The sequence below is a fragment of the Sturnira hondurensis genome, unplaced genomic scaffold, assembly GCF_014824575.4.
Source record: "Sturnira hondurensis isolate 20B ecotype Veracruz unplaced genomic scaffold, ASM1482457v3 Scaffold0008640, whole genome shotgun sequence".
NCBI classification, from domain to species: Eukaryota; Metazoa; Chordata; class Mammalia; order Chiroptera; family Phyllostomidae; genus Sturnira; species Sturnira hondurensis.
This window is the reverse complement of record NW_028081271.1, coordinates 21,859,619-21,920,566: the sequence shown is the minus strand read 5'-3', so window position 1 is coordinate 21,920,566 and position 60,948 is coordinate 21,859,619. Positions and strand designations below refer to the sequence as shown.

At 41.4% G+C, this 60,948-nt stretch overlaps 2 protein-coding genes across 6 annotated transcripts; both read right to left on the bottom strand.

Moving 5' to 3' along the window:
• Positions 1–15,017: 15,017 nt before the first annotated feature.
• On the bottom strand, positions 15,018–28,726 carry GINS4 (GINS complex subunit 4). Of its 2 annotated transcripts, none has more exons than XM_037055435.1 (8): positions 28,533–28,726; positions 27,804–27,918; positions 22,486–22,572; positions 21,264–21,377; positions 18,515–18,612; positions 18,258–18,346; positions 15,243–15,333; positions 15,018–15,151 (listed from the first exon to the last, which is right to left on the bottom strand). In XM_037055435.1, the coding sequence occupies exons 2-8, from the start codon at positions 27,897–27,899 to the stop codon at positions 15,055–15,057; spliced, it is 672 nt and encodes a 223-aa protein (XP_036911330.1). In that variant the 5' UTR covers positions 27,900–27,918; positions 28,533–28,726; the 3' UTR covers positions 15,018–15,054. The 2 variants fall into 2 exon arrangements, with proteins under 2 accessions (XP_036911330.1, XP_036911329.1); XM_037055434.1 differs by having other exon boundaries at positions 28,557–28,726.
• Positions 28,727–39,487: 10,761 nt separating this feature from the next.
• GOLGA7 (golgin A7) lies at positions 39,488–54,592 on the bottom strand. Of its 4 annotated transcripts, none has more exons than XM_037055432.1 (6): positions 54,572–54,592; positions 54,126–54,258; positions 50,029–50,181; positions 43,997–44,098; positions 42,889–42,951; positions 39,488–40,637 (listed from the first exon to the last, which is right to left on the bottom strand). In XM_037055432.1, exons 2-5 carry the CDS (start codon positions 54,234–54,236, stop codon positions 42,904–42,906), a joined length of 414 nt encoding a protein of 137 aa, XP_036911327.1. In that variant the 5' UTR covers positions 54,237–54,258; positions 54,572–54,592; the 3' UTR covers positions 39,488–40,637; positions 42,889–42,903. The 4 variants fall into 4 exon arrangements, with proteins under 4 accessions (XP_036911327.1, XP_036911328.1, XP_036911325.1 ...); XM_037055433.1 differs by lacking the exon at positions 54,572–54,592 and adding an exon at positions 54,473–54,562 and having other exon boundaries at positions 42,889–42,956; XM_037055430.1 differs by lacking the exon at positions 54,572–54,592 and adding an exon at positions 54,473–54,562.
• Between the last annotated feature and the right edge of the window lie 6,356 nt (positions 54,593–60,948).

The following is a 60,948-nucleotide window of genomic DNA, read 5'->3' as shown; positions in this document are numbered from 1 at the left end:
GTATTTATTTACAGAGAAGGGAAGGCAGGGAGAGAGGGAGAGAAACATCAATGTGTGGTTGTCTCTCACATGCCCCCAACTGGGGACCTGGCCCACAACCCAGGCATGTACCCCGACTGGGAATTGAACTGGCCACCCTTTGGTTGGCAGGCTGGGGCTCAATCCACTAAGTCACACCAGCCAGGTGTGAGATTTTCTTATTTAATTTGTTAGGTGCAGTAATTTTCCAGTTGTTTAATTTATTATTTCCTGTTTTCATTTTAGAATTTCCCCTTTGAATTTTCTACTGTTTCTACCTTCTTTGGTGGAATATGTTACCTCATTTATTTTCAACCTCTTATGTTTTCAAGAAATGCATTTAAGATCATAAATTTTCTGCAACAAAAACTTATACATTTTTACACACAGCGCTCTCTTGCCATTTACTTCTAAATAGGTTCTAATTTTCCCTTGACACAGGAATTATTTTTAAGAGTGTAATTCAAATTTCTAAGGGATTATACTGGGGAGGAGGATATATTTTTCATGATGCTTTTGAATTGTACTGCAGATCACCCTTCCTTTCCTCCTTCCTCTCTCTATAACAAATACTTATGGATCCCTACAAAATGCTAAACATGTTAGGTGCACAGGGGCAAAGGTCAACAAAACTGGTAGGGTTGGTGACCACATGGGGTTGAACTTCTAGCATTTAGAAAATGTAGTCCTTATGACTTCTATAGTAGGGAATTTATGGAGATTTTCTATGTTGGCTCATATGCAAACAAATTTTCTTTACAAAGGAAGTGTTTTCTTCACTTAAGTTCTTCTTCACTTAAGTGTTCAGGTCTCCTATGATGACTGTTTTCTCAAATTCGTATATTCTCTAATGGTTTATGATTTACATTATTGTGACACTCTCTTATTTGGTGTGAGAAGGCTGAGTGCTATTATATTTTCTTGGTGATTTTATCCGATATCAATGGATGGTAAACCTCTTTATCTTATTTACACTTTTTGCCTCGAACCCCATGTTGATAATTTTATCGATACCCCTACTTTGCTTTGTTGATATCAGTCTGTTATAGTTGTGTTTTTTCCTCTATTATCTGCTTATCTGTTATTTTCAGTGTTAAGTTACTTTGGGCGAAGAGAAAGTAGCTGGATTGCATTTTTCTAGATTTATCTTCTTTTTCTCTTGTTATTCATACTTTCAATTAGCTCCAGAGTTTCAGTTGAGCTACATTGCGTAAGTGTGTGTTTTTCTCTATTTGTATTGGCTGAGGCCAAGCATCTAGAGCAGCGTGATCCTGGCACCACGATCAAAGCTAAAGTAAGACCGAAACAGCGATTTCTCAGGCAATTATTCAGACCTTTTATGAGGATTGTGTGTGTTCATCCTGCACATCCAAACCTCCCAGATCTGTTCAGCACAGAAACACACAGGTACATGCACACATATGCAAAAGTCTCAAAGATTCTAGAAACTTTTCACCCACAGAGAGACCTTGAGTCAGAAGAACACCCTCAACCAAAGTTAGAAGTGGAAAAGATCTCGCACCTACTAAGCAACCTGACCACTTAACACAGCTGGGAACTGGGCGGTCGGGCCGGAATTGCGTGTGTAAGCGCCATGCGAAGGGTGCAAGGCCAGAACATATTTCTGCTTGACAAGCAGTGGGAGGTCAGAGAAAGAAAACCGATTTTCTGAGACAGAAGTGATAGGCTCCAGTCTTGGCCAAATCACTTGCTGGTGATTATGAAAAAGCTGTGACACACTTCCAGTGGGACAGTGGCCTTTGTCTACAATGATGTATTGTAGAAGAATGAATTAACCATTTACATTAACCATTAACCATGACAAAATGAATTAACCATTTACATATGCAAAATATTTGAGAATTCCCCGAATCCTTGCATGCCTCATCTCACTTTTTTCTTGCAACAAGCCTGTGATGTTGGTATTATTATCTCTGCTTTACAGAAAACCATCAATCCAAGGTTCCTGAGTTAATAAAAATGCAGATTCAGGACTCAAACCTAGTTTTCTGACTCCAAACCCCAGGATCATTTTATTGAATGCTGCTCCTTGTCAACGCTTTTGAAAAACGAACAGCACATCACAAATGGGAGGAACTGGTGTTCATTTTCTGAAAGAGGCATGTGCGGGACTGTGCATCAACCTGCAAAAGACTGCTGGGTTCAGGCAGATTGAAAACTGGAAGAAAAGCCCTGGCTGGTGTAGCTCAGTGGATTGAGCGCAGGCCTGCGACTCAGACGATCGCGGTTCAATTCTCAGTCAGGGCACATGCCTGGGTTGCAGGCCAGTTCCCTGCAGGCCAACTCCCAGCAGGGGACGCACAAAAGGCAACCATACATTGATGTTTCTCTCCCTCTCTCCTTCCCTTCCCCTCTAAAGATAAATAAATAAAATCTTAAAAAAAAAAAAAAAGAAAAGAAAACTGGAAGAAAGTTCAAGGGATTTTCTGGTCCAGTCCTTCGCATGTGCGAGGCAAGCAAGTGTTTAAACCTTTCAGGACAGAAAAATGTCTATTACTTTTTTGGCATTTCTAAGACCATAGCTTCTACAACTTTCTTTGGAGGACCATTTCAGGGTTTTGTTGTCTAGATGACAAAAAAAGTCTTTTCTTCATGATATGATATAGATCTCTTTCCCTTTCATAAAAAATTCTAGGTTTGCCCTGGCTGGTGCGGTTCAGTGGACCTAGGGCCAGTCTGCAAATGGAAAGGTCGCTGGTTCGATTCCCAGTCAGGGCACATGCCTGGGTTGTTGGACAGGTCCCCACTGGGGGTGTGCAAGAGGCGACTGATCTATATATCTCTTGCACATTGATGTTTCTCTTCCTCTCTTTCTCCCTCTCTTCCCCTCTCTCTGAAAATAAATAAATACAATTTTTAAATGTTGTAGGTTTGGCCTTTTTTGGTAACTTGTCACCTTTCTGACTTTTGTTCTCTCTACATGTTCTGGAGAGCGCCGATTTCTGCTCTAGAAAAGCAGCTGGATTTTTATGAGATTCCCAGTTTCTTTTCCATTGCTTTCCTCCTACTAATCACAATATTAGAAAATTTTGGTCTTCTAATATTCATTCATTAAAAATACTTAATTCCTTCCTTCTTCCTTTCAATTAAATAATTTCCTATCCATTTCCTCCTGAATTCTTTATCTCACAAAACTAATTTATTCCTTAAAAAGCAGGACCAAATTGAGTTATCAGATCTAGTGTGTCTCCAATGACCAACTCTGAACCGATGGTCTCCTCACTGACCATTGTGTCCAGACTCCTGGCTGTCATGGCTAATTCACCAAAATTAGGCAGCTTCACCTTAAAGGTCACTGGAGTCTAAGGCATCTTGGTTGGCTGTTAATGACAAGCAGTAAGGGAGGCCCAGCTTCTCTCTGATAGAGGGCAGAGCCACGCCTTTGCCAGAGTCTCTTAGGGGTGGAAGTTCCAAGCATCCCTTGATTGCTGTCTTAGTTCAGACACTTTCACAAAATACCATCGACCAGGAGACTTAAACACAGACACTGATTCATTCCGCACAGTTCTGGAGGCTGGAGGTCCGAGGTCAGGATGCCAGCACAAGGGGCCCTGCTGGGAGCTCTCTCCCTGGCTGAACCTGCCTGCCTTCTTGCTGTGTCCTCACACAGAGGAGAGATGGCTTTGGTCACTCCCCTTCTTAAAAAAGAGGGCACTAATCATATTATTGAGGTCTTACCCTCATGACTTCATTTAAACCTAATTACCTCCCAAGACCTCGCCTCCAAATACTCTCAAGGTGGGGGGTTAGGGTTTCAACACATGAATTTGGGGAGGGGATAGGAACAGTCTGTCTGTAGCTCATTCACTCTTTGTTTCCTGGGTGGTCCAGAGGTTTGCCTCATGCACAGGGCACACGAAGCAACTGTATTCTTGACAGAATACAATTTTTGTATTTTTGACAGAAGCAATTGTATTCTCGCTAGGCCTTTTTTAAAAAATGAACTATTATTTAGCACTACTCTAAAAATTCTTTATTCTTAAGGACATTTTTTAATTTTTTCTGTGCTCCCCTATTTAAGCTAAAGAATTCCTTTTCTCAGTAGGCCTGTTTTTTACACATTTTTTTTTCATTTTGCAGAGTCATTTAAGTGTAGCATCAAAAAGGAAGCATACACACCAAAATTTTATGGGCGGTTATTTTAGAATGGTGAGATTTTAGGTGACTTTTATTTTTTTCTTCAGCTTTTCTTTCCAAACTACTCACGATGACAAATATTTTTGTAATTTAAACGAAGTTAAAAGTAAAAGATATTGCAATGAGAACAGTGTGATTTTAGAACCAGAACAAATGAATAGACTAATGAGGGGAAGAATGGATTATTCGATAAATGATACCGGGACAGCCGGCTATCCACAGAGGAAAAAGTTTCAATTCCTACATTACGCCATATCCCCAGATTAATTTTAGGTGGCTCACATACCTAAGCATGAAAAACAAAACTTTAAAGTTTGGGAAGAAAATATTGGCACACATTTATTGGGATGAGAAAAACTCCTAAAGTAACACACAAGAAGCACAAACCATGAAGAAAATTGACTATGCATTCAACCGGCTACTTCTCATGATAAAGGTCACAACAGGAAAAGCCATAAGGGACAGTGCAGACTGGGAGAACACACCTGCAGGTAAGTCTTGTGACTTTCCTAGAAGGTTTGTAAGAGACAGGAAGTGGCTCTCCTCTCACACCCCAACTCTGATCCTGTGCTGGTGCCGTGCCCAACTCCTTGGGGTGCCCAGAATGCTGTATGCGCCCTATAGCTTCTGTGCCTTTGCACATGGCACCTCTGCCCCAAACAGCCACCCCCTCGTCCCTCCTTTGGACTGGCTCACTCCCCTAGCGTTTTAAGTCTTGACTCAGGCACCACCCCTACTGAGAAACTTTCGCCATTTCTTCATCTCTGTACTTCTTCCTAGATTCTTTCATAATGAAACGCTATGGCTGACCCTACTATTAGAAAAGCATTATTCTGTGCCTTGTGTTCTTGTGGGTCTCCCTCATTAGACAATACACTGCTTCAAGTCAGGGCTTTCTTCCCCTGAACGCACAGCACAAACCACAACGTCTGACCTTCTGGTCATTTGCCAGACTGAAGGGAGTTATAACCAGAATAGCACCTTTCATGGTGATTTACTTGACCCATTTACTCCTTCTTAAATGCTGGAGTGATAAGACACTACAACCCTTGCCTTCTCTACCACTTTTGCTTACATACCTCCCTTAGAGATTTATTTGTATTCTGTGAAATGGCTCACTCCCCTACATGACTGAAAAACTAGGAACTCCAGATTACATGTGCCCAAATTATGCCTTTACCAAACTCTTTCCAAAATTTGGGGAAGCTTTTTAAATTAAGTCAAAATAAAATAGTAAAGTTGTAGGTATAAAAAGGAGATCAGAGACTAATTAAGGAAAGTCCCAGGGCAACATGACAGGAAGCTAGGGTGAGAAAGTGAGCATCGTAATTGTCTCTGCGCTCCCTCGTAGGAGCTAAACAGGGGAACCAATAGGATTCCTCTGATAAAATGAATCACAGAAGTTCGAAAAGACAAACTTTTCCATGCACTAAATTCTGAGAAAAGTTTATTACATGGATCCTCATAAAGAAAACAATAGCTCCTGGCTGGTGTAGCTCAGTGGATTGAGCGCAGGCCTGCAACTCAGACGATCGCGGTTCGATTCTCAGTCAGGGCACGTGCCTGGGTTGCAGGCCAGTTCCCTGCAGGCCAACTCCCAGCAGGGCACGCACGAAAGGCAACCATACATTGATGTTTCTCTCTCTCTCTCCTTCCCCTCTAAAGATAAATAAATAAAATCTTAAAAAAAAAAAAAGAAAACAATAGGTAATGCAATTGATAGTTTCCAACTGTAATTTTTGGAAGACATGGAGATGTCACTCACATGGCTGTCGTTTTTGCTAAAAGCAAAGAGCTAATATATTTGTCCAGGGACACTGCTCTCTGGGATCGAGTTTGATACAGAAACAAAACTTGGGGAGACAAAAGAAATGAACTGGTGATACACCTTAGTTTCTCTCATTTTCATTTATGAAATTGTTGACACGCTGTGGTTAGAAGCCTCTTCAGGACTGAGTTCACTAGAGTGTGGACATGTGGTGTTGTTGATTGGAGATTAGAAAACTTTAGATACAAAATGGCAAAGTTGATGACCTATTATAAAAATTGAGGGAGGCGGCACACCTGCGAACACAGCTGAGCGAGCAGCACACACCTGTGTTTGCTAACAAATGAAGTTAGATAAGGCCTGAGCCATTTTTTCATTGTTACTTTTATGATCTATTTTGGAAGCTAGATTGTAGGCATGCCCAAATCATCTAGTTTGTCCCAGTGATACAAATATGAAATTATGTACACCTTACTTCACTCCCCAAATAACTTTGGTGGGATTTTAATAAGGAAAAATAATAGAACTGTAACTATAAAAAGGAGATGAGAAGCCACTTAGGGAAAGAGAAAAAAGGTACGTTTGACTGGGAAGCTGGTGTAAATGGTGAGGCTGGTGCTTATCTCACGGGGTCATGAGGATTAAAAAGGTAATTTGTCGAGAGCAACCTGCCCACCGTCTAGGACGCCGGTGCTTAATGAATATCAATCTCCTTTACTCTTTGCCTTTTCTGTAGGTAATGGGTAGCCACTGAAAATTTTTAAGAGAGGCAATTGAAAGGTCATAATTATATTTGAAGAAAATGATAGGTTCAGAGATAATAGGAGCACCAATTTGAAGTTTTAAAAATTTACATTTGAGCTGGAACAACCTGGGTCCCACGGAGGACCCCATTTAACAGGCTTAAAACTCTCTCATCTACAGCATTTTGAACCCAAGAAAATCATTTCCTTTCAACCTTCTTAGTCCTGACTGTTAAAAGACAATTTTTTTCTGAGCCAAACAATCTCCTATTTTTAGATTTACACTTAAGGAATCGACTTAGGATTCTTGTAAATTTCTTGGGGGCAGAAGCAGTTTTCCTTTTGTTCTTCTTCTCACAGAACCTAATAGAACTGGACAAGAAGGGAGACATAAGTAATTGTGAGCTGGATCTATTTTGAATGGTTTTCCTTGTATGAACAGGTTACGTAACATCTGTAAGCACTGTGGTATGTAGAACACGACCTGCTTAAAGCAGAAAATACTGCTATGTTCAGAAAAATGCCACTTTCTCAGAAGTAATGTGAATGGTAGTGGTTACTTCCTCTAAGGAGTCTTTAAGAGACGGAGCCTTACTCTGAAGCTATCCTTGCACAAAACACGTTTGGAACGTCTTTCCTTTTGTGGTGTTTACTTGTAGAATACTTCAAGGTGATCAAGAGCAGGAACTCTGAAGCTCTGGTCTCACGGGAGTTTGAATCCCATCTCCCCTCCCTAGTAAGCTGTGTGGCCTTGAGTACCTTAGTCTGTTTTCTCTTCTATAAAATGATACCAATATTACCTACTTTATAAATGTATAAAGATTAACATTCATTTGTTAATACTTATATAGTTGAAAATGCTGACTCTCACGCAAGAATGAATGTGTGCCAAAAAATTTATTTAACTTACTATTTCATGAGAGAACCAGGAAAATGTTAAAAAGAAGTTCAGGTGAGGATGTGATTTTGTTATTCTCTACAGGACAAAATTCATTTGCATTCCCATGGATAGCAATAATCTACACAGCAACTACAGTGAGGAGATATTCTGTCACCGGTTTTCTATAAATTAACTTCTGCCTCTGCGGTTGTAAAATAGCCCGTTCAGAGGCATGAGCACATACCCTACAAGGATCAAGCGTCCCATTGAGAGGATGACCTGGTAATCTTTTTCACTCACTCCGTAGTTTTTCCTTACCCGGGGTTGTGAAGATTTACAAGTTTACTTGAGTGCAGAAGAGCCTGATTCATAGTAAATACCTGTAAACACCAGATAGGACTGTTACTGCCTTCAGAATTTACAGTACATCCTTTTGAATCCCTGCAGTAGTTGTTTTTCAGAGATGGAAGGGCTATTTGATTTTTTGGAAACAGCTAAGTTATTTGCAGTGAAGTCTGTTAGATAAGTAAAGAGTACTGATTTTGCTTTTTTAAAAAGTTTTTTTTACAAGTTGAGAACACTTTCAGAGTTAGTTGGTTAAATGCATTTTTAAAAATCAATTTTTATGAACAATAATAAAATAATAAAAATCAACTTTTAGATGATTATGGGAAGATGGTAGAGTAGCAAGCACCAGGAGTCTGTCTCTCCACCCACACAAGTGCACTGGCAGAATCTGTCTGAAACGACTATTTTGGAACTCTGTAAATAGTTCCAAATAAATAGTCTGTTGGGGGCTCGCAGCTTCCAGGGGAAGATCTGAATGGTAAACCGCAGCTAATTCTGGTCCTTTTTGGCTCTCAGCACAGCAGCTCACAGCAGCTACACATTCTCCACCGCCTACCATATGGCAGGTGTCCCTGGAACAGCTTGCACACAGCCTGTGGGAGCCAGGGTGGGCAAAAAGGAACCTGCCCTCCAAATATTGAGGGTCTGTGCTCTGACTGCTGCTTCTAGTCACAGAGATGAAGACACAGAGGTGGGCCACCACTGCTGTTGTGCTTCCCGTCATTGTGAGTCCCTTCCCCTCTGGTTGAAGTGACTTCAAGGAATTTGAGGAGCTGGTGCCTATTTCTCCCACCTTTATTTTTGGCCTTTTCCCCATTCAGGAGTCAGACTTGAAGACTAGGACATTAAAAGACAGCTGCATACAGATAAAATTAGGATGTGATGCATGTGCTCTGGGAAAGGCTCAGAAAAGGCCTAAGAAGACGTTACGTTTATATCTCAGGTTGACCTTGGCTCTGAGCCTACAAAAATCAAATAAACAAAAACAATATCAAAAACAGCAAACCCTGAAGAGTGGGGCAGAATTGGATGGCCAGAGTTACTATATTATTAGATTCAAATGACCAGTGTTCAACACAGAAGCACAAGGCATACAGACAGGAAAGTGCAACCTTTTCAAAAGAAAAAAATCAACAGAAACTGTTTTTGAGAAAGACCTGATGGTAGATACATGAGACAAAGACTTTAAAACAACTATCTAAAAATGCTCAAAGAAGTAAAGGAAGATGTGGAGAAAGTCAAGAAATGATGGTGGACAAAATGGAAATATCAATAAAGATACACACAACCTAAAGAAAAACCCAACAAGAAATCCTGGAGCTGAAAATTTTAATAACTGAAATGAAAAAAAATTCCACTAGAGGAATTCAGAGGCCTATTTCAGCAGGCAGAAGCTAGATTCAGTGACTCTGAAGACAGAGCAATGGAAGTTATCAAGGCTGAGTAATTCAAAGAAAAAACATTAACGAAAAGTGAACAGAGCCTTAGGGACTTGTGGGACACAGCCATCAAGAGGACCAAAATATGCATCATGGGAGTCCCAGAAGGAGAAGAGAGACAGAAAGGGGCAGCGAGAATATTTGAATAATGGCTAAAAACATCATTAATTTGATGAAAGACAAAGATCCAAGAAGCTCAACAAACTCCAATGAGATGAATTCAGACACCCATACTGAGACGTATTATAATCACATTTTCAAAAGACAAAGTATTGAAAGCAGGAATGCTGTCTAGGAATCACTATATGCCAGGGATCCTCAATAAAATTATTAGATTTCTCATCAGAAAGTTTGGAGGTCACAAGACAGCAGGTTGATATATGCAAACTGCTAAAAGAAAAAAAAACTGTCAATCAAGAATTCTATATCCAGTAAAACTGTCCATCAAAAGTGAGGAAGAAATTAAGACTTTTCCAGACAAATAAAAGTTGAGGAGTTCATGACCACTAGACCCGCTCTGCAAGAAATGTTCGAGGGGGTACTGCAAGGTGAAAAGAAAGGTCACTACACAGTATCTCTATACATGAACAATCTGAAAAAGGAAATTACAAGGTTTCATTTATAATAACATTGAAAAGAATACTTAGGAATTAATTTAGCTAAGGAGGTGAAAGACTTGTACAGTGAGAACTATGAAACACTGCTGAAAGACATTAAAAAACCCTAAATAAATAAAACACACCCTGTGTTTATGGAGCAAAAGATCTCAAGTTGTTAAAATGTCAATACTACCTACAATCTATAGATTCAATGCAATCAAAATCCCAATGACTTTTTTTCAGAAATAGAAAAAAAACCTCATCATACGGAATTTCAAGGGACCCTGAATAACCAAAACCATCTTGAAAAAGAACAAAACTGAGGACTCGCACTGCCTGACTTCAAAACCTAATACAAAATGACAGTAATGAGAATAGTGATAAAGTGATGCAGATAGACATATAGACCAATGAGAATAGAGAACTCAGAAATAAACTCTCACACATATGGTCAAAGCATTTTTGACAACAATGGCCAAGACCATTTTTTTTTTGCTAAACAGTTTTATTTATTTAAGATTTTATTTAGTTATCTTTAGAGGGGAAGGGAAGGAGAGGGTGAGAAATATCAATGTATGGTTGCCTCCGGTGTGTCCCCTGCCGAGAACTGGCCTGCAACCCAGGCTGTGTCCTGACTGGGAATCAAACCATGATCATCTGGTTCACAGGCTCGTACTCAATCCACTGAGCTACAACAACCAGGGCTGGCCAAGACCATTTAATGGGTAAAAGAACAGTCTTTTCAACAAATGGTGCTGGGAAAACTTGGTAGTCATACACAGAAGAATGAAGCTGTATACTTACTTAACACAATCTACAAAAATTTACTCAAAATGGATCAAAAACCTAAATTTAAGACCTAAAATCACAAAATTTTCTTAGAAGAAAACATACCACAAAAGCTTCGCAACATTAGATCTGGCAATGATTTCTTTTTTTTGTCACACAGGTGACAAAAGAAAAAATTGACAAACTGTTATGAAAATTTTAAATTTTATGCATGGAAAAATACTATTCACAGAGTAAAAAGACAACCCACAGAATGGAAGAAAATATTTTAAAATCATTTACCTGATAAGGGATTAATGACTAGAATATATAGAAAACTTCTAAAACTCAAGAACAGAAAACCCAATTAAAAAATGGGCAAAAGCTGGCTGGTGTAGCTCAGTGGATTGAGTGCTACACTGTGTACCAAAGGGTCACCAGTTCGATTCCCAGTCAGGGCACATGCCTGGGTTGTGGGCCAGGTCCCCAGTTAGGAGCACATGAGAGACAAGCACACATTGATGTTTCTCTCTCTTTCTGAAAATAAATTAAGAAAAATTTCAAAAGATGGGCAAAGGACTTGAATAGATATTTTTCCAAAGAAGATATAGGAAGAGCCAATACACACATGAAGAGATGCTCAAAATTACTAATCAGCCCTAGCTGGTGTGGCTCAATAGATTAAGCGCAGACCTGCAAACTGAAAGGTCGCTGGTTAGATTCCCAGTCAGTGAACACGCCTGGGTTGTGGTCCAGGTCCCCAGTTGGGGGTATGTGAGAGGCAGCCAATCGATATATTTCTCACACATCAATGTTTCTCCTTCTCTTTCTCCCTCCCTTCCTCTCTAAAAATAAATGTCTTAAAAGATCACTAATCATCAGGGAAATGCAAATCAAAACTACAATGACATAACATCTTACACCCCAAAACAATACAGAACAAGTAAAGGTGAGGATGTAGAGAAACTGGAGCCTCTGTGCCACTGTTGGTGGAAATGTAAAATGGCAGTTTCTGTGAAAACCAGTAAGGCAGTTCCTCAAAAACTAGGATTACCATAGGATCCAGAGATTCCACTTCCAGGTATATATACATAAAAGAATTGAAAAGAGTTTTGAAAAGGTATTTGCATACCCACATTTATAGCGCCATTATTCACAATGGGAAAAAGGTGGAAGCAACCCACGGCCACTGATGGATGACTGGATACACGGAACATGCTATACCGCGTGCACCACGGAACATTATTCAGCCTTAAAAAGGAGGGAAATTCTGACAGATGCTACAGCGTGGATGGACCTTAAGGACATTATGCTAAGGGAAACAAACCAGTCACAAAAAAGAGAAATACTACACAATTCCACTTGTAAGAGGTATTTGGAGTCATCAAAATCATAGAAACGGAAAGTAGGATGGTCTCCAGGGGGTATGGGGAGGGGATCATGGGAGGTTATTGTTCAACAGGCGTAGAATTTCAGATTCACAGGATGAAGAAAGTTACAAAGACGGATGGTGGAGATGGTTGCACAAGGTGAATGCATTGAATAACATTGAACTGTACACTTAAAAGTGGCCAAGATGGGCCCTGGCTGGTGTGGCTCAGTGGACTGAGCGCTGGCCTGCGAACCAAAAGGTCGCCAGTTTGATTCCTGGTCAGGGCACATGCCTGGGTTGTGGGCGGACTCTCAGTTGGGGACGTGCGAGAGGCAACCAATCAATATTCCTCTGGAACATTGATGTTTTTCGCTCCCTGATTTCTCCTTCTCCCCTCTCTAAACATAAATAAATAACATTACAAAAATCACTTTGAAGAATTCCAAATGTTTGGGATGTTTAGCCTCCCATGATAAATTACTTTAAAAAACATTACACGAAGAACTGAAAAATAATGTGCTTGCTTAACAGTTCACTCCAAAAGCTTCATGGTCAACTTCATATAAACCCCAGAAGGGAGCCTGACGCATGTGAAGACGGCACTCCAGCCTTGCTGCCTGCGGGACTGAGGCACAGGGTAAACACGGCTGGGCTGCCCTGCACAGTCTCAGCTGATGCGGGGCTGCTGTGGCGAGAAAACCCAGCCAGGGACCTGCAAGCACTTCTCAGGAATAGCTACCTTGCTGGTGACAAGCTTATGATAAGAAAGTATGATGTAATTATTTGAAGGAGATGTTCTGCCATGCTTCCGGTGACAAGTTTTTAACAATAAAGCAAAACACCACAAACTGAAAAAAGCTGAAGTCAGTCAACATCACATTGACACATCATTTCCCTTTCTACCTGGTTTTGAGACTCAACTTCCCCTTTATTTTAAAACCAGTCTTCCTTTGAAGCGGTGACTAGGAAATGGAGCAATTTACTCTGGCTCTCGTGGAGACCCTAAACAACTCTGTGTGTCCCAGCCTGCACAAGACAGGAACTGGAGACACAAAAATGTGGAGTCCTGCCACCAGGAGTGTGGTCCCTGGGTCAGCAGCAACTGCACAGCCTGGGACCTCCTCAGAACCCTGGGCATCACCCCAGAACTCCTGATTCAGAATCTGCACCTGAACAAGATCTTCGGGCAACTGGAACGCACAGGAAGGCTTAGGATGCACTTGTAACAGCAAAATAGCCCACATTCCTCCTTACTGTTAGCACAATGGAGGCAGTGGTGCATGGGTGTGCATACTCATGCCCAGGAGGAAGAAGACTTAGGTTCTAGTCTCAGACTTATCACTGAACACACACTTTGTTTCCCACCTATTACACACCACCAACCTACTTCTCAGGACTGCTCTAAGGACCAAATGGGATCTCTGCTAACAAACCTGAAGAGCTCTGGGCCCAGCCTGCCTCTCAGGCCCTAGCCTGCGTTCTAGCCACCATTCTCCATGTTGCACACTGCATTCTAGCCACAGTCTGCAGACAGAGTGCATTTCTACCCCAGGGCCTTTGCACAAGCCGCCTGCTCTGCCCACAGTGGACTTCCTTTTGATCTGTGTCCGGCACCTTCTTCATTATTCAGATCTCGGCCTATTACAGTGAGATTCACTGAATTCAGTGAGAACCTCTCAGACCACCCACTCCAGTCAAACTCTCCAGGGAGTCACTCTGTTCTAATTCTCTGCGTGGCATTTACCACCATATGAGCAGGGATAGTTCCTGTCTAATTCTGGGCTGGAGCCTCAGTGCCCTGAACTGTCCCTGTCACACTAAATGCTCAATACATACTGTTAAATGAATGGCTGGAGAAGGTAAAAACAGTCTGGAAAAAACAAACTACTACATGAAATACAGAATGCTTTTATTCATAAAATCTTCCTTGTTTTCACTTAAAGACTTCTCTGGAAAATCATAGCAATATTACATCAATTACTCAGCCTATATCGCACACATAAAAATCTCCTGCCTTTTCAGGAAGCAAGAAAAGACTGGAATGCAGGCTGCTTTTCATCATTTTGCAAGGAAAGACAATTCATTCACTGTTCACATTCCCCCTTCAGGTATCATTCCTCCTTCACGGTGACAGTCTCCACTCATTGGTTTAATTTCATCCATTTCCCTTGAGAAAGTAAAGAGCTTAAAAAAGAAAAGCTGCTTCTGAGGTCACAGTATCGGATATTAATGTCCCTCTGTTAACAGAGCCTTGGCCAAGGATGAGCAGATGGCCTGGAGGTGGCTTGGCGAAGCTGCCTGAGATTCAGAAAAGGCTGCATGCAGGTCAGCAGCAGGGGGAATGTGCTGTGTGAGACCACAAGCTGAGACCTGTCTTGAGACTCCTTCTGCCACAAAACCGAAACTTGATGATTTACTGGTTTAGTTTTGATTCTCAGTGAAGCATGACAGAGATTAGTTTTAAGCCCAACGTTAGAGGTTCCAGAAAGTTTATACAATTTAGAGACAAATCAGAGAAGGCCACGGCTGTTTTCTTTAATCTATTTATGCTCTTTCTGCTAAGGCAGTGACATGAACTCCCCTGCCACTACCAGGTCAGTGCTAACCACCGTCCCCCAATTACAGGCAGTGATGCCTTTTTATGAATTACCTTTGCCTCCCTTTCCTTAGTCCAAAAAACACCATAATGGGAAAAGGTGCACAAAGGGAAAGTCGAATACTTGCCTGCTGTGGGGGCTGAACAGAGCGATGGCCCCATCTGCTGATCCCAGCTGTCCCAGCTGCAACAGCAGAGAGCCAGGATGCACAGCAAATTAGGAGTCCGGCCCTGAGCGCCTTCTAGTGCCCAGGTGACCCACAGCGCTGCTGAGAAAAGTCTGTTGTCCTTAGGCACAAAGTGGTATGTGGAGTTTCTAAATATCCTCTCTAAGGCTCCATGTCTTCATTGTTTATTTTTTGGTTTTAAATTAGTTGTACAGCCCCAGAAGCAACTAGAGGCGCAATGGTTTTATATCGGATCAAGTGCTGTGAGCCTTCTTCCAAGTCAATCACATAGTCCCTGAAAAAAGGAGGAAAAAAACGTACGTGGAGAGCTTAGCGGGTGCTCTACCGGGAGGAGTATTTCCCACTGTCAGTCACACGTCACTCACCTCTGCTCATCTGTTTCTGGTTCTACCAGAATGTTTTCTTGTCTCTCTTTCACTCTCAGAAACACGTATGAATCTAGATCCGGTTTGGGAACTGCCAAAAAATAATGTGATCACAAAATGCTTAGCTAACGAAATCAGCATGGAAAAAGCTGCTGGGATTAATTGTATCGACCACTGAGGGACCCGTGATGTAAAAGCATTTTGGGGTGGGATGGTCAGAGGAGAGATCGGGCTCCTAGAAACAGCTGCACACTTCCCACCCATGCTTCCACAGAGCACCGTCCCTGAACAAACGATGGTATGTCAGATGTGCAGGGAGTTCTCTACGCCTGGTGGAGGATACAAGCAAGCAGAAAGCATGGCTCTGGACAAGGTGCTAACAGCAGCATTTGATGAAGCCTCACACGAGGAACCCATTCCCTCAACACTGTGGGGAGGGGGGAAAGGAGTCTACGTGCGCTTTGAAGGACAGAGCAGGGTTTAAAGAGGAAGCATGAGCCTGGTGGGTAACGGCAAGGGCCACGGCAGAAATGTGCATGACCTTTTGGGAGGACAGAGTGGATACATCTGGCTAGAAAATATTTCTACATAAAGGAGTGAGAGGAGAGAGTACAATAGGTCCTCACTTACTGTCGTCGATAGGGTCTGTGACTAAGTGCAATAATGTGTAACAAAACCAATTTTACCATAGGCTAATTGATATAAACAAGAACGGAGTTCTCATAGCATTTCATCAATGTTATAATGAGAGGACACTGAAAGAAACGTCAATCAAGGACCTGCTATGTTAGAAAGACTCAACCGTAGGATGGTAAGTCTTGAATGCTAGGCTAAGGGGCCCCTCACTGGCTGATTACAGGTCAAGAAGTGCTGTCATCCCTCCTGCTCGTCAACTACCAGCCAACATTTTGAGCTAAGTGAGTGCCCAAGCTGGGCTGCTCCTTGAAAGGTCTTTGCTTCCTAGCGCCCCATTTGCACCTGGAGACTCCACCCACTGCAGGGTCCAGAACCTATTGGATGAACTGCTCTAACAGCCCACTTCAGATTTCATGTTGTCCTCCATCCCCTTGTTTATTATAGAAGGGGGTTCAGGATAATGGGCTCCAAAGGTCTAAGGAGGGTCCTCCTCACTGCTCCAGGGTTCTGGGCTCGCCAAGGAGACTCCAACTTCAGGGTCAGCTGACCTCACTTGGAAGCTGATTCCAGGAACCCTAGCTTAGACTTCACCATGCCTTCCCCCACCCTGCCAGCGGGGTCTCCAGTGCTCCAGATGCCTGAGGGGACTCACCGCACCTGGGCTAACCAAGCAAGATTCCAGTTTCACAAGGGCAGGCTGTTCCCTCCTCCCTCCACCCCACTGCAGCTTCCAATTCCAGGAGACTGGCTCTAGTCCTTGTAAGGCATCCAGGGCAGCGACACATGTTTTAGGAGGTGTTCACCAGCATCAAGCAGAAGCTCTGGGACAACCCCACTTAGCTACAGTCCCAGGGATTCGGATGCACGCCCCGGCCACTTTAACCAACTGGTTGTGACGGCAGTGGTTAATGATCAGGCATGTGTTCCTCGCTCCATCCCCATTCTTCTAGGTGCAGACAAAAGTGGCTGAACCAGATACAAACTGGTCCTTCTGTTTCCCTCAGGCAGGTTCACCAAAATGACCAGTTTGGTATGGGCGTGGCTTGCTCCTGTTGTTACAGGCTGCACTGTGTCCCCCACCAAATTGGTGGTGAAGTCCGAATCCCCCAGTATGTCAGAATGGGAACATGTTTGGTATGGGGGACTTAAGTTAAAATGAGGTCAGTAGGGTGAGGACTAATCTAATCTGACTGGTGTCATTATAAGAAGAGGAAGGCACTGGGGTATGTGTGCACAGAGGGGCGGCCATGTGAAGAGGCAGGAAGAGAGTTGCCATCCGCCAGCCAGGAATAGGGCTTGGAGGAAACAGCCCTATCAGCACCTTGATCGTGGCCTCTGAGCCCTGGATCTGGGGAAAACCAGTGTCTGCTGTGCGAGCTCCCCAGTGTGCAATACTGGTTATCGTAGCCTGGGCCGGCTGAGACATCTGGTGAGCCAGGTCCCCACCCACCCTGTTGTAGCTCTCCACCTGCCGCAGGGGTCAGTGTGGCCCCAGAACGGGTAGGGTAGGAGATAAACTTCCGTGGCTCAGTTGTACTTGAACTTCTGGCTTCAGCACACTAAGCTTAGTTTGTGAACAATGTGTTCACACACATTGAATGCTCTCCAGTCCCTGGAGCATTACTGGATTTGGCTTGGCAGTTATGCCTGACAAAGGTCCTGCTCAGATATGGCAAGCTGCGAAAGACAGAGAGATATGAACTTTAACCTAAATGCTAGGGGGTCCCCAGTTAGTTGATCCAAGGGTAGGGGCCGTTACTGTGAGCCCCTCCCCTCAGCTCAGCAGAATTTTAGGGGCACTCTGTGAAGACGGGGAGAGGTGGAAGTGCTCTACTTCCCCAGCTGCCTCTTCCCCCTTTCGCCACTCAGTCCTGCTCTCCCACTCCATAATGAGAAATTCCTCATCACGAAAGACGAGGAGCCTTTACCATGGGTCACAAGGAATCACCGAAGGTTTCCTTAGCTTCCTCTAAATCCTCCTTCATAGCTAGACAGTCCCTACACAGTCTGGCATCTGTGAGGCTGAGACGGCGAGCTCTCTGAGCACAGAGACCTTGCACCCGCAGTGCTCAGAGGAGCCCAGTGCCCTGCAGACACCCGCCAGAGGGAACACACGACTGAAGGTGAGATGAGCCCACACATGTAACACCAATCACGAGAATGTCAGCTTAACCTGAAGAACGCTTGGCTACCCTTATACCTGCTCTAAATGATCTTTTGTTTTTAACTCAGCCCTTCTTGTGTTGTCTTTCCTGTCTATCTACATACTTATTTTTCCATGTCTGAGAGAAAGAGAGTAAAGGTAAGGATCTTTTCCTAAAGCATCTGGAGATACCTGGAATGTGATACTCGAGGTGACTGAAAAGAGAATGTTCTTACCTGACCTCAAGAGGTCTACTTTCTGTAAATTAGGAGGCATGTGCTTTAAGGCAACATTCTTTAGATAGGTCTCTGTGTTAGCCATGTACCTGAAACACACAAATTAAAATCACCGTGACAAGCTGGCTGGTGGAAGCCACCAGAACTGTCAGACAGACAACAATGGCTCGGAGACTGGCTTCTCGGATACAACCAGCAAAACTCACGCTCACCAGCCAGGGAGAGAAAGGCGGGTCCCACACTCCCTGCTTACTCACTCTCTGGCAAAGACAAGCTCTGCTGGAGAAAGGATAGACGGCTCCTCCTCACGACGTGTTTTCTCCTTTTCAAGGACATGAGGGAAAAACTTCTCTATCTATGAGGATAAATAAAAATCATCATGAAAACATCTGTCAAGAGTTAAGTGTCAAACATACTACTTTTCTGAAATAGAGGGAGGTGAGCATAGAAATTGACTTTAACAATGGCCAGTCTTCGTATTCAAGACTGTTTTTTAATAATAAGACCTATTCTCTGGACTTCAAGAAAACAGGTTTCAAACAATTCAGAGGAAAGATAATGGCTCTAAAAAGAACGACACGCTTCTGTAAAAGATGGTCTGAAGCCCTGGCCAGTATGGCTTAGTTGATAAGACGATACCAACTAAGGGGAGTATCATCCTGTAAACCCAAAGGTTGTAGGTTTGATTCCAAGTCAGGGCACATGCCTAGATTGCGGGTTAGGTGCCCTGTCGGGGTGTGTGGGAGAGGCAACTGATCAGTGTTTCTCTCTCATGTCAGTGTTTCTCTGCCTCCCTCTCTCTAAAATCAATAAGCATGTCCCCGGGTGAGGATAAGAAAAAAAGATAATCTGAATACAGCTGTAAATAATATTTAAGAGGAAGAGAAGGGGATGTTACTTAACATACTTGTGTAATTGTACAGGGCATTCTTCTATGAGATGAAACATACCCCAAAGCTGGAAAGATGCAGACAGAATGCAGAAGCAGAGAGAAGAATGACACTTACAAGAATGTAAACAGCAAGGATAAAGTCCACAATGAGGTGAGCCTTATAAAAAATGCTAGGAACTGCCAGGAAAAAAGACAAAAGATGTGTGGCTAGGAACCTGGAAGGGATCAGTCTGCTATTTGAAAGCAAAGATGTTCTGGTTACTTCTGTCAAGGAAATGCTCCTTCTAACCAGGAAAATGACAATGGTCAGGAACAACTGAAGGCCAAGATAAAGGAGCAATTATTTTATTTAAAGGAGTGTTAAGACTTCTAGCTTGGATCAATTATGGTCCAGGATAAATTAAACTAACATTTATATGGGGTTTAAATAGACAAAGCACTTTCTCCTATTATATGTAAACTGCTACTACTACTTTATCACTTATTAAAAATATATGTAGTTTCCTAATCTCAGAAGAATTAGTTCACAAGAAGTATGAAAGATCAGAGATAGGCAAACTTCCCAATTTTCAAAAATACAGCAGGTGGAGAATCTTCAAATACAGAGAGTGTCCTTAACATTGACATGTGCCATTATATTAGAACAGATAATTTAAAAGACGGTTTGTGAATTCAAAGGAAAGTAAGTAGTAAACATGAAGTGGTTTTATCCAGAAAAGCAAGCGATCTGGTAGCTGAGGGTGGAGTGAAGAGGCACACTGTGCATCTCAGCATTTTCAGGACATGATAATGCCTTTATGACTCCTTTGGGGACAAGCTGTAAACTGGGGCAGGGTGACAGTGCAGAGGGGGAGACTCATGGACAGTTAAACGAAGACCACTGACTCAACAGAGAGATGGCAGTCTGCAGGGAAGCCTTTGGTGGAATGTTTTATCAATGGCCCAGTCCCATTAAGGAATCAGAGAAGACCCTTGATGACACACGCATCAAACTTGCTGATGACATAAAGTATTAAGAGATGACTAATATATTAAGTGACAAGATCAGGATCCAGAAACCAGTGATAAAGCCAAATTTAATAAAATAAAGCTGAAGAGGAATATGCATTAAGCCCCACACTTAGGAGTCAAAAATCCAGCCATACAAATACAGGATGGTGACGGGATGGGGTACCAGTGACTTAAACATTTCAGGTGAGGCTCAAATGAACAGTGAGTACAGAATGAGCTTAGCGTGATGTGCCTGTCACACATGCCAGTGTAATGCTAGGCAGTATCACCACCACTCTAATGACCAGAATACGGGAAGTGACCCTCCTGCTTTAACAGACGTGACCACACTGCAACTGGAACAGTGTGTTCAGCTGAGGTGGTACAATTAAAGATGGCTATCGGCAAACTAGGACTTTGTCTGAAAGAGACCAGGGGAGTAAATGGGAATAAATGGTTGAAATGTTCAGCTGAGAGGATTTCAGTAAGACTCGTGAGCTGCCTTTAGATATCTAAAGTGTTCTCATGTAGGAGAATGTATTTATTTTGTAATAACTAAGGGGACAAGCAGAGCTAATGAGTAAAAAGTTAAAGGAAGTAAAAATTTTCCAGGGTTAAAATAGGTATCATACAAAACAAGAATGTTTTGCAATTTCATTTTTATAAGTTAGAGCTATAGTTGAATGTCAAGTCAGCACTGCCATGCTTTAACACCAGGGGGCACCATTCACAGCAAATAAATAGATTAAAAACGTGTCTGTCCCCAGGAGTGTGCCATGTTCCATCAGTGCTTCTCCAGAACAATCTCTTGCCCTCCTTACTCTTTAGCTCCCTCCCCTGATTTTGGGCCTCAACAGCATCCTCAGGGCGTGGACTCTCCCAGGTTTCAGCCTAACTTCTTCCCAAGATGCTCAGTCTACTTTATACACCGCACTGCCTTAATGCCTACAGGTATCTTTATCACTTCTATCTCTAATAAAAGCCATAGAAATTCAGCTGGTTTAACCACCAGCTGTTGTGTCTATATAGCTGTGTGGCTGATGAATACCCTACAGGTAGCATTATGTAGATTAAAAAGGAAGCAATTTGCATATCTACAGATATGTCCTTCAGTTCCATCAAACCTTCATGAGCCGACACCGCAAGTAGCTGCTGAGGACATAGCGGATCCTCTCCATCTCCATCCGATGGACACTGACCTTCAGGTCCCCCTTCTTTGCTCTCCTGAGATTTTCTTCCTGTTGAAAGGGATGATCAAGTTTATAAAAAAACATGATATGCAGAGACAAAGAACCTTCTTTGTTTAATCTGCACGCAGCCCACAAGGACCACCACCACTGGCAATGCTGACAACTCAAGCGCTACATTTAGGTCAAAGGAGAAGAAAACACTCATAAGAGTTCTCATTTTCTTTTTTTTTAAAGATTTTATTTATTTATCATTAGAGGGGAAGAGAGGGAGAGAGGGAGAGAAATACCAATGTATGGTTGCCTCTCATGCGTCCCCTGATGGGAACTGGCCTGCAACCCAGGCATGTGTTCTCTTTTTCTTTTAATTCCTTAGTAACACAAATATTATATGACTATAGTCTCATCACATAAAGTTCAAACAACACTCATTTACAGGCATACCTCGCATATATTGTGGGCTTTGTTCCAGACACCACAATAAGGCGAGTTACAATTTTTTCGCTGGTGGAAAGATCTTGCCTTCAATTTGTAAAAACACCCACAAAGTGCACTGTGAAACACAACAAAGTGTAATAAAACGAGGTGACTGCACTTCTAGAAAATGACTGTTTAAATAGAATCTGAAGTGACCAGTCCAAGTGGCCCATGAGAGCTCCGACCGGTGGCGAAGGAGATAACCAGCAGACAGAAGAAATGTCTATAGTGTCTTAGAAGCAGTGTTAAAACACCGGTTGAAAAACTGTAAAACATCACATTTTTAAAGCTACTCTGAGGCTGATAATGACTTGAGCGAAGCTCATCTAACACCAGGGCCACAAACTGGGGCCAGGCAGGTAAGATATACAGAAGGGTGAGCAGTTGGGGACTATGGGGAACCGAGAACACACTGGAAGGGGAGGCCCTAACCTCGCTTAGCTCAGCTGTCATCACATAAACATGTGGGGTGGGAGGTGACAGACGTTTAGACTTTCCATGGGAAGATAATATCCTGATATTCCCAGGGACTCTCATGCTCAGTATATGTAGGTAACTAACTCAGTATTTTAAAAAACTAAGCTGAGCCAAACAAAAGAGATTTGCCAACAGACCTCTCACTACATTGACGACCCCTTTTAATGATCTCTTTCTTGGTGCCCCTGGGATAAGCAACTCTTACCATGTGATCTAGCTGTTCCATGACACATTCTACAATCTCAGGCTTGCTTTCCAGCAGGTCAGGGGCAAACTTTTCATTCATCCAAGCCTAAAAAACAATGCAAAAAAGAAAAAATCACACACACGCACACCACTCACAATGTAGCAAAACAACTCTGTATGTCAGTACACACCTCATACTTCATGAAAATCACAGCTGTCTCCAGCATTGCCGTTTAGTAGGACAACTGTCTACTAGTCGGAAATACTGGAAATGTGTTGAAGGCAAGCTGTTTAATAATGGTTTTCCCATTTCTTTTAGTAGGAACTTGTGTTTACAACCTTATATTTAACCAACATTACAAAAAATCACTGTTCATTTCAAAAATGTCAGTATACCGGTTGCTGAGAGGAACACCACCTGGTGTTCAAACAGTACCTCTCACTAAGTAGCATCAACACATTTCCTTCATCTGCTATTACTCCCCACCAGGGGGCACCAGCACCTTCCTATCTGGGGAGATGAAGTAACACTACATATAAAGAAGTGGATATTCATCTATTAAACAGTTTTGGAACAAGAGATTTAAATCCCTAATTTGCAACTCAAGACCAGATGCTTCATACGTTTCAGAAATTACCAAGGCTTAGAAAACTGAAATAGCTACAGGTGATTGAGGAAAGGTGTACCTATCTTTCAATTACAGGACATTTAGTTTTTAGCATAGCTCAGAATTACATGCCAATTAGGCTCAATTTACTCCTTCTGACTTCCTTGAGTCTCTGCTTCTCCAAATATCACCATCACAACACATTGTCAAATACTATGTATTGCTACTGTCAAAAATTTTTTCAAGTGCTCAAGCTTCTGTATTAGTGTTGCAGAAGTTAACCAGAAAGAAAATCTGTATTTTCAAGAAGCATAATGAATGAGAAAAGCGCAAACTATCATAGAGAACTTATAGAGCAGTTTTTTAACTGATTTTATTAAATATTAATACCTACAAAAATTATAAATAAATAATTATACAAATAAACATGAAGAACAGTGATACAAATATCTGTGTACATATAACTTCCTTAACAAATATTATAACTATTTTAAAAGTCTCTGTTCTTCCCTCCTCAGTGGTAATCATTAGCCTGAATTTAGTGTTCAATAGTCTGTACAGTTTCACCACACTTGTTTCTATCTCTACACAGTACTTTCCAACCTTCGCATGACACAGCATTTAAAGAAAATGATAGCACTAGTACGGTGCGCTGGGGTAAAATGGAGCAGACTGCAGGGGGGAGAGTTCTTATGTACAGTGCATTATGAAATTGAATGAAATATAAAACAGGAGAACACATTAGTATAAAACTTCAAAGTATTTTCAAAATGTGTGTTGAGGAACTCATGTTTAATTGATTTTTTAAAAAAGTAATCAGATTCGTTGTTTAAAGTGGCTACATCTTGTTCCTGATCAAACATTTTAATGACAAGCCGTTCGGCATGTTATGGACTAAGCTGTGTCTCCCTCTGCCCTGCACTCAAATGTCGAAGTCCTAACTCCCAGCACCCTAGAATGTGACTGTGTTTGGAGACTGGGACATTAAAGAGGTGATTACGTTAAAATGAGGTCTTTTGGGTGGACCCAGACCCAATATGGCTGGTGTCCTTTTAATGGAGGTAAATCTGAACATGTATGCACAGAGGCAAGACTGTGCGAAGACACAGGAAGCAGACAACTGTCTACATACCCAGGAGACAGGCCTGAGAAGAAACCAACCGTGCCAGCACCTTGATTTTAGACTTCCAGCCTCCAGAGTTGAGAAAATAAATCAGTTCTTTAAGCCCCCAGTCTGTGGTAGTTTGATATGCAGTCTTAGCAAACTAATACAATCGTTAAAATCAGAAACTCCTCACTGTAGGTAATATTTTTTAAGTCATTTTTTTTACAGACATTCAAGAATCGCCTAGGTATACTCCTGCAGCTGTGTTTATCAGTGGTCCTTGTCAGGTTGTCCTTTGGCCACGTTCTGCAGCTGGAGTCTGCCAACTGCAACAGCCATCCAAGGGGCGGACCAACCCCCTGGCTGCACTCAGGGGCATTGCAAGAGCACATCAGGCATGAGGTGTAACTCCTGCTTACCCACCGCCAAGCTGAGGCTGTGCTGTCAGACACAACTGTCCTCAGGCTGCCTTCCAAGGAGGCCCTGATGACACACGGAGGCAACCAGCCCGGGGGCTCTGTGCCCCAGGGGTGAAGGGTCAACATCACTGAGGCATCTGCAGCACACTAGGGGGGCCACACTGTGCCAGCTGGCAAGCTCTTCCTTCAACAATAGTTTTGCGAATGTTTGAATTTTATATAAATAGTTCCTCCAGCAACTTATTTTTTTGTTGTTCTACGCTATGCTCCTAACAGTTATCCATGCCGTTGCATGAGTTATCTTTTATTCATTTTATTGTTGTTTTTTTCTCATTGTGTATACATGCCATAATTTCTCATCCATTCTTATGGTGAAGGATATCTGGATCAATTCTGGGAACATTTTGTGCATGTGTCCTAGAGTAACTCACGAATGTTTCTCTAGGGCACAGGTGGCAAATACAAGGCCGGCCCTCCACCTTGTTTCATCTGGCCCACCACCTTGTTTCTACTGCTAAGGAGTAATTATATTTATACAGTTCTAAAATTATATTCTGCCCTTTGAAGGCAACTCGAGGCTGATGTGGCCCTCGGTGAGAATGAGTTTGACACCCCTGCTCTAGGGTATGTACTGAGTACAATGACTGGGTAACAAGATACGTGTGCCTTCAACTTAAGTAGACAATAAATTATTTCCAAAATGATTGGATCAATTTACATGCTCCCTATAGTATACAAGTGTGCAAACTGCTCTAGATCATTCCCAATACTTTATATTGTCCACTTTTTTCATTTCTGTCAATCTGATGGGTATGAGTGATATTTCATTGGGTTTAAATTTTCATTTTCTTGTTTACTAAAAAAAAAGGCTGAACACATTTTTTACGTAACTGTTTGGCATCCTGGTTTCTGCTTTTAGGAGATGCCTGTTAGGACTTCAGTTTTCTACCAGTCAATTTGTAAAGTTTATTTATGTATTGTGGATACTAATCTCTTGTCATTTATATATGTTGCAAATATTTTCTCCCAGTTTTGTGGCATGTCTTCTTATTCTCATCAAAGCGTAAAAACAGAGTATCAGTTTTTTCCATTATGCTTTGTGCCTTTTGATTTTTGGTTAATGAATCCTCTCCTAATAACGCAGTAGCTCTTAAACTGGGGCCCACACACCAGGTGGGCAGATTTCACGATGTCCGTGAACCTTCTGAAATTATGTGCAAAATTCTACCAGAGTATATACATGTATTATTTTGGGAAGAAAGGCCAGAGTTTTCCCCAGATTTTCAAAAAGATCTGTGAAATAAAAACAAATTAAGAATCACTGCTATTGCCCTGAAGGGTAGCTCAGTTGGTTAGAACGTTATCCTGATATGCCAAGGTTGTAGGTTTGATCCCCAGTCAGTACATATACAAGAATCAACCAGTGAATACTTAGATAAGTGGAACAACAAATCAGTGTCTCTTTTTCTTCCTTATTATCTGTCTAAAATCAATCAATAAAAAAATTTTTAAAAAGAATCATCACTATAAAGTTTGGATTAACATGGAAGATATAATTTTTAAATTATGGGTCCTTTGGTTTTGTCTCTCAGGATGGCATGTATGGTAGGAAAGAATGAAGAACACTCAAGTAACACACATAAATGAGTTGTTGAAAGGGACAGATACAGAAAGGCAGTAGACAAAAATAATGTAGCAGTTGTAGTGGATTTAGAGCACGCATTTTGAAGTAAAAAAGAGATCTGGCTAACACCCTGGCTCTGCTGCCATTGTGAGACCTTGGGCCAGTGAATTTACATCTCTAAGCTTCAGTTTCCTCATCTGTACAACGGAGATAACAATAACACCTGCCTAATTGGGTTGTTTTCAGAATTATTACTACTCACAGCCAACATTCAGTGAGTGCTTATCAGGTGTCAGATAACAATGCTGAGCACTGTACGTGTGTGCTGCTACATTTAATCCTCACGACTCTCTGAGGTGGCCACTGTTATTAACTCCGTCGTACAGTTAAGGAAGTGCTGGAGACAAGCCTTATAACTTGCCTAAGGGTCACAGAACAGACTAGTGGGATGGAAGGATTTAAATACAGATAGTTTAAGCTCCTAAATGCCACAGCCTCACAAGACAGTAATTGTAAATAACAGTTACTGGCACACAGGAAATACTCCAGCCATAGCTACTATGACTAAAAGGAGAGGGAGCTTAGAAATGATTTTAGATAAGCACTGAAAATACAGAGAACAGCTAAAAAAAGAAAGCATGAGGGGAAACCCACCCCCCAAACCCAATTTACTTATAAAAATTGTCTATTTATTCTTACACATTTAAACTTCAGTAACCTTCAAAGTGCTCTCCCTTTGATGCAATACACCTATCAAGACTCCTTTTAGTGCTTCTACTGTTTTTTTTGTTTCATCTCTTCCATATCGGCGTTTTCATCCAGGGAAACAAACAAAAAAACCACTCAGGAGGAGATCAAGTAAATAGAAAGGGTGAGGTATGGGGGTCATACCGTTTTGGGTCAAAAACTGCTGAACACCCAGTGCAGTGTGGGCAGGTGTGCTCATAAATCACCCATAATGAAGGAGGCAAACACACTGAAAAAATCTTTTAAAAAAATTTCACTGAAGCCAAACGCAGCCTCTCACATCACCAGCTAGTGCACTGATACAGATGGGTTCCTAGAACACTGACCTGAGGGAGAAGCCTATACTACAAGAAGCCCTCCCTCCAGAATGTAATTCCAGGGTTTTTTTGGCCCCCCCTCATCTATGGGAGGAAAAAGAATAATTAAAACCAGTTTTCTCCTAAAAAAGATGTTTCAGTACTTTCTTGCTAACCCAGGCATTCCACAAGGAACCAGCAAATGTTCAAGGGACTAAGGCATAAAACTTACAAGTCACCACAACAGTTCTGTAGCCTGTGCAAATACCAACTTGCAAATCCTTGCTGTGAACTGTTCTAGTAGATATAGCAAAAGCTGTATGTTACTGGCCTCGCTGGAGGATTTTGTGTTTGACATGATGAGGTCTCTAGAGGCTGCTCCCCTACTTTTTTATTACTGAATAGATAAGATCCCTCTTCTCTTGAAGCAAGCCTTGAATTCCATCTCCTCCTTTTCTGATTCCTGACCTTTGCACAGTTGGACTGGAAAAAAAAAAGGCCAAGATTGGGGCAAGGGGATTCTATTTGGGAAACTTACCTGCTCCAGCCTTTCAATGAGCTCTGCAGGAGTTAGGACCACCTCCTCACTACCCCCATCAGAGTCCTGTCCCATGAGATCCAGTTCCTCTGTCATCTTCTCTGAAACCTGGGACCTAGTAAGAAAAGAAGAACCAATCTGCGTGTTTTTCATTTATTTGCAAGAAGAGGTAACTACATATCTACATAACTGGGGTCGTAGAGGCTCATTGGCAGTGGCTAGAGAATTATAAAGGTTGATTTTCAATTTTTTGCCTCTTCCTTCACACCTTAGATCAGGTATCATTTTCCCAAAGAGGAGGCCCCTTGTATCTGGAATTGAACACCTATCACACCACGCAATAATTATTTGTCTTCCGGGTAGGAGGTTCTCTCCTCAGTGGCTGTGCTCATTTCAGTTCGAATATGAATCACGCATCCTCTCACTTCTAAGTACCGGGAACATAATTACCTATGCTGTCCCAGCGCTTAGCACAGTTCTTAACTCATAGTAGGTACTTAAAATCGTTGGGAGAACGAATCAATGCCTAATTTCCTAGGGTCGCAAGGCCCAGAGACATCAGATTCCTGATCCTAAAGGCTTTTAAGAAAGTGGGTGGTGGGGACGAGGGGAAGTCCCCAGAACCTTAGAGAAACTGAGAGGATATTTCTCTCGCCCCCGTCCTCTCTCCGTGCCACGAGCACAGGGTAACCCCCTCCCACATCACACACACACGCACACACAAACTACCAGAGGTCCTATTCGGATGCTCACCTGGCACCCGGGAAGCAGAGAGGCCCAACGAGGTAGCAGGCGGCTAGGGCGGGAAGGTCGTGGGGAAGGAGCCCGGGTTCTTCCGAGTAGCACCCGGCAGCAGAAAAGTCTTTTCTGAACTTTTACAACCCACCAGACCTACACTTCTCAGCTCCCGCGCTCCTCTTAGAAACGTCCCACCCGAGTACTACGTCACCGCGCACGGGGGGGGGAGAGGGAGCGCTGACCAATCACGGCCAGGTGGCTCTCTGGCCCCGCCCCAGGGGGGTGGGGACTTGCATCCTTCGCCTCTAACCCCTCCAAACTCACTGAGAAGGCGGCGGGAAGCTTGTCAGGGATAGCCCCGCCCACCTCAGCAGACAACACTTGTTTAAGGTCCCGGCTGGCAACACCCAAGGATGGTCGGGAGGGGGCGCCTCACCACCGCCGCTGAGGAGACGCAGCGGTGGCGTTTGCCTTCCCGACACTGGGGCGCAATCACCCAAGGATGTCCTGGCCGGTAGCGGGGCCCAAAGAGAAATGGACTCTGTTAAGACTAGGCCACTTCATCTCTTCTCCACCCACCGCTTTTGCGTCCTTCTGGTTCCTTCCCCTTTGCCGGGGCTTCAGCAATGGCTGCTATTTCCAGGCCTGGGAACCCGTGCGAAATGCAGATTCTCAGGTCCCACCCGGTCCTGCTGAGTCAGAAACTCTGGGGGTGGTGGTTCATCACACTCTCAAGGTGAGTCTGGGTTGGAGAACCACTGTTTTAGGCAAGGCTTCCATCTCAGCTCCTTGATGCTCCAGGTTGTTTGGACATTCACTGCTTATGCCTTATACCTTTAACGTAGGGCAAAAGTATATACTGATATTTCTCTATGTATTTTTTCTTTGTGTGATGATGTCAAGTCTTTTTTTCCTCTGAATTGCGGATGCTTTTCTCTCTGTTCCATGTTTTCTGTGTGAAGTGTCACTTCTGGCTTCCATAGACATGTGTCTTCTCCATCAATCGGAAGACTCTTCTTTGTGATGTTTCCTATGCCATATTGATTGATTAGGAAATAAAAGTTTGGCTAATTGACAGGTTGATAGTGACTGCCTAATCGCAATCATGTTATAAAAATAATCACAGCCCTGGATGGTGTGGCTCAGTGGGTTAAGGGCCACCGGGGAACCAAAGGGCCTCCAGTTTGATTCCCAGTCTCGGCACATGCCTGGGTTGCAGGCCAGGTCACCAGTAGGGGGCACGCAAGAGGCAACCACACATTGATATTTCTCTCCCTCTCTCCCTTCCACTCTCTCTAAAAAGTAATAATAAAATCTTTAAAAAAAATAATTACAATAGAATATTTGGAGGGGAGAGTGGGCATATTTACGAAGGGCTGTGGAAGCTGAGGGACTTCAAAGATGGATTCCAAAAGGAACGGACATTTGAGCTGCACCTTGCAGAATGAGTTTCGTTAATGACAGGTAGATGGCCTTTCCAAGGTCTGTTTCAGCTATGGGTTTCAGTAGTTTGGTAATCCAGTGGTTTTTAGTTGTGGCAGATCTCATTCCCAAAGATAGCTGCTCTAACATAGATCTTGCCCTACCTCCCCTTTTTACAACAGGTTGCTGACACTTCTCCACCAAGAGGTGGTGGGGGTGGGGCAGCCTGTGTTCTCACTTCTTAAATCTGAGAAGACCTTTGTAACTGCCTTGATCAAGAAAATGTGGTTAAAGTGATGATGCTGTATGATTTTCCAAGCTACGTCATAAAAGGTGGCGCGGCTTCCGCTTTGCTGTTCCCTGGGCCACATCCCGCGGAAGCAATGAGCCGTTATGTGGGAAGTCTGGCTACCCTGCAGCTGCCATGCTGAAGGGTCCATGTGGGAAGGTCAGAAAGAGATAGGGAGTGGTGTCTGAGGGACCCCACAGCCCTAGCTGTTCTGTCCCACAGGTGTCTGAATTGAGTGGGCCTTCAGATGATTCTAGCTCAGGCTTTGAGCAATCCCAGCTAACTCTCCCCAGACTGCAGGTTTGTGAGCAAAATATTGATTTCAGTCCCTGAGTTTTAGGGTGGTTTGTTATGCAGCACGTGGAGACTAGAATATTAGATCATTGGACCATGTTTGAGCACCCATTCTTTTATAATTCTCATTACTACCTAGTTTTTCAGTGGTCTTTATTAATATTCCTTAAGTTGTATAGTTTTGTGTCCAAGCACCAATAACTTCTCCACATGATTATCAAATAGTTTACTTATTCAGAAACTTCCCTTCTCTGGAGCCAACCGCCTTCTCCAGTCTTCCACCGAAACTCTTGGGAAGGTAGAGTCCATCTTTTGCTTCCTTACTTAATAGAGGTGTGACCTTAAACAAGTCACTTCTCTGGGCTTCAGTTACACTACCTGATAATTGAGAACAACATGTATCTTCCTGAAGACAAAGGGCTAGAACAAAAATTGGGGGAGGAGCTTTCACTTCTAAAGTCTTTGATTTCAACTAACAGCAGACAAAACCACTTTAGAATAAAATGAGTTTACAGAGAAAGATTTCTGATATGTAAAGAAGGAGAGTTTAAGGAGATGTCTAGAAAGAGTGTATTGAGTTTGCTGGAGGAAGCGGCACAAACTTGTGGTGAAACTTTGGTCACATGGCATTATAAAGTTCAGAAATGTGGGAGTAAAGACAGGTCATAAGTTACACTATGTTAGAATGAACAGAAAAATCAGAAACACCTGATTAATGTGTACTCATGGTTAAAAAGTTTTAAAAATAACTAAGTAAGTACCCTGGCCAGGTGGCTCAGTTAGTTGGAACACCTTGTCATACACCGAAGGGTTGTGGGGTTCGATTCCCAGGCAGGGTACATACCTAGGTTGCAGGTTTGTTCCCTGGTCAGGCGTGTTTGGGAGGCGGTTGATTGATGTTCCTCTCTCTCTCTCACCCTCCCTCTCTCTCCCTGAAATCCATAAACATGTCCTCAGGTGAGGATTTTAAAAAGTTATGCTAACATGGACTCAGACGAGTTAAAGCTAAAAGTACTAACATAGCAAGAGGAAAACGCTATTGCCTAAAGCTGAAGAGAACACAGAAACCAGAAACCTAGGAAACTGAAAAAGGTGAAAAGTCAGTACAACTTCCAGATATTGCTCAGTGAAGAAATTAAGTGCAGTTCAAGATACAGATAAAATATTTGTGGATAGCTATGGAAGTATGCATTAATAAGCATGAAACTAATTCTTTTCCATCAACAAGGGGAAAAGATAAAATACACATATCCACACAATATTGTGAGCTCTTTTTGCAGAAGGATGCTTTTGAAATACAAGGTAATATCATCAGTATTGTTTTCATCTCATCACTGCCCTTGCTCATTTGGCCAACAGCTGTTTCTCACTGTTCCCTTTCTTTGAATGTCATCACATTTTTGGTCTCACTGTCCTAAGAACCAAAGCATTAAGTTTTGGGGAGTGTACAATTTAAGCAACGTTTAACCCCCCGTTGTTCTGAATAAATGAAGATTTGGAGTAAAGATAGGAAAGGAAGAGGGCAACTTGGATTTTTCAAGAAGGCAGAAAAGTACTCTTAGAATAGTTTCTTTTATCCTCACAAGGAAACTACTGACTGGTGAGTTAGCTAGTGTTTTCCTGGCCTGTGGTAAAACCTCTTCCTTGCTTGTATGGCAGAAAAGCTGAAAAACTCTGGAGGCCAAGGCCAGGGCCACGCTTGGATCTCCCCGACAGGGGTAAAATCTGGGCTGTTCATGACATTCCTAATTCCTTCTCCCCCATCAACTTTAGCTCCTTGTCCAGGCCTCAAATCTCATCTTGATTTCAAGCACATTAAATTCACCTACATATGTCCCCAATAAAGAGGTGAACTTTTCAAGTCGAAGTTTTGATATCACAATTTCAAGAGTTTTAACAGATAAAGATGAAATGTATGGATTTGTAATATTGTTTAAAAGAAAAGCACGTCCAAGCATTGATGCTGTGTTCTCTATTGTCCCCACCCGCTCCTCATAGGACATGGAATGACACTCCTCCCCTTCACTTGGTCATAATGTGTTCCCAGTTTCTGGCACCAATGCATAAACCCTACCCTCCACCTCTGTGTTTCAGCTTCTCATGGTTAATAGGAGGATGCTTCCCCCACTTTTTTTCTATCTCATGGTTACAGAATCAGTGTTAGGAATGACAGAAAAAAGGTCAGTTTGCTATGGAGGGCTACTCCCATCTTCCAAAAAGAAAGCCAGTCGGGACACCTGGCTTTGAATTCAGCTCTAGCAAAGGCTTCTAGGCCCATACAAACCTGCAGATGCCGTCTCTCCTCTTCGCCTCAACTTCGTCAATAAGGAAACAGAGGCATTGATGAGAGTCAGATGATATTCTCTCATTCCAGCATTACTGTTTCACCCCCTGAGGTTTTCCTTGGCAGAAAGTAAACAGAACACCTGTAGGCCAGCACCTCATGGCCCTTGGACAGCTGCACTGGAGAGAGGCCGTTGGAGGCCGGAGTCAAGTCCCTTGAGAGAGGCTGGGAGGCCATCGGGAGCTGGTGTGATGTCAGTGACTGAAAACAGTGCTGCTGATTTTCTTTAATTCAGGATCTCCTCCCTTGACACTCTGCTCCAGTCGTGTTGAACTTCTTGAGATGAGGTGTTTTATCTCCTTTCTTTGCACATGCTATTCCCTCTTTCTAGGCTTCTCTCATTCCCTGGAACCACCTGCTGGACTCCTATGCGTCCTTTAAGACTCAGCAAAGTAGCTCTTCCCCTGTGAAACAGTCCCTAATATACTACCCCTTAGTTAGGTCACCAATACACACTATATACTCTTCTGAGAAAACTTTTATCATGCTATGTTGCAGTTTTGACATGCCTATTTCGCCTACTGGATTATGAATTCCTTGAAGGTGGCCCCCAAATCTATCACAAGGGCTGAGCATTCATACACACATTTCTTTCTTCATCGAACAAACACTTCCTGAGCACCTAGTGACTTTTGAGTATCTCCTACCAGGCCCTGTGTAGGTGCTGAGGATAAAGCAGTGAACAGGAAACACAGACCCTGTGCTGGGAGACGGACAATAAACAAATAACAGTTCTTTGTCAGGCAGTGAGAAAGAAAGTAGAGCTGGGTAACAGAATACTGAGGTTGGGACAGGCAACTTAGGCCGTTTGGGCTGCTGTAACAAAACGCCACAGACTAGGTGACTTACAAAGGACAGAAATTTATTCCTCACTGTTCTGGAGGCTGGGACGTCCAAGATCATGGCGCTGATGGAGTCAGTGCCTGGTGAGGGCACACATCCCAGGTGGCAGTCTTCCTACTTTACCCTCACATGAGGGACAGGGCAGGAGAGTTTCCAGGGCCGATTTTATAAGGGCACTAATCTCCCTTCTGAGGGCCCTGCCCTTGGGAACTAATCACCTCCCAAAGGCCTCCCACCTCCTAATGCCATCGCCTGGGTGGGGGGGTGAGGATTTTAATACTATATGAATTTGGGGGAAACACAAACTGACCTCCATGAGAAGGTGACATGTGACATAGTTTGCAGAAACAGTGAGCAAGTTCCAGGAGTGGTGGATGTGAAACACTGAAGAGAAACAAAACCGTCCTGTCATTTGCTCATTGCAGAATTTGGGGCCACGAGTTTTGCTTTTTTTAAAAAAGTGAATTTATCTTCTGCAATCTATGGCCACTACAGCATTTAGTAAGTTAAGTAGAACAACTTTCTTGATAATTTTCCTGGATAAGAATCAAACAGAAATGTGACCTTTCCATCAAGAAGTCCACGTGCCTTTATTTCATGGGCATCTGAGGAAAAGCTCGCGTCTAATCTCTGGGCAGGTCTTTCTGTTTATTAGGGTCCATGTAGTTCACTCTAGGGAACTGTCTCCAGGTTTAAATGAAGATCAGGTCAAACTGGGTATTTCTAAGTGCTCACAGCTTAGGGCAATGATCTTTTGTTTTTAAACACATAGCCATAGGAAAAGGTTTGAGTATAATCATAGGGAAAAGATAAAGGGCAGTCTTGCCCAAGAGTATACCGTGTATGAAAATTCTTCTCATGGTTTTTCGTTTAATGTCTTACCTTTCTTTGTGTTAATGGTGCCATAGATATGGCACCATTGTGAGAAGGTCACGTAACTAAAAAATGGGTCATTCCACTTCAGACTGAAGATTATTGAAATAATTTTTCCATGTAGGGACAACTCTTTGAATATAATTGAGATTCATCTGTATATAGGTAATGGTTTTCTTGAGCTGATGATAATGGTAAGATTTATTTTAAAATTTTCTTAAGTTCCAAACTTCCTAACTGGTTACAGAAATGGAATTGCTTTGTAATTCTTACCATTTTATTTTCACTTCTACACGAAGCATCTATAAATTGTATAACTCTTGAGGCATCAATACCTGAAACAATAAAAGGCCTAGATTAATATAAAAATGTGAAATGAAAAACTTTTTGACATCTTCAGAACTCTGGCATTAGGTCCAGGTTTCCTCGTTCAAACACTTCCTACAGTGTCTCACTGGTGACACTAAGCATCTAACTGAACTGGATACTCACCCTCTGTCTGTCCCAAGGCTAAAGAAAAAGTGGGCTGATTACGTTCTATGTCACGTAACATTATCTGGGCATTTTACTCTTTATAATAATTCCATCTAGAGAGGATCCCAAAGTGATAGCAACTGTCTGGTTTCTCAGTTTATGTTCAGTTCAGTTATGAAAGTACTTCCTGCTGAAAATACTGGAATCTGCTCACACAATTATGTTACCTGTGGGTGTGTTTTCATCCAAGAACCAGAGGCCCTGAGCCGCTGTGTGTATCACAGGTGACCTTGCTGTGATACAGTCATTCCGAGTCACTAACTCGTTAGAATTGGCACGGTTTGGATGTGACCCACGGAGCTCCGTGAAGGCTGAAATTGCTTTGGACTTTCCCTCTGCTCATGGGGAAGTGAGATCATGTTTTCCAGTCATCCTTTCTTTGTTTCATCTTAGACATGTTTACTCTGAGAAATTCAGCTTGACCCTGAACTTTACCCTTGGTTATATGCTGCTTCTAGGCTGGAAGTTTATTAATTTATTTTAGAGGCCTACTCACATACCTGCAAGCAGGGAAAAGCCATTTGTCCACATTTTTCACTTGTTTTCCTTTTTCTTCTTTGTATAATGAGAACAAGCAGAGCTCAAAGGCTGGTGACTCTGGATAATCAATGAGACCAAGTAGAAGACTAGGTTTGAAGGCTCTGAGGAAATTGTAAACTGAGACCTGAGTGAAATCCCAGGGGGCGGTGGGAGTTGTCGCCAAAGTATCAAAAAAGCCTGTTATGATACTGATGATTGATGTGCAATAGTATTTAGACATGGTTGTTCAGATTGAAAATACACGTGGTCGTTTTTATAAAAATTTGGGGGGCATTTGAAAAAGTATGGAAAATAATAAGAAATTTATTCACTCTAAGCTCTGTGCTCCTTTCTGACCCCATTCCTCTTCCCCTCTGTACAGGTCATCAGAACTTGCTGTTTGTTGTTCCCAGGAATATGTACATATCTTACCACATATGTATGTGTCCATAATATGTGAATTGTGTATATATGTGTTTATCTCTATCAACTAGGATAACTCATGAAATGTAATCATAAAGCAACTTTGTTTGTCTCCAATATTATTTTTGTCTCTTTCCATTTACTTACTGAGTATAATTCTTCCCCTGTTCCAGAATGAAAACTGAGCAAAGTCCATGATAATTCTTGTCATTCTTTGATTGAAAAAAAAAACCCCTTCTTTGTTCTCTTTAAGTCACAAAACACAGTTCCAATTCAGTAATTAAAATGTCCAGTTTTATAATCAAATCTGCCTCTGGAGAATGCTGCCATGTTGGTTGTCAGTGTGGTTGCTATTGGGGATTATGGTTTCTTATAAGATATCTTCTACCCTGTGGTAGTCCCTCGATATCCTTCTCTATTAAGCTCTCTTTCTGCAACATTAAAAATGCCCAAAACATGCTGTTAGATGTTTCCCTTCCTAATTGTTTAACCGAAGCACTCTTCATTTCAAAATTAGATAGTAACATGTATACTGATGTTGCTTTTTCAAGCACATAACCCTTCAAACATCTAAACTAGGAATTGTAGAAAACATTTGTACTTCGTATGAGATGCACAAAGATGTATAAAAGTTGTCATGCTAACCCTTTAACTGGTAAGAAAAGGTTGCATTACATCCCTGTTTCTGAGTCCTTGTGTATCACAGAATCTGACCTTCTACAGTTATGTTATTTAGCATTTGGTTGTTCCCAGAAGACTAATTGCTGAAACATTTTATATAAAACATTATGTTCATTTCCTGGCAATAAACCGGTCTGTGAAAATAGGAGAACATATACATGAACAGGAACATTAAGAACAGATCTGGCAGCCAATGAACTGATCCCTAGCCCCTACCCCCACTTTTCTTTTTAAAGAACGCTTCTTAAGTAGAACAAAAAGAAGTTTTTCAAAGTCAAGGTGGTTCAGTCATCTGAAGATTAAAGATCTCGGCACCACGGTGGAATGTGACAGCACAAGGTTAATGCAGTTCTGACGAGGTCAGTGCAGTGCTCAGATACTGTTTAAAAAAATTTTCTGCTGGCTTAGACTTGTTTTAACTTGACAATGACCCTTAGCATAAATCTTTGGTTGTCCCTGATATATAAAATTATTTCTGTATGTGAAATGGAGGCTTGAAAAAAATGTAAAAATTTTTTGAAGTGTTTTTTAAAAGTTGAATTTATTGGGGTGACATTGTTTAATAAAACCACACAGGTTTCAAGTGTACAACTCTGTAACATCATGGGCATACTGTGTTGTGAGCTTTTTAAGTAGGCATTGAGTTCTTATAGGGTTTCCTAGTTTTAGGCAGAATTTTTGCTCCATTTTAAGTATATGGAAAGAACTTAGGATACTATACAGAAGAGCCACAAACTTTATTTTGGTTATATAATTTTGTTTACTAATTTTGGAGCAAAATACACATACCACTGTATTCCTAAACTCTCCTAGAGCTTTGGTGGCCCAGAACCTACATTTCAGCATTCACAATTCATGGCAAATAAGACATTAAATCAGATGTTTGCTGTCTTCTCCACACTTCCAACTTTTGAGTACTGTGGAAGAATAAAACTCTTCAGTTTTTACAATTTGCAGATTAAAGATGATCACTGTGTAATGGCATATTTAGTGATGTTTATCTTCCAACCAAGCACCAGTGAGCCTATGGATCACTATGGCTTATTTCAGCTATTATCCGTACTATGAAATAGCCTCTGGTGATTAGATCACAAGACTGATGATTCATTTTAGCTGCTAAATGTGTGACAAACACATTTTTCAGTTTCTTGTAACTTTGTATGTAGAGAAACCTAGCAGTAAGGGCTGAAATGAATACAAAGTATCATTCACACTGTATTAGATCCTAGAGAACTTTGAAAAGTGAAACTTTCTAAAAGTGAACTTTTATCTGTGTTAAATCAAAGTTAAAAAGCATTAAGGAGAAACATACTTTCAAATATTTCTTAGCTTTAATCATAGCTAGATTTAACATCATATATTGGCAATGTCAATGATACACAGAATAATAAAAGGAGAAAGTATGAGTAGGAGGCATATTTGTTATTTACATTGTATCTTTTCCTTTCTCTGGGATTTACTCAGAGAAGAAAGGTCATTGGAATCCTCAAAAAGTATGTATCTTTAGGCAAAAATCCACTCCGGTGGAGTATGAGCCACAGATTATCATCTTCCAGTCTTAAAATAAGTCTTTAAGTCACTATCTTATCAAGTCAAACATCTTACTAATCAAGATGTAGTAAAGTAACTGTTATCAACCTGTCGACTCGTATTTCATGCACTTAACAAATATGTGAGTACTAAGTGTATGCAGCAGTGTATGATAATGCTTGGAGGTGCTTAGAGATAAATGCAAGGATATGTAGAAACCATCTCTGTGCTTATGGGATTTACAACCTCCACTGTTGGGATGAGGGGGAGAGAAGCATGGCAAGGGGAAGGGGAGGTAAGTGTATACATCAAATACAGTACTAATACTCTGACCTTTTTTACATGAAATAAAAATAAATTAAAACAAGAAACAAAGCATAGAACTCTTGAGAAACTACGATTTCAGCTTATGCCAGGAACCAGGGCCAAGTGGAATATGGAAGGAACTTAGCTACACATGATTATTTATTATTTACTGTTTTATTTGGGTAGGAAAAGAGAATTGGAGTTTAAAAAAAACCTTGCAAGAGAAAAAAATTGGATTATAAATAAAACTATACTTTATAACCTGTTAATCTCTTCAAATGCATTTCACTTTTTAAAAAGGAAGTGATCAGATTACCCAAAAAAGTAACTGTGATAATTTTTTCCTAATGAAACATTCTAATCTCCTATTTTTTTAGTTGAACGCACTGAATGCACTTTTGACTATTAGAGACTATTTCTTGGTTGTTACTGGTTTACCTAATGTCTGCTCTTATGAGATACAGCATGTAAAAAACTGAAAAGTGTGACAAACTAGATAGATGTTACGATTCCCGTTTAACAGTACAAAGCTACACGTGCCAGTAATTCTAGTACCCTAGTACTGTCTCTCTGCCAAATTTAGTGTCACATCATTTGCCATGTTCCCAACTCACACCAAACATGACACACAGACAATTTGTTTAAGAAAAGTTTTACTAATGTGTTAATATTTCAGCAAAATTATTGCAACGGGTTTAAAAGGCAGACACATACATTATTAGAGCCTATAAAATAACAAAGATGTTTTATACAGTTAAAATATTACACAGACCTATGGGGTTTATTGAATAACTAAGAGACCCATAAAAGAAATTAAATCTGAAAGATTAAATCCAATATTAGCACCTACAGTATCTCTGAAAGCAAAACTTCTGTTTCATTCTCTCCTAACATACGTAACTCCCAAATACGGTACTCTCAAACCTCAAAGAGGAATGAAAAGCCTAAGAAGCCCGATACTAAAAACATACAGCCAAAAGAACGAGGACTTTGACACAGAGTTGAGAATTTTAGTCAGAAATCACTTAACTTACTGTACTTAACCAATCATGAAATTTCTGTGCAGTGAATACTGTGTACACACACATACACACACACACTCGCGCGCGCGAAGTCTATGAATTATAAGGTTTGCCAGTAGGGATAGTTAAAAATTAGCAATATACAGTATTATTCCTATCAAATTTTTTTCATAAGTTATATTTATAACAAAACTATAACTAAAATATTTATTACACTTGCTCATTACACTGTCAGGGACACAGCAGGGGCATTTATGTATTTGATGGTTTAGCATCCACTTTATTGTGCTTACTTATTTTATTAAGGAACAAGCAACAGACCACATCTTCTTAACATTCAAGGTGATGCAATAATAGCAAACTTCTCCAAACAAAAAATTGGAAATTGTATTAAATACTGCTTTATTAGAAATAATTTCTATAATAAAACAAGTAACATTTTTCCAATGAACATCAGTTTGAGAAACTTAACAGCAGATCTTTAAGATTTGAGTCATGGCAAAACTGATAGTTCTTTGAAATCTGGGAGATGCATTAACAAAACCACAGACACAGCTTACTCTATACTAAAATCCTGAAGAAAAGCACTTTACTAATTTGGGGAAATAAGACTGAACACTGGCTAAGATACGACTTTGACATCTACAGCCACCTGGTAAGCTGGCCCAGGGAATGAAGAGAGCCATTGGTACTGGTGGCAGATAAGAAATAAACTGCGTTGGGCTGGCCAACTATGTATTTCATTAATGGCTTTGAATAAAAAAAGTGAAATGCTTCATTGTGTTTTCTCAGAAACTAACAAAAAGGTTATAGAGTCTTACACAATTTGGAGACACAAAGTGGATGCTGAGCGACTAGAGGTCACTCCAGGTGTGGAATTTTAGAAAGTTAGTCCTTGGAGTAAATGGCACCTTGGCTCTGGCAGCAGATACAAAGGAATGACACTCTGGAGAGGAGGTAGGGGACGCTCTGCGATTGGCCAGTGGACAGATGACGGTCCCAGCTGGAGCTAGGATCTATAATCAGAAAGGAAAAGTAAAGATTTTAGAAAAGGATGCTAAAATAACCCCTAAAACATCTCTTAGACCAACTGATATGAGTGCCCAATATATGGCCTAATACTTGAATCTGTACTAAGTGCCTAAGTACATAGCTCAATAGTCTACAAATCCAACCCCAGTTTAGTCTCATCTCTGACCAATCCTGTCTGAAGAGGCAGTACAGATCAGGGGTAAGTGGCAAATCTGGGGCCAGGCTGCCTGGATCACTACCAACTAGTTTTTAACCTTGGACAACTGATTTACATTCCCTGTGCCTGAGTCCTCACCTGAAAAATTGGGATAACAGTATCCACCTCATAGGGTTGTTGTGATGATTAAAACTAGGAATTATAATAGTGCAGGTACATAGTGAGTGCCAACAAATTTAGCTATTTTTATTATTACAAATTTGTTGTGAAAGGATGACTCGTCCCATTTAAAAAAATAATCGTAATCCAAACAAACACTGTTAGTACATTTAATGATAAAGATATTTTAAAAATTCAACTTAAAAAGAGCAAATTACTTTTGTTTAAAGATCTCTTTTAAATAAAGGCCATCCCCATGATTTCTGTACTCTGTTAAATCATTCATTTAATTCCCATATAATGCTTCATCTGCACACAACTTGTAGCCTTAAGAATTATTCTTATAGTTTATTCCCCCTCCTCCCAAACTTCAGCCTACACTGGATCCTGGACCTGAGGAACACATAGCTCTGAAAACTAAACTGTGCTGAACAAAAATATTTTCATTCATGAAACTATCCAGAAGTTCCTAATGTAAATCTTTCCTGTGCAAAACTTCACAGTTGTTTGAATATTGATAGATTAGTCTCTGGTGTGTAACAGCTTAAAACCCCACACCACTTCAGAAAAACATTACGGTTAGCAATAATAGTTGTAAAGTGAGTCATGGCAAATGGGTTGTGCCAAGTCAACGCAGCTGCAATTGATAAAATAAACTTATTCCAATGGCACATAACAAAAACCACACATAAGGTTCCTGACTGCTCATTTGAGAAATATCAGTTTGGAACTAACTGTTCATGAGAAAGTATACGGGTAAGTAACACTAAGTGTTCCAAAACAAAGCCCTTTTAAAGAAATAACAGATATGGCAGATGCTGCCATCATTTAGTCCTTTGACTTTCAAAGAATTCAAGTGACACATTCACTAGTGCTAAAAGAAGGCAACCTTGGAACGTTGGTTGGTCTGCAGGATTCAGTAAATGGCACAAGGGTAGACAAAATGGACTTTTAAAAAGTACTGAAAAAGAAAAAAGGGTGATAAATACTTAGAATAATCTGATGAACTCTTTCCTTTCTCTATACTCTTGCTGCTACAAGTACTTAAAGGAAGTATGGTGTAAAAAACAGGTTCATGGTCAATTAGTGTGACTTGGAGAACATCATTTAATCTATTGGTACCTTGGTGTGCACATCTGTATAATGGGGAAATAGTTGGCAGAATTCTTGTGAGAATTAGAAACACCATCTGTTTAGCATCTGGAACACAGGTGATACCCTCAAAAGAGGGCGTTAGCATTGTTGCCCTGGGAAGGAATATGTTTGCTCTGGTAGAGTCTATCTCTGTGCTGCCTGTGAATTAGTGATAGGTATCTATAAACAAAGTTAATTAGGAAAGCAAAGCAACAGAACAGTTCTGTTGAGAGTAAATGAGTGAAATTGGCAAAAACAAAGTAGTCCAGTTTCCTGTCACTTAGAAGACTATGCTAATATACTATGACTGCTACATGATTTTGCCTATAAATTTCTATGGGTATTATCTAATTTGTTCATTTACTCAAGGTCATTTTACGGCTATATAAGAACATAAACATTCTAAACAAAAGAATGAATTTATGTTTCTACCCACTAGAGGTAAGGTTTCTTTTACGGGGCTACGAAAGACTCGTGGCCTCCCCACTCCACTCTAAAATGTTTCTTTAGTTTTTAAACCCACTTGTTATAGAGCAGGGAAATCTCAAAAAACAAAACAAAACGAAACAAAACTAAACAAAAAACAGTCTGAAAACAATACTGGGGGGAAAAATCATGCTTAAATTCTGTATCACCAAGTAGAACTTGGGTTAAATACAAGTCTTAAATATCAAGCCAATACAGAAAATATGTCACTACACAACTATTTATTTATCATGCAGGGAGGAAAATTCATGCATCCTGCAAAATTACAAAACCACATATAAATCGTATTCCTTATTTACCTTTAATTCTATGGTTTATCTTCCACTGCTCATCCCTCTGTCTTCATAAATGGTAATTTCAATCTAAACAGCATGGCTGTTAAGAAAACACACTATAGAATACGTTTGATAAAAAGGGACTATAGCAAGATGATGTGTATGGTCTGCACAACTTTTCTTTCAATTTGCCTTGTTTATTTTTAAATTATGAAAAATTTCTCCTACTTAAATGAGATGTGATGCTTATTAGTCCATCTTCCTGAAAAGAATTTAAATGTAATTGCTTATAGTGCTCCACATGTAGTTCTTCCCCAAACACTGATTACTTGGGAAAAAAATCTGAAAAAGAATGTGTTTTGTAGAACTAGGGGTTTCTTAACTGAGAATCCATGGAGGTAATAAACTCAGGGGTTCAAATTCCCTGAAATTACATGCAAACTTTTTCTTGGGAGAGGGTCCATGCCCTCTAAAAGTTTACGAATCATTGCGATGGAGTATAATAAAACAGCTGAAATTATTATCAGTAGGAAGGCCTGGGATTATCTGACCTAGGTTTTAAAAAGAATTATTTTATCAATTACTCTAGTTATCAAGCTATATTAGTTTTTTTGCCATTTCATTTACCAAATTCACTTAGTGACTTTCAAAGCTTACTGCCTTTAAAAATATGCACAGTATGTCAAAGGTAATGAAATTATACATCTGGCAGCTGCAACTGATTTCAACTAGTCAGATGAACCCAAGGAACTGCAATTCATTTGGATGACAAGTCTCACCACACATTATGAGTTTATGCATTTCAAAGGGGCTTTAGGTTCAGAGTTTCTGCAGCTGAAACGCATTACTCATACCACCCCCATTATTACTACAAGATGCCCTCAGAACCACCAAGAAAGACAGTAACCAGAATACTAAACAACCCAGAGACCTGTACAATGCAAAGGAAGGAGAGACATGCTTTAAGCAAAAATGCTGGAGGTAAGAGGCTTATGGTAGGTATGCAATTCACAAAGACAATTCCTAGGGCAAATACAAGAGAGGTTAAATTCTACTTAGCCAATGCCAAATAGTACCATCAAATTTTTCATTTATAGACATTTAGATTTTACGATCTGGACTAAAAAGATACAACTCGAAGTCCTCTCTCAATGGGATCTGTCAGGAGGAGGCCTTGGGGAGCATAGATCTTCTCATTCTGCTCTTGAATGTATTTGGAGATTTTCTTCAGAACCTGACAGAAAGAAACACCACAGCTTTTTACAAATTTCTTCACATTTTTCGTTGCATATCAGCTGGATCTCAACACCTTCAGGCAGTGTAATTAGTTTTCCAAGTAAGTCATGGATATTCACATGGGGGGATGCAGCTCTGATTACCTGTCTCACACCAGCTGCACACAACATACAGCACAGCATGATGGACTCTGAGTAACAAATACCTTCAGTGCAGTGTAAGCAGAAATGCACACAAGAGCTTGAGACACAACTCCTCTCCTATCACCTCAATCCTGGATGTAGAGAAGTGGAGGACTATACACACAATGGTTAGTTGTGCTTTTCTCTGTCCCTTACTCATCAGGTGTTGTTAATGTGACATCCTCTAACATCAAGCGTACTTCTTGGCTGTCCCCTCTAACACTTAAGAACTGCTGCTTCCCTCCTTTGTACATTTTCGCCAATTTTAAGCAATGATGCAAAGTTGGCCTATAACAAAAGGTAGCCTCGTTAGTTTAAAACTGAATAGTTTATTTCCTTTGTAAAGCACGTGGACGTTAGCTGCCAAGAAGTTCCCGATGACTACAAGTGTGTTATATCATCTCCATGACTGCATGGAGTGCTACTCTGTCCTGGACGGGAACCTCAATTTATAAGTTTAGTATAAAGGTTGTAAAAGTCAAAGTAAATGTAGACAAAAACCAGATAAGATACAAAGGAACTTCTGGAAATTGCCAAATCTCCAGCTTTAATAAAGGCAATTCTGAGACAGATAAGCTAAAAGAAAATAAATCTTATTAGCTATATACAAAATCAAAGAGTTACATGTTTTATTTCAGATTCAAAATCATCAGAACCCTTTTCTGGCTCTAATGTTCAAAGAGCCTTTGAACCAGTTCTTTAATTACTATATATTTTCTTAAATTCACACTATGGGCATACGATAAAGTCACAGATAAATGTGATTGTAACTTAAAGGGAAAAATGAACTGTATGAAAATAAAGTAGGAAATTAAGAAATGATTTAAGAGTGGGTCTATAATGTACCAGGCTAAACAAATAATCTAAGATGTTACAATTTAGGTGCTATAGTATAAACTGGTTTAGAATTTAAAACTCTATGTGGTTTATATAACAAATTTTCTTATTGCAGGAAAAAACAATACAAATAGTTTATTCAGATTACATCTTTGGAAATAATACAATCTAATGTTTTATGTTTTAAAAAAGAGCATGGTAGTATTAGAAGAGCAGCCTTATGTAGTAAATTAAGTATACGATTTCATTCTCCTATTTTCAACTCTCAAAGAATTTTAAGCAGTGTTTGGTCTTTATGGGGGAAAACCCCCCACAAAACTTAAGACACCTTCTATCAGAGTTTGTCAATCATGCTAAAACAATGAATAGAAGGAAGGAGCCCCTAAGGCACCCAACACAGGACTCTCGATCTTCTCTCCACTTCCTTCTCAGCTCACCTGCCAGAATTAAAAACTGGCCAGTCAATCTCCCCTCACAGAGAGAGGCCCACTTACACGAAGAGGAAACTCAGAAAAATGCCTGCATGGCTGGATTCACAGAAAGGATTCCGTCAGAACAGCTCTCCTCCCTCTCTCCCTGGACAGGTTACCAGCAAAGAAATAGCATTCCTTTACTTGATTCAAGCACAACTTTGTTGTGCAGGTTTTAATCTAAACTTTAATAACATTCATGTATGTGCACTTGGGTATCAGTTTGGAAAGAAAACAGTTTTCTTTTTGTATAAACTCCAAATCCTCTTATACTATTTTGGTGAAGGCAGCACTGTCCTGAACAAGATGCTTTTAAACTCTTAAGTCTCCTTAGCAATAGAAAAGCATTAATATGAGTAAACTCATACTGCATTGCAGACAGGACAAAGCACCATTCTCACCCTCAAGAAACCTTATGTTGATATGTTATTCATACTTTAAATCTGTTGTCTTCAAACCCTCAATAAACTTCAACTTGTATAATATTCACAAAGCTAAACAGTCAAACCTCAGAAAACACTATGATCCTCACTGAGAATATTAAACTGGAGAAACCCTCCCAGATCCCTGAGGAAAAACACTCTCGGTGAGGCTAAGTGAGAACACCAGGACCACAGCTATTTTCAGAAAACATCTAACTTTCTTCTAACTGTGCTCCTTTTATGGATGACAGCATCTAGGCAGCAGGGATGTTGTACAGCTGACGAACAAGGCGGGCAGCTACTGAGAGGACCTCCACAGTCCCATCTGTTCCCTAATTAGAATGGGCAGCAACAATAGAGAAATAACACTGAAGTCTTTATTTTCATTTTAAACCAATAAAAAGCAAATTATAGGAAAAAAATGCATGATTGTTTTAGTGAGTTTTAAAAGGCCTATTTACCATTTCGAAAAATTTAACCCTCATGACAAAGTGTAAGCACTATTAGGTTTGGCTTGCTGTTTGTAAATCAGAAACTTTAGTGTTTAAAACAATAAAGACTAAATGACTCAATTTGTCTTTTCCTAAGTAGAAAATTACAGCACAGAAATTCCTAAGGAACAAACTATAGAGAGGGTAGTTGCTATACAAGTACACATTTAAAAAGTTTTCTTTTAAAAGTATAGGTACATTATATCTTAATTATGAGTATTCCAGTTACTGGCTTTTCATGACCTAGTTGTTCATGTCCAGTTTCTAAGATAAAATCATCTATTTAAAAAATGTGGAAAGCCCTGGCTGGTGTAGCTCAGTGGATTGAGCGCGGGCCTGCGAACCAGACGATCGCGATTCGATTCCCAGTCAGGGTACATGTTTGGGTTGCAGGTCAGTTTCCGGCAGGGGCCAGTTCCCTGCAGAGGATGCACGAGAAGCAACCATACACTGATGTTTCCTTCTTCTCCTTCCCTTCCCCTCTAAAGATAAATAAATAAAATATTAAAAAATAAATAAAAAAAATTAAAAATGTGGCCATGCCTTAACATTTTGGTTTCCTGACTAAGTTTATTTGGTTTTTACTGGCTTTGTAATAGTTATTCTGCAAAGAGACCTTGATTAGACTTATGATGTAGTACCTTATCTATTACTTATGAAGCCAAGTTAAAATATATAGTGGGATCAATTTTCACTGTATTTCTGATACTGAAAACTGCCTTCCAAGATTAATAATCAAAAGAATCTTAATTAAGAGCTGCTCAATAGGCTACCAGCTGCTAAAAAAAGATTACTTGTACTTCAAATTAAAAAATCATCTATGTCACTTCACAAATAGCTGATTAAAATGCACATATATGCTAACTTAATTCTTAAATCTATCTTAGAAAACACTTATTTTAAGCATCTACCACATGTGAGGAAATTTATTAATGCCAAGACCCATTCTACAGTTGAAAGCACTCTGACTTTGAGTAATAGTAATCTCTCTTATCCATGATCCCATAATTAGTAAATGACTTGGCTGTCACCCAATTACCAATTTCTTTTTACAATTAACATCAGAAGGAGTTACTTGTATCTATATCAACAAATGCACATGGTTAAATAATTAAATTTAACAAATTTAACAAATTATTAACAAATTTAAATGCTACAGTGAAATGACAACTCAAGTATATGATACTTCACTAAGTATGAATAAAATCATCTGGAGATTGGATCTCTAACTTACATTCTGGCAGTATCTTATACTTCTTTAAATGACCATCCTGAAAAGTTTTATCCATGAGTTCAGCTTGCCCTCCCCTTCCACATTCAGCTCTTCATCAAGGCCTGGTTCTCTCACCAACATGTCCCTCTAATTTCTTCACACCCTTCCACCCTGACTACTCTGTTCCTTGTCCAAGCTATCACTGCTTCCCTGGACTTCCACTGAGCATCCTAACTGGTTTCCCTACTTTTATAATGTTTTTTCACAGAGCAAAGAGATCTTTTTACAATGAAAATCTGATGATATCCTTCTTGCTTAAAACCTTTGAGCAGTTTCCCCCTGCACTGAAAATGAAAGCTAAACTTCCTTCCATGGACTGCACAGATTCCTGCACGATGCAGCTCCTCCTCACCGATCCAGATTCATCTCTAGACACTGTTTCCCCCACTCCTCTCCTTTAACACCAGCCTTCTGGCAGGGCTCAGGCAGCTCTCAGCCTTTGTACAGAGTACTTAGCTCTCTGGCTCCAGGCTTTTCATCCTTCGTGAAGCAGCTTAAATTCAACTCCTCAGAGGCTTTTTCTGACCATACAATCTAAATTGGGTCTCTCCTATCATTTTCTATCACAGGAAGAGTTTGTTTTCTTTAAAGCAGTATCACCATTTATAATTTTGTTGGTTTTGTTTCCTTAGCATCAGTTGTTACCACTAAATTATAAATTCTACAAGGTCACCAACCACATTTACCCTATTCAGTTATATCCCCTGCATACTGGTTAGCACATAGTAGGCTTTCAACAAACATTTATCAAATGAACGAATCACATCCCCTTCACTGAGTAAATGTGTTATTAAAGGGAAGCTGCTACAACAGAACAGACTGAAAGCTGGTACTGATCCTTTATGTCTTCGAAGCTTGAATGTTAAACAGGAATGAAAGCTAACTGCTTCTCTGTAATTCATTATTTAAATATACCCTTTGTAACACTAGCTCAAAATATTTCAGCTGCAACTGTATCTGCTCTCTACCATGTGGAGTACAAGACAATCACGGGGACATTTCTATTAGGTGAGGTATAATATAGATATCAGTACAGCATTTCTTTCTAAACCTAGACTTTTTTGGCATATTAGGGGCTTACTGTGATTAACTTAAATTAATTCATTTAACACACACTCAGTGAGTGCCTAATATACCCAAGGCTTGGTATAAGGCATGAAGAGGGATACAAAGGAGTGAAGGTGCTGTCCTTGACCTCAAGAAAAATACAAACCTGACAGGCAATATGAAAATTACATTCTGAAAGTAGAGTTGTAATTGCCAGAAAATAGATACAAATAAAATGTGGGGATACCAAAGAAAGAAAAGACTGTAATTAGAAGAATAAGGAAAAGCTAGATGAAAGTGGGACATAAGGGGCTGGTGGGATTTGAACATGGGAAGAAGGCAATGTAGGTGAAGAAAAGCCTTGGAGGCCATGTGCGGTGACCAGTGAGTAACTGAATTCAGCTGAAGGATAAAGGGAGGATGGGGTGGGGGATCAACCCGAAAAGGTAATCTGGAGGTTAGCTGGAGAAGGGGGCTTGAACTTTACGTTGTGGCAATAGATGGAAAGACAGGGAAGGTCTCTGACTCAGGGGTGTTAGGGAAATAAAGCTGTGTCTTTACGAAAACGGCAGCAAAGCTGGAAAGGGAAAACAGTCAAAGAAATGACTTGTCAGGAGACATTTCAGCAGGAGAGAAAATAAGGGCATAAATTAGGACAGTATTAGAGGAAATCATAAAAGTTAATGGATGGGAAAATGGAAGATATTTCAGTCCCTGACAACTGATAAATTTTTCTTTCTTCTTTATCCCCTCACCTAATGATGGTACTAAAAAAGACAGGCTGATATTAAATAAAATAGAGGGGTGAGATTTGACTTTTGGCTTCTAAGTAACTCTGGGTCTAGCAGGCAATTGGAAAGAACTCAGGCGAAGGGACAGAACTTAAGATAGAAATTTAGGGAAACAAAGTAAAAAGATTCTCAGAAAGCTGGGTAGAATGATAACACAGATTTTTTTACATTCTTCTGAAGTATGAGCCAATTTGAACACTGATATATTAACTCCAAGTTGGCATATCAATTTTGATCTATTTCTGAAAGGTGCGGGGCTCCTTTTCATGTGTTCTGAACATGGCAGCAATAACAAAATTCATATTATTATTATAAATGCCTGTTTGGTAATTGGTAACTGTCATCTAATAAACATGTGATAAATGCACCTTATTCACGATTTTAAGAGGTTTTAGGAAAACAAAGGTCGCCTTACCTTCTCGTAATGAGTTTCCATGCACAGGAAGATAGTGTACGCGGTTAAACAAGCCAAACAGCCTTCAAGGTATGACTGGCCCCCAAGTTTCTCTGCTTCTGCATAAAGGTTATTTAGAGTTCGAACTGTTTCTTCAAACTGCTGCCTATCAATCTGTACAGGAAAGAATTTAAAAATAAGTTTTAAAAAAAAGATTGGCCACTCACTAATACTTGCTATCACTAATTGATTTTGCTGTTTTATCAAATTCTTATCTAATGATTGGCAAATAATTTTTAGATGATTAAATGTGGACCTAAGTTACTGAAGCTGCTTAGTGTTTAATTTCATCCCTATCATGAACACTGGATATCTTTAAGTCTCAATATGGTTCTTAAAAATTCTCTATACTGAATTTCACATAAATTAAATTATAGAATTCTTCAATCTTTCAAGTCTACATTCATATTTACTGAGCACTTACCGTTACATATTGTGACAGACCTTACAGAAGGACAGTCTCGGTCACATGACCAGAACAAGTTTGTAAACATAAAAATGCAATAAACTGACAGAGCACTATGACAGAGGTGTATATGAGTATATAAAGCATGGTGTGGCAGAGGGGGAGACAGGAGACCTTCCCTGCATCTGGAAAGAGCAGGTAGTGTTAAACTGAGTACCTAAACACGGGCATTCACAAGGCAAAAAAGGGAAGTGATGACATTTTAAGCAGAAGGGTCAACGGGTATAAGTTCTATGAAAACGGCAGCAGAAAGGCTGGCAAAGGAAAACAGTCAAAGAAATGACTTGTCAGCAGACTATTTTAGCAGTCTAGGAGAGAGGTAATAGGGGCATAAATTAGGACAGTATTAAAGGAAATCATGAAAATCATCTTCTGTATATTCTATTTACTTAACATACCACCCATTATTCATCATTCATTCATTCATTCCTCATCTAAAGACATTCCCCTGCATTGCTTTAGAGAGAATGGAAGGGAGAGAGAGTGAGAAACATCAATGAGAGAAACATCAATTGGCTGCCGTTTCATATGTGCCTGGGGACTGAACCCACAACATGAGCACGTGCCCTGACTGGGAATCAAACTCGTGATCCTTCAGTTATGGGACAAGGCTCCCACCAACTGAGACATACTGATCAGGGCTCCCATCAGTTTTAAAGTAACTATTTAGTACTGAAAGTTGACCATGAACTCAAAAATCTCAAACTACTGCACTACTCTTCCCAGTAAGTCATTGCTATTACCTCTTTTTATCCAGTGACACCATTACCTTGTTAATTTACATTAACATTATCATTCTTCATTTTCCACTCTAATCATCTGCTTTTACTTTCTTCTGCCAATATCACTTTATTTTCTTCTAACAGTACTTTATAGACTTTAAATTTCAGTCAAAAGCATGGTAGGCGGCAGTAAAGGCACAACGTTAACACTGAAGGGCCCGCCAAACAAGTGTGGGCACTGCCCCCTCACTCTCTGCAGGCACCACGCACGGCCGCCCGTGCTCTCTCCCAGGCACTGGGACACTGATATAGGAGCTGTATCAGAATCTGGAAATGTGTGAAGGTGGAGCCAAATACAAATTCGGATCAATAAACATTGAAAGGCACAATGAAATTAGGACTTCAGGCTTGTTTTCCCAGCATTTTCCCAGAATTTTTGTTTGAACTATGTGGTAGAAAGCACGGAATTTGAAGCTTAAAGTAATCACAAGTCAAAGGTAATTTCTACTGACCAGATGTAGAGATAGTTTTAAAGGTATATAAGGGGAAAATGCCTCAATTATAGTTCGCTCATTTCTCTTCTACCCAGACCAAGAGTAGAAGAGAAATGTCTGTATTTTGGGTAAAGTGAGAATAAAGCTCGCTTCAAAGAACTGTCCTGGCAACAAAGCACTTAGACATCTAAGTATTCCATTTGAACAGGCAATGGAGAAAGTAAACTTGTTAACAGAGAGAATTTGTCCTCACCCTCAAATTAAAGGGCACAAATGTGTGTATGTTTAATGCTTTAAAGTAATACAAAACACTTGTGCATTAGTTTCTTCCTCTATTAAGCTGCCAAGTGTGATGTCCTCACAAAAGGAAAATCAGCCTCAGTGGCATGGCAATCAGTACAATTTCTAGGGTTAGTTGAGAAACAGAGAAACCTTTCAATTTTCCATCAAACAAGCAAGGAAAATTTAAACCTGTAATTTAAATTTCATCTCAACACAGAAAAAAAATCAAAGCTTTCCCAAGCAGTTTAAAGTATAAACTAGTGTTCTAACCCAAACATTTAAAAAAGAAAAAAAAATCAAAGGCACTACTGAACGGCGCCATGTAACATTCTATACAGTACTCAGAATCACAAGTAGTTCTGGGCTCTGTGAAGTCAAAGAAGTAAATGGACTCCAGAATTTAGAAACATCAATTTTCTGTAAGAAACAGTGGAATACTGTGACTATATTGTGATTCTGTACTCCAACTATAAAATAAAGACTTTACCACACACAGTAGAAGACTAATGCTTGATTATGCAGATATATATGTATATATGTATATATAATCTCAAATGTGAGCTCAAAGTTTGACAAAGGAATCTTGTAACATCCAAATAAGTGTGGCGAAAAATAGTTTACATTCTGATTTGAAAGTACATAAACAGTGGAAGTCAGAGTTTCCAAAACAGAGTTAAAAACACTTGACCCATTTCACCTAAGTCCTAACACGTAAAACACACTGACTGTGATGTTCAATTAGTTTAGGAACAACTGCTCAGTAGCTTCAGACAGTAGGCAACTGACTCAATTTCTAACTCTTCACACCACTGTGGAAATGTCCAACTAGTGTCAGGCAGAGTTAACTCACGTGGTAACATCCTGACAACACACTGCAGCATTCATATGGCATTTCACAAGCAAGCTCATCTACAAACGATCTTTATGAGACATGTTTGATCTTTAATTTGCATTTAAAGAGACCTACTTGGGTCATTAACCTGCCCAAGGTTATAAATCAACCTGAAGGACCCTGTAATTGATCACTGTTGATTTTCCAACCTTGGCAGTCAGGTAGAACCTACCTTGCTACAAGCTGGTTTTAAATGACTGCTACACATTTTTCTAGTACACTCACCTACGCACCCATTATTCCATGACCAGCACTTCTTAACTCCACACCCACGGCATGCCTGATCACATCTCAGTCCCTCACCCTCCTTGTCAAAGAAGAAAGCCACAAAACTTGCTCTCATCTGAGCAGAAATTGACTTCTAAACTGCAAAAAGTTGTCGGGTAACATGGCTCAAGTGCAAAGAGCTTCGCTTTGGCTGGGTGAACAGATGTGGGCACAAGAAAACACCCCATTCAAATGGCTCGCTTCGTTGTACATTCAAGATAAGATACAATGACTTTTTTTTTTGCTAAGCATGAAGAACGGGAAACATCCCATTCTTCAATTTCTGCATGCAGGGTTGCCCAAGGACCTCTGTCCTGACTATTTTGATATGCAAGCCAGAACAGCAGGGGCGGCTCCCAGGGATCCTCACTGGGAGTGACAAAGTTAAAGGCCTTGTTCTTAGCGTTTCCCTGTCCAGGCCCATCTAATGCTCCACGTTTTTCAGGTTCCAAGAAGGCCTGTCTGCACCGTCTGGTTCAACACTTAATAATCTCTTCCGCCCAAGAGTGGCTACAAACGCCAGTCACGAGAATGATGATTCCTCTTGCGTGGCGAGGTAGGAGAAATACATAGCTCACAACACGATGAGTTAGGCGGCCTGGAACCTCAGGAATTAGTTCCTCCTCACTGCTGTCAGTAACCCGGCGTGGGGGTGGTTGACCGCAGGGGAAGACGACTGGGTACAGACCCCAGGCACTGGGCAGCACAGAGTTCTATAAGGTCATCACACCCGGAAGCTTGGCCTTATTCCTCCTCCAAACACCAGGTCATGCTTAGGGGCCCTCTTTGTACACCTGCGGCCAACACCCCTTCCTTGACTGCCCCTACCCAGAGTCGCGAGACACATCGCGGCCCGGGCTTCAGTCCATACCCCCTCCCCTCCATGGGTAGTCTCCTCTCGCCCCAGCGCAGGTGCGGGGTGCCAGGATGCGTACCCGGTTCTCCAGCTCCGCGGGGAACTTGGTCTGGAACTGGCAGCGTGTGCCACTGCTGTAGTCTCGCTGAATGAATACCTTCCCGAACACCGGCGCCTGCTGCGGCCTCATGGCGAGGACAGGACCGGCCCCGCTGCGGATTCGGGGAACACCAACTACAGTCAGATCCCCGGCCTGGACCCAAGACTCCGGCCCGCCAGCCCTTCAGACCCACCCGCCGCCCAAGGCAGCCCAAGGCCTTCCCCGCCCCACCCCCTTCACCCATGCTGTCACGGCGGGGCTTTAGCTACAGCTCCGGGTCAGGCCCCGCACCCCCCACAACCCGGTTCGGATCGGGAAACACGAACCCGCCTCCTCCGCCCTCCAGCTGCTGTCGCGCCACCTGCGCAGTCACTTACGACTGCCCCAACAGGCCTCTTTCCCCGCCCCTCAGCTCGGCCTCCTACCTCAAGGCTAGGACCCACCCTCTTCTCTGGCCGTAAAGCCACTCCGCTGCGGCTGCGCGCTGCGGCGCGGTGACGCACAGCGTGGGCGGGGCCCGGGTCGATACTGCTTCACGCCCAGCCCCGGGAAGCCTATCCGGAAGGAAAAGGCTCGGCCGCGCAGAGGGCGTGGCGTGGCGTGGCGGGGGGGCGTGGCGTGGCGTGGCGTGGCGTGGCGGGCCAGGGCGGGGGAGTACTTCACAGTGCTGTGGTGCAGGCTGTGCTTTACAGGGATTTGAGACTCGGGGTTTCCCTGTTGCGTCATTTCCTTGCAGATCGTGACGAGGTAATTTCCGAGCACTGATTGTAACGGGTTACTTTTACGATTGAGTGTCGCAGCTTACATGTGGGACCCCACGCAGTACAAAACAAACTGCTCGCACAAACTTAAAGTCGACTCCTGGGGGTCGTAACGGGGCGGAATTGAAGGAGGACGAAGAAACTGTCAGGGCTTCACTGTCAAGCATCTCTTCTCCAACTCTTCTCTGAGATGTCGTGTTTCCTACCCCAAAGATTTTTGTTCCATACCCCAGCCTACACCCCTCATTGGACCTGAGAAGACAAGCAGTTCAGCCTCTCTCCGTGGCTGGCGCCCTCACTTAACTCAGCATACCTTTGCACGGCAGCCAAAGAACCCTTACCTTACCCTTATTTGGTGGTGTCTGGCTAATATAACTTGTTAGCACCTCTGTCTGACTCTGCCTATTATGTATTTAAAAAATATTTATTGTGCTTTTAAAGTAGCTTAATGGAGGTATAAACAGCATACAATAAACAACGTATTTAAAGTTGAAAAAATGGTAAGTCCTGACAAGTGTACAACCATGAAACCATCCCAATCAAGACAGTGAACGTTTATCATTTTCAAAAGTTTCTTCATGCTCCTTTGTCATCTTCCTGCCCCTCCACAGCTCCTTCCCCTAGGCACTGGTCTGCTTTCTGTCACTATACATTAGTTTGCATTTCCCTGAATTTATTTTAAAGAGAAAGAATCATACACAATGTCCTTTTTTGGTCTCGCTTCTTTCACATAGACTATTTGAGATTCATTTGTTATCAACAATGCATTTCTTTTTGTTGCAGTGTAGTGTTTCATTATATCAGTATCCCACCGTTTGCTTATTCATTCACCTGTTAATGGACATTTGAGTTGCTTGTTGTTTGAGGCTATTGCAAATAAAGTTGCTATTGAGTTCATCTACAAGTCTTTGTATGGGTGTGGTTTTATTTCTTTGGGTAAATATCTAGGAGTAGATGGCTGGGTCATAGGGTAAATATATGTTTATCTTTTTGGGAAACTGCCAAACTTTTCCGTAGTGGTTGGGCCATTTTACCTTCCCGTCAGCAGTGCATGAGAGTTCCAGTTGCTTCACATCTTTGCCAACACTTGTGTTATATCTCCTTGTGGTTTTACCTTTCATTTTTCTATGAGTAACAGTTTTGAACATCTTTTCATGTATTTATTTGTCATCGGTATATCTTTGGTGAAGTGTCTAAACCTTTTGCCATTTTTTTTGTCTGTGTTTGTTCTCCTATTATTGAGTTTTCAAAGTTCTTTCTATATTCTAGAGAAAAGTCCTGTATCAGATACATGGTTTGCAAACAATTTTTTCCTGGTCTGTGACTTATCTTTTCACTCTCTTAACATATTCATGGGTTTTGGGAATGAAGGTGTGACCACCTTGGGGATGGCGTTACTGCCTACCACAGGTATGGATCGAAGTTCATTTCCCCCCATATGGTTATCAGATTGTTCCAGCACTATTTAGTGAAAGGACTGCCCTTTCTCCACTGTATTGCCTTTTTGCCTGTGTCAAACATCAGTTGTTTATGTGCGTGTGTGGCTCTTTCTGGGCTTTCTACTGTTCCATCTTCTGATCTTGTTTTGCATTAAATGTCTGCTAGTGCTTGTCTATGAAGTTGATGCTTCCTTACTAAGATCTCCCAAGAGCTGTTTTCCTGCAAGGTATATGCATTAAACACTTTTTTATTGTGGTTCAAGTAAGTTGTCTCCATTTTCCCTCTCCTGAACTTCATGCTCTTGAGATGCCCTTTGTGCTGTTTACGTTGGTTCTCTGGATGGAATTGGGTTTTGATTTTTGTTGAGTCATTCTTTGGTGGGTCCTCCCCTCCAGCCAGTTGACTGAGGTTCACTCCACCCACCACATCTTGTTTGCTGTTGTGCTGGTTCAGCCAGAACAAAACCACAAAGTCCAGGAAACAAACCCACACCTGCAGAAAATAACTCCCCCAGCAATCCCACTATCAACAGATATTAATGGGGGTGATATATGATATAAATGGTATTAATAGGGGTGTGAAGAGATTAAGACTGTCATAAGAACAAAGAGCAAATATGAGATGCTTTACTCAAAGAAAAATGGTGTTGAGAGGGTAGAGGGAGGAGTGCTAATAAGAATTGGGAGTCAGTACAATGTGAAGAGAAAGTAAAATTTACATCATGAATAAAAAAGGGAATAAAGAAGGTGGAATGGAGTATGAGAAGGGAAGCATATGGTATTATAACCTTTGGCATTTTAATTATGATATGCCTTGATGTGAGCCTCTTTGGGCTCATCTTGTTTGGGACTCTGCACTTTTTGGACTTGTATATCTATTTCCTTTACCAAGTTAACTTTTCTGTCATTATTTTTTCAAATAGGTTTTCAATTTCTTTCTCTCTTCTTCTGGCACCCCCATGATATGAATGTTGGTACACTTGAAGTTGTCCCAGAAGCTCCTTACATTATCCTCGGTTTTTTTGGGGGGGGGTGGAATTCTGTTTTCTTTTTGCTTTTTTGATTGGGTATTTTTTTCTTCCTTATATTCCAAATTGTTGATTTGATTCTCTGCTTCATCGACTCTATTGTTGATTTCCTGTAAATTATTCTTTTCAATTAGTGTATCCTTCATTTCTGACTGGTTCTTTTTTATGCTATTGAAGTTCTTAACTAGGTTCATTGAGCATCCGTATAACCAATGCATCTAATAGCTCTTATAACTCTGCATCCTTATAACTCTGCATCTAATAGATTACTTGTCTCCATTTTATTTAGGTCTTTTCCTGGAGTTTTGTTATGTTCTTTCATTTGGGCCATGTTTCTTTGTCTCTTCCTTTAGGCAGCCTCCCTGTGTTTGTTTCTATGTATTAGGCGGAGCTTCTATGTCTCCCAGGCTTGGTATAGTGGCCTAATGCAGTAGATGTCCTGTAGGACACAGCCTCCCATCACCCAAGCTGTGTTCTCAAGTTGTGCCCACCATGTGGCCTATGTATACCCTCCTCTTGTAGTTGAGTCTTTGTTGTTCTTGGCAGATCAATGGGAGGGATTTACCCAGGCCAATCAATTGCAAGGACTGGCTGTGATCACTGACCATCGACCTCTGACCATAGTGGAGGATCAGATGTGGTTGGAGGGGCCCCAACCACAGAGCAGGACTTCCTTCAGCAGGCTCTAATGCCTGCTGAGTCTGCTCCTTGAATGTGTTGCTTTTGGAGATGGTTGGGTAGTGGTGCTTGGATGTGGGCTGAAGTTGTACACTGAGTGCCCCGCCTTTGGGGCCTCCCAGTAGGAGCAGGCCAAGGTCAGCCATCACTTGTGTTCTGCCCAGGACCACCAAGTGTAAGCTACAAAGCAATCTGCAGATGTCTGTTACTTCCATGGGTCTGGAGGTGCCATGGGGAGGCCTAGCTGCAAACCAAGGTCAGCCATTGCTAGTGCTGAGGCTAAGCATGGGGCTGAGGCCAGATGCTGCTTGTTTGAGAGAATTCAGGAAAATATGAAGCATGAGCCAAGATAAGTCATATGTATGGAGGAGGCAGTGAAAACAGCTTGGGTGGGCCTGAAAGTTGGGTGAGGCAGGGCCTCAGGGAATCCAGACATGGGCAAACAGTTTGTGACAGGTTGATAGAGTCGGGGATATGGCACCACCTGCTGGCTCTGTGGGAGGAGGGCTCAGCAAAGGAACAATGGCCTCTGCCAGCATTTCTGTCTGGGAGAAAGCTGCCCTTCCAGCTCTCACCCTGATGCCAAATAATTCGTTTCCTCCCTGTGTGTCTGTGGTGCCTTTCAAGCTGCTGCCCCTGTGCTGGAGCTCAGAGGGAGTGAATGTGAATAAGGTTGTGTGCAGGCCCTTTAAAAGGAACTGCCTGGGACTCCAGAAGTTTCCATCTTCCTCAGCTTCAATCCCTGCTGTTTTTTACATCCAGAAGTTATGGGGACTTGTCTTCCTGGCACTGGAATCCTATGCTGGGGGGCCTTGTGTGAGGTTCAAACCCCTGGCTCCTCTATGGGTTTCTCTGAAGCCAAAATACACCCTCAATTTTTATCTGCAACACATGGGTATGGGACGAGCCTGTCCCTTGTCTCTGCCCCTCCTATCAGTTTGATGTTGCTGCTTCTTTAAATCCATAGTTGGAGGACTTTCATTCAGGTTCATTTTGGGCGGTGCTGAATGATGGTGGTTCTGTGGTTAGTTGTAATTTTGATGTGGTTGTTGGAGCAGTACTGTGTTTACCTATGCTGCCATCATGAGCAGAAGTCCGCCAGTTGTCCTACCCCCAAGAGGACACTGCCACCTCGCACAACCATACCTACCTCTTTGCTATTCTTCTAATATCCTCTCCCCTTGGGTCTGACCCTGAAAGAATCAAACGTGGTGCTGACAATCTGGAGGAGATGGAATGAGGAAGAGAGACTGAACTAACCACGCCGTTCCCCCCCTACTTTCCCTTTATTGGCTGCCATGCTTGGGGAAGAGAGAAGCCTTAAGTTTAAATGAGTTTCGGGTTTTGATGGTACACTGGAGGCATGTTTTTTGATGTCCTAATTTTCATCTTTCTATTTTACGTAACCATGAACAAATTATTGTACCCACAGTTATTTTTAATACTCTAGTCCATTAATCTTTATACTTAAGTGAAGTGATTTTACATACCATATTACAGTATTAGAGTATTCTGAATTTGATTATATGTTTCCTCTTACCAGTGGGCTTTATATTTTAATATGATTTCAGGTTACTAATTAAAATCCTTTTACTTTGGTTTGAAGAGCTCTTTTCAGCATTTCTTGTAGGGCAGATCTAGAAGTGATGAACTTCCTTAGCTTTTGTTTTTTGGGGGAAGTCTTTATGTGTTTACTCCTGGAGGACAGCTTTGCAGTGAAGAACACCAAAACCAAATTTCTGTAAAAGTACGGGGTAAGCACTACAAGCAGAAAACCTTCTGTAACTAAGCCCCATCTGATCACAAGCGTTCCTTCTTTCCAATTCCCCTGAGCACTTCTGAGTACCATGTGTGCTACACGGTTTTGTGTGCTCTCTCCTTACTCCTTGGAATTACTTTCTTTTAAAATATATGCATTTCTCCTGGCTGGCGTCGCTCAGTGGATTGAGCGCAGGCCTGTGGACCAAAGGATCACGATTCGATTCCCAGTCAGGGCACATGCCTGGGTTGCAGGCCAGTTCCCAGCAGGGGATGCACAAAAGGCAACCATACATTGATATCTCTCTTTCTCTCCTTCCCTTCCCCTCTAAAGACGAATAAATAAAATCTTTAAAAAATATATATGCATTTCTTAAGGATGAACCCTGTTATAGAAATAACAGAATTTTAGAGTAAGAAAGATGTTAGAAGTTATCTGCCCACCTCCTACTCTGCAGAAATTTCTTCTACAACCTCTGCTCAAACACTAATTTTAGAGATTGATGGACTACAACTTTATGACCCAGAGCCCTCTTCTCTGTTAGAACGATAGCTTTTTCCCGGCTGGAAATCGGCTCCCCTGTAACTTTTGTAATGCTATGTCAGAATGAAACTCCTTTCTCAGAATTCTGCAATAGCTGAAGCTGGGTGCTTGGCTACCTGTGAGGACATACTGACTCCTCCTTGTAAAGCCTGTCTTATCTGCATTAGCCCACCACCTGTCTCTGCCGGTCTTGAGAACCACATTTATTTACAGGATTGTTGGAGTGCTGATGAGAAGGGATTCAAAAGACTATTCCAAGACCTTCCAGCGTGTCCCCTGGAGTTTGTGGCACTCTTACTGAAATGTGTCAAGGCTGGAGGCTGCACCTGTAGCTGCCGCCCCTGGTAACCTAGTGAAAAGCCTGCTTTGGAAGGGAGCTGTGCTTTCTCTGCTGCTGCAGTGGAAGGTGGAAAACAGGTCCAAGTTTTCCAGGGATCCAGTGCTCGTGCAGAAGGGAGCTAGTCGGGTCTCCTTAGAAGGAAGCCTGTGAAAGAGGATTTCCTGGAGGGGCGAAGGGATCCCAATAGACTAGCGGGTGGCCAGGGGGAAGCTTCTAAGCTGTGAGTGGAGGAGAGACAGTGGCTCAGTCAAGGG

Coding starts and splice junctions, on each gene's coding strand:
- GOLGA7 (XM_037055432.1), bottom strand. CDS start 54,236: ATGAGGCCGCAGCAGGCGCCGGTGTTCGGGAAGGTATTCATTCAGCGA. Junction 44,099..50,028: donor TGGAAACTCATTACGAGAAG/GTAAGGCGACCT, acceptor TCTTTCTGTCAG/GTTCTGAAGAAAATCTCCAA. Junction 42,952..43,996: donor TTGAGAGAGGACTTCGAGTT/GTATCTTTTTAG, acceptor CATGCTGTTTAG/ATTGAAATTACCATTTATGA.
- GINS4 (XM_037055435.1), bottom strand. CDS start 27,899: ATGACAGAGGAACTGGATCTCATGGGACAGGACTCTGATGGGGGTAGT. Junction 21,378..22,485: donor TGGAACAGCTAGATCACATG/GTAAGAGTTGCT, acceptor CCCTTTCAACAG/GAAGAAAATCTCAGGAGAGC. Junction 15,334..18,257: donor AGTAGACCTCTTGAGGTCAG/GTAAGAACATTC, acceptor ATTTTTTGGCAG/TTCCCAAACCGGATCTAGAT.